A 72,089-nucleotide genomic window follows, 5' to 3' on the forward strand; every position below is an offset into this window, starting at 1 on the left:
CTCCCAGGCAGATGTGTACTTTTGGGCACTTGAGCAAGGCCCTTAACCCCCAAAATGCAACCCTGCTGCCGGCCACCAAACTTCACTCTCAACTTGTTGCGATGTGTAGGACACAGGAACAAAACACAACGGGTTTATTAAACAGAATCAGGCAGGAACAGGATTCTCAAATCAGGAACAAACAACACCACTAACGATAACTGCAACATCAATGATAGGACTGGAGAGCACATGACTGGGAAGCACTTATCAACGTGACCAACGAGTGAGTGAATGAGAGGCAGCTGGAGTGAATCACAGAAGGGCAGGAACAAAAGGTAAGACTAACATAAAACAGATGTGGTTCATTAGGGCCACTCTGGAGCAGGAAACAGGAGGATGGGCAGGGCATGACACAACTGTATATGTGTGTGTGTGTGTAAAAGGAGAGCAAGATGGGATATATGATAAGAAATATTCCAATCTAGTTATGCAAATGACAAATAAAGCATTATTTCATTTTGACCTGGTGAGTCCCCGGATGGCAAGAAAACACCATAGTTTTCGTCCACGTCATTCGACTTTGCAATGGTTTCCACCATTCTGTAGGATTGATTTGACTGTTAATCTTTAAGGGGTGACCCTGCACACATGTCTTTCGATGTATTTTGTCCTTCCTCGTTTAGTCATTCATTGGTCATAAATGGACTAAGGCGCTCCCATTTTATATGCTGAGCCAGTCGAAAACAGGTGCAGCGGTGGGGGAGTGAGTGGAATCCCAGCTCCTTGGCATCTTAGCAGGGTTATGATCAAGGTCAGTGCTCCCTTTAATCATGAAGAAGATTGATGGGATCTCCATCAGGCTCTGAAGGTAAATGGATTAAACCTAATGTGTAGATAAAGGCCGTTGTGGTTTAATACAGAGGACGACTTTCCAGGAAAGGTTGTTTTCGGCTGTCTGAAAACTTTATGGGCAGAAACAAGCCAGTGAAGCTCGAAACCCTGCGATCCTAAGGGCTTGCTGTGGTGATACTGTAAATTTTAAGCAAGACATCAGCATGTAAAATTGTTATAATTATTAATAATTCATAATATTACATATATGCCCTGCGATGGGTTGGTGCCCCATCCTGGGTTGTTCCCTGCCCTCTGCCCGTAGTCCCTGGGATAGGCTCCGGACCCCCCGCGACCCAGAATAGGACAAGCAGTTACAGAATATGGATGGATGGATGGAATATTACATATTAACATATAAAACAAGCAGTTGGTAATTTTACAGTATGAGAAAGAACGTTAACATGATATGCGCAGATGCTGCGACACTTAAAGCTAACATTTAAGGTTGATAACTTGCCACAATTATCTGAGGCTAACTGGAGTTACCACATTGCTCATAGGTGTATGTGTGCGAGTGAATGTTGTGTGAATGTGCCCTGCACTTCAACCTGGGTTGTTTCCTGCCTTGCACCCACAGACTCCGGACCTCCTCAAACCCTGAATAGGACAAGCGGTTACAGAATATGGATGGAAAGATATCGATATTGCTATGTTTATTAAGGCAGAGTTCACCACCTTGCATTCCCCCGTAGGTTATAGTCTGACCGCATACCTTGCCCGTGACATATAAAATCCTCAGATCCTTAATTGCAGATAAGAGTCAATGGTCCGTTTCTGTCATTCTGACTGTGAACTTTGAGTTGAATGAAGAATGATGAAAGAGTATCGTTATTATGCAAAAAATGTGTGTTTTTTTTTTTTTTTTACAGAGGATCAAATTTTAAAAGTAACTACCCCCGCAGTCTAAGCCCACCCCTTCTGTTCTCAGTCGGAGTCTGAGGAACATCTGGTATTGTGGGGGCCCCCTCTGTGGTGTCAGAGCTGATGTGGGGCAGAGTTGGGATTTTATGACCACGCTTCTTGCGGGCTGATCAAAGGTACCCCGTTTAAGTATCTGAGGTATCTCTCAGCACCCGTGTCACATCACAGGGCCGGCCGCTCTTTGTAAGTTACGGCAAAGTCACGCCCGTTAAAGTGATCCAGGAAAGTTTGGGTGTATGTAAATGTTCACACACACTACACAAACACTGTCTTCATTTTTTATCCTTTTTAGACTTAACAAATGGCTGTTTGAGCTACAATTTCTGTTGTAACCCGGTTTCTTTTGGTTTTGCATTTGCATTATATGCAAAATTTTTGCATTTCATCATCCCTGGATTTATCTTAGAACCGTGTGTCCTGGAGAGGGTCACAGGTGGTCTGAAGGTTTAAAATGCAAATGCACACATATATGCAAAACCCAGATTTAATAAAGTCTTGTTTGGCATGGTCAAAAATATGGAAACACCTGAACACCATTGTGTATTCCATCGGGAGCCTCAGTCGTGGAGTTCAGGTTCCAACTAGCAAAGAAATTGTTTTGTAATTTGTGTTTTTAGACACGTTCAGACATTTAATACTGACATTGTACCAGGGGCTTACGCAGGGGCGGGGCCACAGGTCCCATCTGAAAGCTAATTGGTTCTCGGAGTGCTCTCTCACCTGTGACTCATCCCCTCCTTGAAACATCCTAGAATTGTACTAATTGATAGAATTGTACAGTACTAATCCATCATACAACCGCATATTCAGTACAGGGTCACCTGGAGCTTGAGACAGGCTCCCCATTGGTCAAGGTAGGGGAACACCCCAAACAGGATGTCGGGCCATCAAAGACCACACAAACTCACACAGGGAGAACCACACACACACATCACAGGATTCAAAGGCCAAACCTAGAAGGTGTCAGGCAACGGCACAACCCACTGAGCCGCACTGCCTCCCACACTGTGCGAATGTTCCCTGGAAATATTTTCCCACTGCTTTGCATCTCAATTTAAGAACGGGATGCAATTAGGCAGCTCTATAACACAAATGAGAACTTCGGGGGGGCGGGTAGATTGGCTTAGCTGGGGAAGTGTACCCCCTCGATGCCTCTTCCAGCACCCTAAGTCATGGTCCATCCCCAAGAAAGTTGTGCTGAAGCTGCAAACACCATACAGTGTGACACCCCTACTGATTGGCCAGATGTAACATGCTATTAAAGTAAATAATCAGTCATAATAATAATAACAATAAGAATAATAATAAACATACAAATAAAGACTAATCTGTATGGTGCTAATAATGTACCGACGAAGAAAACGCAGCCCGGTCACTTAATGTCAGTGCTCTCCTCTGCCTCCTACAGTTTCATTATTTTTTACGAGGGCAAATAAAATTAGCGTTCAGGCTGTGAGACAGGCAGCATTTGCACGATTCAGCCTCTGTCCTTAGGCCTCAGTAAAAGGGCCAGAAACACGACGTGTATCTAAACTTTAATTAGGGGGGGGAAATACTGCCTTTATTAGCGGAATTGTGCTCCTATGGTCTAATAAATGTGGTATGAGCTGTACTTTTATAAATCGTTATTTATTTATAAGAATTATTTATATTTATAAGAATGATGGCATAGCTGACTCCCGGAAGGAATGCCAACCCACCCTTGAAGTTGCATTTTAAAAAAAAAATGTAACATATTTAGCGCGCCACACACAGTCAGCAGACTCACCATGCATTCCTCCGGGTTCCAGATTCTTCCCTGGGCTCCAGTAGCTATGATGCAGAGAAATTGGATGTGCGATGCCGTCTGTCTGACCGCTGTCACTGGACCAGTGAGGAGAAATGAATACACATCAATCAGATGCTAATGCCTTTGGTCAGGAGGACTGCATCAGCCAAGCTGTGGTCCTACACACTATTAATAGGGTGAAACCATTCTGCTGAGGCAGTAATCTATGGCCCAGGCAGGACCTCTGCCCTGACGTCATTCATCATGCTCAGGCCGGGTCAGTCACCCCCTCCTTCTTCCATCTCCTCCTCCATTGCTCTGAGGATCCAACCACGGTGATGACGCTATAGCCGACTCCGCAACCTCAATCGAAGAGAAGTCGAATAGCACAAACACGGGGTTATAGTAAGGGATGGTGATATTGATGCGTGGTGGCAATAGCTCGTGGGAGTTCTTTGCACAAAAATGTTTGGAGGGCAGGAGGAAAAAAATGATTGGTTCAGAGAGAAGACCAATCAGATTGGAGATGGGTGCAAGCAACTAGAGGAGGCAGGACCAAGACATCTGATTGGTTGTTTTCACCTCCTGCTCGGACCCACCTCCTCTACAATCTGATTGGCCATCTCATTTTTCAATCATCTCAATCATTTTAGTCCTGCCCTCAGAAATACAATAGTACCCTCTGCGGTGATCCTGTCCACAGAAGCATCAGCTCAACCTTATGAGAGGTCAGCTTGGTGTTTAATAACCTGTGAATGTAAATGCTGCTCAACCAGCCAGCCTGGGTCCTGCTAATGGCGGTGTGACCTTTCCTCCCCCCTCCCAATTCATGACCCCTCATTAATTCCCATTAATTATATATATATTTTTTTTCTTACTTGGCCAGCAGAAGCAAATACCCATGGCATCCTTTACTGATGAAAGGGTGTGTCTCATGTGAAATTCAGCTGTGCGTTAAATGGAATGCCAGTTAATCTTAGCGTCGTTCATCATAATGATAGCCTAAGTGCAGTTAAAATCACGCTTTAGCCGCATAACACTGATGTCAGGGAGTAAATGTCTACAGAGAGATTATAAAGGAAAGAAACTAATCTGGTTTAGCCTTAATGCTGAAGAAAAATACAAGTCAAAAGAAAAGAGGTATTAATTACTGCTTAGTCCAGCTTAGTATAGATATCAAAGAACTATGAGGAAAATAGTCACATTGATGCATTGCAGCTACAGCTCTAGGCAGCATTTCTGTGCAATAGTCTCATTTTACTGTATATACAGATCTATAACGCTCTTGTCAAATTTGATATTTGTCTCTATGTCCTGTAGCAAAAATACTAATATCACTTGACATTTTGCCATGAATTTATTTAGCAACACCGTATTCTGTACTTGCATTAATATAGCAGTTTCCAGTTTTGTGAATGTCATGTGACGCCTGTTTATTTATTTGCCCCCACGTGTTATTGATTTAGAACCAAAACACATTTGCAAACAGACTGACTTTAATTAGCTTTCACTGAAATGTTTGAAATTGCATGTAAATCTAAATGAAATAAAAGCCCATTTTTATTAAAGCCCCCTGTAATTAAGTTGTACCGTGACCGCAGCGGGGGCCGATAGCTGTGGCACAGGTTATCTTGTCGTGCTGTAATTTCATTTGCACGGAAACGTTCAAATCAGACGGGTCGCGGCTGGCGAGGGATGGCGTAGATTAGATCACATGGGTGTGTCGGGCCAATCGGCAATCGTGACAAACACACAACGGAATCAGTAGGGATGCATGACCCTATGGTTAATTGTTGCAGCGTTTAACTCTCAACTGCTTCCAGCTCGCTCGCTACAGTACCTGCCGCATGGCGTGCTATCTTCCTGCAACCTGCACATGTAACATCCTTAAGATGTTCCACATCCCATATTTAAATGTGGTTCCCCTATTTAAGTGGTTGTTTTTTTTGGGGTGGGGGGAGGGGGGGGGGGCTGATCAGATAAATGTTCTGAAGGCATTCAGGGAGCCATTGTCCAGCTGGTTATTTTAGTTTTCCTGGAATTTTAAGACGCTGGTAGCTTTATCAAAACATTCCTGGAATGCCTGGAAATTGCTACCTGGGTGATGTGAACCACACCCTGTCACAGACTCTGCTCCTCCCTGAGGCTTTCCTGGCTGTCATGGACGTCTGCTCCCCTGGCAGGGGTGTGGCGGGATCCCGCAAGCTCAGATGTCACCCTAATCCTATTAGAGGCATGTCCGGAGAACTCCCTCTCATCCACCTGGAGTCAAGAAACGCAAACGCTCAATTAGCAGAAATAAGAGCGCCCCTACTGCACCCAGGTGGCTCCACGGTCAGTCCCCCCCGTTTAACCAGCCGGTCCTTCACTGCAGAAACTGCCACCTTGCTGGCATTACCCATAAGCCATTGTGCTCCTAGTCAGGTCTATTAGCGAGCTAATCTCTCTTTTTAAAACACAATGTGGACATAAGCAGTTATGAATGACCCATTTAGTGTTTTCCACCAGATAACCAATCGGTGGCCACTAAAGACACAAGGGTATTTGATTAATGTGGCCTTTCATCGATCCAGGACTTTGATAAGTCGCCCCTTACTGACAGGAAATATTCTTTCTTATTCTTTAAACGAAGGCGGATTTCAGAAAGCCATTGGGCACAGTCTGGGCCTTTGTACTGCATAGTGTGCTTTGCTGGTTCTTTCACAGCGAGCAGCGTTTCAGTAGCTCTGTAATAACCAGCACTTTAAGAAGGGAATTTCCATGTCCAACATCTCTTAAACAGACCCCCCCGAATGGGTGAACATTAACATCTGACGCTGGCCTTTGATGTACGTGCGACGGTGTGCAAGTGAAAGAAACATGAAGGAACGACATAAAAATCCTTTTCTCAACACAGTGCGTGACTAATTGTTTTTATGTTATGAGGCTAATACCGCATTTCATTATGTCTCAGCCCACCACGAAATTTCAAGCTGATTTCTTAGGTCAAATGAGAACGAATGCAAGCGTGCCTTGCCAAACTCTGTCCTGCAAACAGCGGTCTGGGGGAGAGCTTTTACCCCATGAGAATGCACTTACCAAGACACTGAAACATGTGCTTATTCCAAAATATAAAATACTAGTGCTAAAAACCAGAAGGGAAACTTTGCTATCTTAAGTATTTAAGGAATGAAATCATTAGGGAATCGTCTTTGGGAATGTACTGTGTTTAAAATGGAAACACAAAGATTTCGAAAGCCTTGTTATTAGAAGGGTAAAAAAAATACCTCAATAAATATGGAAGGTATTTTAAAAGAGGAGTTCCTTATGAAGGCCAAAGACTTTTCTTGGCTATATGATAACTTATCTCACTTTACATGTTAAATATAAACTAGTCGAAACTGAACGGTTTGGAAATGCTACGACAATGGTTACCACTTCATGTTTACCATTACATAATGGCTGGATAGTTATGCCAGTACTCAAGACTAATTTGAGTTTTATTAACTACTGCATTATCTGTATTTTTGAAGTGTCTCTGGACTTCTACCAAAAACGACAAATTAATAATAAAGATTCGTCAATCAAGTGCATAATACTGATGCAGCTATTACTAAAGTAGCTAATGATGAGCCAAACTAGTGGTTATGTGACAGTTTAACATTACCAGTGGGTGTTATTTTACCATTCGGTGAAATATAGTCTACCCTAAAATAGTAAGCTAAACCACTGACGCGTGGTCTAGTCTGCTAGGGTTAGCTAGGCAAGGCACCGCGTATGTGTAGGTGTGCACGTGTGCGCCTGTGTTTACGTAGCTATTCCTAAGCGCGTGTCTTTGTCTCTCATTCAGCTGCATATCAAAGGTGCCTAATCCACTTTTAACATCTGCCTTCTTGACATTTTACGTAGAAAAACCTTTTCTTCTTTTTTTCTGCCTCCCCATATGCCCAGGCCAGAGGCCCCCCCTGCTCCGGGCGAATGCTGGGCGGCAGAATGGCCCAGGCGGGGGGAGGGGGAGGGGGGATAGCTTCGGGGCGGTTACAGATGGCCGGGCTGATGACTGACGGCTCTGTGTCCAGCTTTTGTCTCGATGGTGACGGCAGGTTTATTTTAATGGTAATGGGCCGATGACAGGCGGGGGATGCAGGTAACGCAGCTCGTGTGCATGTCTGAAGGGCACTTGTTGTGTAAACACTCTGCCCTTGGTAAGGTGCCCATGTAATTGGGGGGGTTTTCCTTTACGGTGGCAAGTGTTATCCATAGGGAAAGGAGCAAACAAAGCAGCCATGTAACTTTGGCTGTTTGTGCCCCCCCACTCTGTTGGTGAGGCCCCAGTCCCTCGACCAATCAAAGAGCCTTTGTCATCTGTCAACCCAAACTCAACAAACAGCAAGACAAAGCCACTTAAGAACTCATTATCCCTGAGTGTTTTAGATGTTTTCCCTGGTGATACAAAGACTCCTTCAAAGTTTCTTTTTTTGCTGCTATGTATAGAAGTGATCAGTCTTGGGAGGAAGAGTTTCTTCTTCACGAAACAAAAGCATTTAGGAGGCGCCAAATCCTTCGCTAGATTGATCGTTTCCTCCACTCGGGAAGCCTTTGCATGTAAAAAGCCTCACATTAAAATATAAAGCATTTATATTTGTGTTAAATGCGATCTCAGCCAAGCTCAGACTGAGCAGCATACTGGGCCATGATGATTATAGAGAATAAGGGCTTCAGATTCCGCGTGGTACACAGGTACGCACACGCGGAACATGTGTCACAACGTAGTATGAAAGCATTTTCGGTTTTTAATGGTGCAGCCTGTTGCCCACGGTGACATCATGCAGGCTGGATACTTGATGACTGGTCCCACTGTTACAGCTCATAAAGAGGTGTGGAACTTTCTATAAGCATTGGCATGGATAATTGACATTTCCGGGTTTTTGAAGCATGTTGTGTGGCAATCATTGAATTGTTGTCTGTTATCTGAGGATGACTTTGGATATCTTAGAATTCACCTCCTGCACTAACTAACTAACTAACTAACTAACTAACTAACTAACTATATCTATCTATCTATCTATCTATCTATCTATCTATCTATCTATCTATCTATCTATCTATCTATCTATCTATCTATCTGTCTGTCTGTCTGTCTGTCTGTCTGTCTGTCTGTCTGCCTGTCTGTCTGTCTGTCTATCTGTCTGTCTGTCTGTCTGTCTGTCTATCTGTCTGTCTGTCTGTCTATCTGTCTGTCTGTCTGTCTATCTGTCTGTTTCTATACTCTTAATGGGGGAGGGGGCTTTTTAAGAGACACTATTCCCATGCATATCCCGCACTTCTCATCCAAATCATACACTCTGATCTTATCCTGAATATTATTCTGTTAACTGCAGACCGAAAACGAAAGATTTCACGATCAAAGACTTCCAACGTATGCCGCAATCCCACGAGGAATCGTCATGCATAAATATCGCTTGTATTTCCCACCAGTACCTGCATTATGCTTTGTTGTCAGGCTGCATAAATGAGTGATGTGTTGTGTTCTTTCATAGCTGCAATTGCCGAATCTCGGGGCCCATAAGTTCCAGTTGCATCGCGAAATCCCCGCATTCCGGAGAAAACACTTCACAAAAGTGCATTCATGGTAACTGGAAAGAATCAATAAATGACATTATTCTCCAATAAAGCTATCTGAGCGCATGTATTCTCCAGCAAACTGGAATAATTTTCATACACAGAGATGTATTTCAGAGGCGGAGCGCGTGGTCTTGGAATGCGGCCATGGCAGGCAGACGTTGGCCTCTGTTTAATTGTTGGCCTCTAGAGACTTTGCATGAAAATCACATACCCTTCTGAGAAATAAACTAGGCAGTTAACTCTCTTAATTTGACTTTAAAAATGGCAGGCTATTCTGTCATTAAACTTGAAATTAGACTAGCTTACAATAACACGATATTAATTATGATTAAAAACTCCAATAAGTTTAAGTATACTAAAATGTTTTTAAGTAAATATTTCAGAAGTTCTGTTCATATATACATCGTCCCGTTACTGTCAAAATGCAATGTTACTTGTCTAAGGTCTGCCACGTATCACTGTTTATGTCTGTGATTTTCCCAACGGCCCAGCACGTATGGCCCCTATTGAAGGGCCAGCGCTCCTCCAGACACGCATGCCCTGAAATATGTGCTCCTAACAGAGAGCTGACGCCTGCCATATGCAACTGTCTCATACGGGGCCCCAGAGTTTGGTCGACAGGGACACTCGTACTTCCCTTCTGACCTTTGACATGCTTTCTCAAACAATCAAAGCTGACAATGGGAGAAGAGGCCCACCGTTTTGGTGTAGGTCAATGGGATATGTTATTAAATATTTTTTTAATGTTACCAAATATTGTTTTTAATGACCCCCAGTACTGAAAACGTGTAATATTACATATTTGTTTTAAATAAAAAGCACAAAATGGACTAATTAGCTTCCCTCATACGTAAAAGAATAAGCAATTTACAATAAAAATGAACAATTCAAACTGACAGACTGTAATGAATTCTTTGGAAATGTAAAAAGCAAAAATAAAATGCTAAAATGAATACTGAAAAAATCCATTCAAATGTACTAATTCCAGCTCAAATGATATTCCGTATTTGGAATACTGTACTTTCAATGTCATGGATGGAAAAAAAGCCTCTTTTGCTTCTGGAGTAACACACGAACACATGCTTTTACTTGTTATTTTCTTGTTTATGGCCACATAAAAATATCTTTTTAATCATTTTTATGTACTTGGCTAAATCTGCTATATCTAAAGCTTGCTGCTGTGAGTGTTTCTGTGGACGAGGTTTTTATTGAAGTTATTTCTGCTAACTTAAAATATTCCCTTGTACTGATTACTGTAAAAAAAAAAGTAAAAAAAAAAAAAGTTTTAGCTTGTGGGAAAACCATATGACTTTGAAACTGCAAATTTGCAATGAGATGCGAGACTCTGAAGATCTGAGAGAATTTAAAATGGTATTGTGTATCAAGTAGTTTAATCCATCACCAAACCCCAACACTTTTTGAAATCGCTTTTAAGACTCAACACATTGCAGTAACTTAACCGTCTGTGCCATTTAATTTCTGCAGCTAAAAGCCAGATTTCAGTGATTAGCTGAGAGCAGACGGTGGTCCGTACCCACATATAAATATGTGGATCTGTTTCTTAGCGCTACGTTCCGTGTGCCATGAAGCATGTATGGAGTGAGATATGTGGGAAATTACTGGATTTATACCATTCGAGTCACCTGAAAATGTTTTGTATGTATTAGTGAAAAAAATATAAGCAGCCAACAATCATGTTTATAGAATGACTGAGTTTAGCATATTTAGGTGGGTTTTTTCCTAGCCAGATGTATACCGATGGTGATTTACATTACGGAAGTGTCTCTTTCTTCTGCCTGCTTCTTAACGGTTTCTCACACTCCACATTTAACCAAAGAGAAAGCTGACCCCTGCCCAGGTACAAAGTCCATTCACGGGGACTCACAGATAACTATAACTGGACCCTCGGTGTAGGACTGGAAAATCTGAAGACTCTGGTTACTGAATGACCGGATCATGCAAAGTTCATGCAGCGGATGGCCCATGTATTTGTTTAGTCGACGCAACAATCGATGACTAATTCATCAGAAATACGAAAACACGCACATCTGCTGTTAACGACTTTGTGGATGCTGAAAGATTTTTGTAAGCAATGCTCAGACTGCAACAACAGGGTACAGCAGATGGGTGAGTTTGGCAGAGGCAGAACACAGAGCATTATCACTATCACGGCTGTGCGCTTATATTTTTGGGCCCTCCAGTTCCAGTCTATGAAACAACCTTTCTTCAGAGCGTCATTTGCATCCTGATCAGTTATTTCAGCGTGGCAGCCAGTGCGGACAAAGTTTCTGCAGAGCATCTTTTCCGGTCGGGTGTTTTCACGTGTCACAAATATGATGTAATACAAACATGCAAAAAAAAAAAACCGGGAGTGAGACAGGGAGAGGAGCCACGGACGAGCAAGGTGGTTAATCATCATATCCTTGATGAATTATTTATCTCTATAAACACAACTTAGCCTTTTTTTCTTCGTTTTTTTTGCCGTTAGACTATGTAAACTACCGCACCACTTACAGCCCCAAGAGAAGGTGCTGAAGATCTACGCCCGACGGCTGGTTTGAATTAGGGGGGTTTATGTCACTTTCAAAATTAATGGGAGTTTTGGGTGAAAAGAAAAACAACTGCTAGGCAAGGATGCTTGATAGCATAGCGGTTAAGGACATGCAGATTGTGGTGGCGTCGACAACATCTGGTGCGTGTCGGCCATGTGTGACCCCCCCCCCCCCCCCCACCGTGATAGTACAGCCGCATCTCGTCGTATGGATTAACCGACGTCAGTCTAGATGCGGAAACACACGCGCAGGCGTTAGAAGCCGAGAAGACGGCCGAGACGAAAAGAGAGGAGAAGGGAGACAGAGCCATATGCCCTCTGGGGGAGCAGCGAGGCGCCCCACTGTGATTCGATAGCTTGGGGGCGAGAATTAATGTGCTGTGAATGCAAACCAGCCAGGCCACTCTCACACGGGCCCAGACACCATTTCGGGGGGAGCGAAGGAGTGAAGGAGACCCAGAAGTTTGCTGGTTAGATCCCTCACCCCCTTGTTGGCACAGACAGGCCGGTGGTGGTAAATTATGCATGAGAGCTTCGCCTGGTGATGTGGATGGAGACGGGGAGGGACTGTCGTACTGCCTATAGTGCCCCCTACTGGGCTGCACCTGCGGGCCTTTCTACACTGCCATGGCTAATGATCAGGGCCTCACCACGCTGGGATGAAGGTACTTTCCCCCAGTTGGGGTAGGGCACTCAGCTGCCTCCTGATGGAGGGAACGTGGACGGTCTTTTCCTGCTCCCTCCACATGCTGCATGCGAAGACTCCTGCCCATATTCCGACAGGGAGCGTAAACCTCTCTTAATGGAAGTCTGACATTTCACAGCGACATGTGAAGTGGATCATTTACAGATTAGTGTTCAAATTCATTTGAGAGAAAATCAACTTTATACGCAAAAGAACAAACCAGGTTTAAATACACACACCAGTCTCGCTCTTATAAGGAAATTCACCTCGGTTTAGTCTTACAAATAGCCACCTACATAGACTTATAAGGAAGAAACAAGGAGTGGTTTCAGTAATGATTTAAGCAGGCAACACTATATAAGTTTTTATTCAGTTTTAGTGATTACAGCAGAATTCAAAAGTGTACAGTTAGCGGTAGCAAAACTGGGATTTCCTACACGTATCATACACCCATTCTGACAATTTCCTCCAAACTCCACATGCATCTAACATTAAAGTCTAGACGTGCAGTTTTGAACTAGGGTTTGAAAATTGCTCAGATGTAACAAGAAAACGCATCACAGAGAAACAGACGTCGCTTCAAAGGAAGAACACAAGACATCTGTTAGGAATTGGCAGCACGGAGGCCTCCTGTTCCCGTCTCATTTCCACAAAGCCGCAATTTCCACCGCAACGGAAAAGTGCGACGTCGGGTGACCGGCACACATGGCCGCCTGTCATGGCACCTTGGGGGAGGGGCACGTGGACTGGCGCGCTGATGCGGTGACGATAGCCCGAGAGCTACCACAACCGAGGCTAACTAATGACTGCGGAATGGGCTGCCTGTGTGATCCTTTGTGGGTGGTGAAGGGACGAGAAGACCGGAGTGGGTGGTTCGGCGTTACGCTGTCATCTCCCACAATGCCTGGGAAGCTGCTCGTTGGAATCGTGCCACGTGCTACGAGTCGCCCCACTAGAAGCAGTCTGTGAAATGGCTTAATGATCGCGACTAACAGAGAGGGCAGGCGGAGAGAGCGCTGAGTGCAGAGCACACGTTATTGTATTAAGCGGCCTCTTTGCTGGACGAGAATCCAAGCAGACAGCTGAAGGAGAGGAGGATCCCACACAGGTCGTCCGCTGCACCGATCGACACGTCGCAGCTGCGGCAGGGAGTTGGGAGATATTGATTCACTTCACGACGCATTACACACAGAGCAGCGGGCAGCAGCAACGGCAGATGCAATCGTGGTTGAAAGGGCAACCCGACCTGCAGATAGTCGACCTTGGACCCCAGAGATTTTTCTTCTCTCTACTTGGGAATTTTTGGCTCCATTTTCTTTCTTTCTTTCTTTCTTTCTTTCTTTCTTTCTTTCTTTCTTTCTTTCTTTCTTTCTTTCTTTCTTTCTTTCTTTCTTTCTTTCTTTCTTTCTTTCAATTTTTATTGCCATTCACGACTGTCAAGCCCCTTCGGGTGATGAAAATTCCTTCATTTCATCTTGCACTGTCATGTCTTTCATTACACTGCTATTTTGCCCCTTATTTCCACTGTTGTCAGAAGTATTGCCCCCCCACCCCATGCACCTGTCCTCTCCCTTACAGGCAAATTCCCATCCTGGTACTTGGCGACCTACGGACAGTTCATGTTTTTGCTTCCTCCGGTAGGGAGCTGGAGGGAGGAAAAACATGGATTGAGTCCATGAGGACCAGGTTGGGAAACAGCATCCCCACAAAAGGCAGCACTGCACAGTGGAATATCTATAAATCTCTATAAAGACATGTTGTGAAACTGATTATAAGAACTTACGTTTGTATTTGCAATTTTTAAAGGCGATTTGGTTATAGAGGTCACTTCAATCAATTCATAACTAAATTTAAAACTAGCAATTTTAACCACATTTTGGAAACGCCAAACATAAGTGGCTTACTTGGCTTAAAATTAGCCATGTAGTCATATTTTTCTCCCCCTACCTGTAAAATGGGGGCTTCCGTATAGACACGACAAATGAGGTCGTTTAAGAGAGCAAATTCAAGCATCGTCTACCTAAACCCTACACGGGTACATTATACCTTAATGCTGTTAAACATTTGAGTTTTTGATAAACGTGCCTAAATTTCCATTTGCATTAACAAAAATAAGACGCAACCCCAAGAAGACCCCTAAACGCTTTAAGGATTTGGTGAGTGCTGAACTGACAGCAATTTTAAATAATTTCCTAAGCTGCCCTGTAGATAACATGAATATTCTGCTGCTGTCTGAAGGCAGGTTCTGTGTTTGCAATGTCATTTTCAACCCATAGTCATTTTCCTATTTTCTGAGTAACGACGACCTGCAATATTTGGATTTATGAAGCACATGCTTTTGTTTGATTATTCTTTTTTTGTTGTTGCGTGACTGGCTGCTTGCGCTTTTTGTTCAGAAAAAGCAAATGTTAGGTAATAGCGAGATATGACGATTTTGTTAAAGGTCAGCCTCGATTTTAATAGAGATTGCGGTCTCTGTGGAGACCTTCTTGTTTGCTAACATCTGCACTGCAGGGATAAGTTTTAATCCTGCAGTTCTTTCCTCACAGGGTAAGATCGGCCTGCGATATTTCGTGCCTCCTGGCTCATCCAATAATAATCAAGGTTGGAGGCTGTTGTTGAAGGGATTGCTTGTTTTATGGCCTGTTATCTGCACTGCTGTGGGATGGCCTGGCATAGCCTTCAGGGATTGGTCCTGATGTAATAGCTTATCCTGGTTACCTTCAGGGGGCGGCATGGTGGTGCAGTGGTTAGCACTGTCGCCTCACACCTCTGGGACCCGGGTTCAAGTCTCCGCCTGGGTCACATGTGTGCGGAGTTTGCATGTTCTCCCCATGTCGTCGTGGGGTTTCCTCCGGGTACTCCGGTTTCCCCCCACAGTCCAAAAACATGCTGAGGCTAATTGGAGTTGCTGAATTGCCCGTAGGTGTGCATGTGTGAGTGAATGGTGTGTGAGTGTGCCCTGCGATGGGCTGGCCCCCCATCCTGGGTTGTTTCCTGCCTCGTGCCCATTGATTCCGGGATAGGCTCCGGACCCCCCGCGACCCAATAGGATAAGCGGTTTGGAAAATGGATGGATGGATGGATGGATGGTTACCTTCAGGCAGCCGGTCATGTCCGGGGTCTGCTTATGAGAATCACGAAAGTCAAAAGAATGAAGGTACATCTGCAGCTTAGGGGAATACAGTCTCTCTCATTGTTCGTCTGGACGGCATCATGGAATGACACATCCATTACACTACAGTGTCTCTTGTAAGTTTGAAGGGTTTTCTGCATAAAAATGCTTGATTTCCTTGACGGCAGTACAGTGACTGGTTGACTTCACTATTGTATGTTTCTGTTCTCTCATTACATGCCTTCTGCGGGGACCCCATGGCACTGAGATATTTCTGTCTAAGAAACATCCTTTTGAAATGTCACTTTCGTCCTTTAACATGAATACATACGTTTGACATGCCGGGTCGATTCGTATTCATAGATTTCGGTGAAAGGAATGAATGCTTCATGACGAGTACGGTTAGCTGCTCGGCTCGCCTGCCGGGTATAGGCTGCATGTTTTGGGTGTGAGGAAGCTGTACAGAGTGCCTTCAGCTCACATTTTGAAGGAGACTGATGTTTTGTAACTGTACCCTACCCCCATGAGACTTTCTGACACGCACACGCACACGCACATACACAGTCATGTAATCACATGTTTTTTGGGACCGCTCATTCATTTCTATGGGAAAAATGCTAATGCTAACTATGACAACCTTAACCCCCACCCAGCCCTAACCGTAACTATAAGTAGCCAAAAACAAAACACAAGAGTTTTTGCATTTTTGGTTTTTTCATTGTAGTCACTGATTTTATAAAATAGAATTTTCCCATATGAGGACCAGGAAACTGGTTGCTTGCTTTCAAAGATTTTTAGAGAATTGAGTTTCCCCTTTTGGGGACCGAAAAAATGGACCCCTCAGTGTCAAAGTAACAGTTTTTTATGACATTGTGGACCAATTGGTCCCCACAACATTTTATATACATAACACACACACATACACACATACACCCACAAACACACACACACACACACACATGCACACTCATGTACTTATGTATGTAAATATGTGTGGTTTATATATAAACTGCAGGATAAATGGTTATTATACTTTTAATGGTTTTTTTTCCATTAAATGTAATAATAAATTAAACTACCCCTTTGGTCAGGATTTTGTGCATATAGAAGTTCTTGATTATTTCCCCTAAACTAGGCTGACATTGCAGATGATCTCCAACAAACTCAAGGAAATGTTTTTTCCACCAGTGGATATCCGAGACGATGTCTGCTAGCTGTGGTTATTTGAATCCAGCCGCTTGCACACGGTCTGCTTACAGCTGCTGTTCAATGGCTTTTTATGAAGATATTACAGCTTCAGTTCTAGAGTAAGTCCATCTGGACATGACAGCTATAGTTGTCCATCTGAAATTTAGACGTCCCTGCTCTGCTACGCATTCTGTAAGCCGGAGGCGTAAGATTCCGATCCAGACAGTAAAAATCCAGACCAAGGTTTTGTTTGTACCCGCCAGTTGTGTTTAAAAAGTCACAGTCCCAGGATATTTCACGACATGGTTCTTTGGATTTTTACTTTCTGGACCTGAAATTTCCACCTCTGCTGTAAGCTAACAATATGAACGATTGGTAAAGCAATGCAACCTGTACCCTTTTGGTCTGGTGTCTGTCCGTGTTGCCACACTTTGGCCCGACTGGTGTGTGTGACACCTTCCTGTTGGTAGGCCTGTGGCAATAAGGAAATAATAACCATACAATGTGGCGGGGGCCTCCAAACTGAGCAAGGGAGTGTGAGTAAACCTGAGAATGGCGCTGGAGTATCGCAAGGCATCATCTTGTAGGCATGTAGGCCTCATGCCCAGCTAAAATTATACCATTAACATGCTATTTGTTAGTAATCGGCTGAACGAGGCTTCAAAGACGGAAGAGGGCGGGATGCCTATAAATGGGAACCAATGAAATTAATTTTGGCGGGTAGGTTGAACCAATCAGCAATTGACACCTCATGGTGATCCCGCCCTCAGTGGTGTTTCCGAATTGTGCCGCTAGGATGGTTATAGAAATCAGAGCAGCCGTTCACTCTCGTTTTGGGGAAAGCCAATTGCGCGATTCCGAGAGTTCAGGAAAGGGAGACGGAACAACAATTAAAAAGGGGAAGCCATTTTCATTTATTATCCTTCCTACTCGTAGCTAATTTACCCCAGGTTCATTAAAATTTCCTCACTCCCCTCATTCCTTTCTACGGTTGCCTGAGCAGTAAACCTGCCTTCGGTTCAGTGACTTGAAACAAACGCACGCTACGCTGGAATGTGTGTAGAAAGCCTACAGCCAAGGCCACGGAATAGGTTTGCCCACACTTAAAATAGCTCGTAGGGTTCTGATTTGACAGGAACGTGTAAGATATATGTCCAGAAAATGGGGCTATGGCAGAGGTAAAGCTTCAGTAAATATCTCCTTGATAAAAAAACCAGCATAGACCATAATGCATGCTGGTTATTCCAGCATATGGTTTTGGTTTTGGATACGTTTTGGTGCTGGTGGGTCAGCATCACAGGCTCATGGGACTTTTATTTACACAAAAATGTTCTGAGGGCAGAACGAAGAATGATTGGTTCAGAGAGATAGCCAATCAGATTGTAGAGGAAGTGGGTCCAAGCAACTAGAGCAGACGGGACCTTGACATCTAATTGGATGTTCCGGCCTCCTGCAGTTACTTGGACCCACCTCCTCTTCAATCTGATTGGTTATCTCTCTGAACCAATAATTGTTTTGTTCTGCCCACCGAACTGCATGAGCTCATTAATGAAATATTGCTCGTGGATTAGCTTCATGTGCAGGCAAACCAGCACAGCTATGCTGCTCCACCAGCTACACCAGCACCAAACTACCAGTAACCACAATAAGCCAGCATAGAAATCACTTTTTTTCAGCAGGGCTCGCTTCAATCCTGGAAGGGTCTTGATCATATCGACGATATTGTTTTACAGGTCAGTTATGCTGATGGAGGCCTTAAACACGTGATACTTGCGTCGTTGTGTGCACAGCCGGAAAGCTGGGAGCTCATTTTTTATTTTTATTTTTTGTGTAAATTGTACAGTTGCCAGACTGGCCCGCAGGGTCCCATCTTTGGGTGTTGGCTTCTGAAGTGTCATATGTTAGCAACGGTGCCATGGCAACCTGGGCCAGTCCAGGCTAGTTAATGACTTTCAGGTGGGGGTAGGGTGTGGACCAGGGTGCATATTACAAGCCATTATATCCCCAGAAGGAGTAGGAGGGGGGGGAGAGAAAGAGTATCCAAACTGAACAGTTCTAATTCCACCGTTTCACGCAGTAGGGTTACTTAACTTCCTGTTCGGCTTTTGGATTAGATAGAAGACGACGGTTAAGAAGTAAAAACATGTTTTTGAGTTTCTCGTGCATTTTCCATTTCCCAGCTTTTTTCAAAAGATGCGTTGTGGTCAAATAGTGGTGGTATGACTTTAACAGTGTTTAATGTGTTTTCCTCAATGGTGATGCAATCTAATGACAGAAACATAACCAAATCAAGATTTATTTATGTCATTTGGGGTATAAAGGCTGAGATCATTATTTTTTAGTTGAAGGCTATATTATGCCTCCCCTTGTACACAAACCAAATTTAAAGAACACTGTGAGTAATATAATTAATATTGGTTAGCACTGTTGCCTCACACCTCTGGGACCCGGGTTCAAGTCTCCACCTGGGTTACATGTGTGTGGAGTTTGTATGTTCTCCCCATGTCGTTGTGGGGTTTCCTTTGGTTCCCCCCACAGTCCAAAGACATACTGAGGCTAATTGGAGTTACGAAATTGCCCATAGGTGTGTGTGTGTGTTTGTGAATGGTGTGTGAATGTGCCCTGGGTAGTTCCCCACCTCATGCCCATAGCCACTGGAATAGCCACTGGAATAGGCTCCCCCCCCACCCCCCAACGACCCAGAAGGATAAGCGGTTTGGAAAATGGATGTTTTATAATGATTAGTGTTTTATCCATATATATTAGCAAGCAAAAGTTAGGACACACCCACCCAAAGAAAGGGTAAGTGTACCTGTAGTAGTTTATACATTTATAATGTATAAAGGCATCAAAACTTTTTATAATAACATATATGGAATATAATAACATATATGAAGCTTTAAAAAAACTTTTTTGGGGGGGGGGGGGCAGCTCTGTGGGTTGGAACTTATCCATACTGTCTCCTCCACACCAGTTTCATGAGGTGCCTCCTGGGATGCTTAACCAGCTGTCCTGAAGGAGGTCCCACATATATGCTGAGCTCTCATTGGCTGCTTTTCCTTCTCTCTCTGGTCAAACGCCCCCAAAACCATCTCTGTTGTGTCAGGTGGCCAGGTAATGTCATGTGATACTGTCACTCTCCTTTGTAGGCGGCCTACTGTGTCCAAACTTTTGACTGGTAATCTATATCAACTATGCATTGAATGTGAGTTGTGCAAACGTTGAAGTAGCACGAATCGCATGGAACATGGTCATCATGTCTATGATAGGCTTGATGTATGTGCAAGTTCAGAGCAGTCCTAAATAAAAATAGGGGCAAGTCTCCAAACCTCAAATTAAAAACTAACTTAGTAGAGCAGATCCCTCCTGAGGTAGACCCCAAAACCTCTGCATGATTAAAAGTCCCCAAAAGCTTTGTAATTACCGATCTGAGGGGTGTGTCACTTTGTCTTTAGGTCCCTAATTCTACTCTGTTGTGAGTCCAGTCACCCTGCAATACAGTCCCAGCAACCCAGCAACTGTGCTGTGTTATGCAAGATTCGTAGCTTATGCAAGATATTGCACAATCTGCTGCTGAAAGACTTTAAACAAAGCCTTAAATAAATGCACTGTTCTAGGTGTTTATTTTTGTGCTAATCTGTAAATTAGTTCCACTTCTGCTTATAGCTGCCACTGTCATTTTCCCCAGTTTCACATGAGAGTTGGATGACTGTCGATACTGTAGTAATGGATTTCGGCAATTAAAAATGTGTGCCTTATGATGGACTGTCGCGCAAGTCCAGTGGGATCCCATCCTAGTGCCTCCCTGGGATGGAATCCAAGCTCTCTGCTCCCCGGCAATGGCTACGTGGTCGATAAAGGATGAATGGGTGGCTAACAGATATTGATGTTCAGGATTGCGCTGACATTTACGCATTTGGTGTCATTGAAAATGTATGTCAAACTTACACAGTAATGATCTGAACAGACGAATGGCTCTTTGGGGAACGACGTTGACAAAAGGGCAGGATTTTTTGACAGCACATAAAATTAAAGGAATAAAGCACAATTCCTGAAAATTTTGTGTGCATATGTTCTCCGTGCTGCTGTGATTTTCATCATCATCACTCGTGCGGGACTTTAGGCTGTGGAGAGAGCGATTCGATAAGCTCGATTTTACGCTCGGCGTAGGATGTGGCTTCCCATCTCGAGTCTGACATCTTCACCCAGCAAACGAAAGCACTGATGAAAACCCTTGCACCACAGACGAAAGCTTTTTACCGTTTCCCTTGTTTCGTCTGCCATCGCGTTTCAGAGTCATTTGTTGTTTAGTTTTCGCCGGGTATCAATCTTAAAGTTTCCAATAAACATGCCACAGCGGACGGTGGGAAGTATGCGCAGCTGCTTTGCCGTGGGTGGGCTGCAGCACTTGCGAGAGAGCGACATGTCGAGGCTCCACATTGGGATGCGGGTGATGCCGCCGGCCTGTGGGCTGTTTCGGGGCATTTCAGGCCGGGGATGTCAGATCAATGCTGTCGAACACCGCCCTGCACACGGGCCAGGAGGGCTGGCTCAGAGAGAGCCCCCAACTATAGTATGCCATGTATTCACTGAGGGGGTGTAATGACCGGGAAGAGGAGGCTGTAGGGTCATGTGACAAGGGTCCCGGGCGCGCCGGGATGGAATGTCATGCACTGATTGTTTTCAATGGTGGCGACTTCTGGGGTCACTGACACAAGAACTGGCCATCAAGATGGTTGGGGGCGGGGCTGGGCGGTGGCTAACATGTAGCCATATGAGAGGGACAGACAGGGGGACAGTGAATTTGCAAGGGGCGGGGGTACAATGTGGCATCTGTGGCTGACAGAAACAGCCGGGGCGTGAAGCCTTCGCCGTACATTTTTAACAGTTTCACGGCCGTGTTTGTTGGAGGCTCTCCTCCTCGTTCTCCCCGTTCCTATGAGATTCCCGCTCACAAAGGCAGCTTTTCCGTTGGGTGAAATCACAGAGATGCTTTGAGACGCCGCTGTTCGCGGGGCCGCCGAGGTTTCCCGTCGCTGTCACTTTAAATGATTCATGACGGCTGCGGTTCTTAGGTGGCCCTTTCCACCTGTCGCCGTGCTGCGTGGCCGTGCACCTCAGCCGCTCCACGCTGGGATATGTGTCCTGGGCTGAACCTGTTAGCAGCTCCAGAGAGAGGGAGAGTGAAATCCTGCCCTCCGAGGATAATAAACCCAAAGTCTATCAGCTTCCCAATTCCACATTCCATTTAACTTCAACCCTTCCCCTTGATTTGATCAACTGTGCCATAAAGACCATTTCATTAAATTTCTGTTTATAACTAATGGCAATTTTTTCCCGTTTGTTTTCACGGTGAAGGCAGTAGAATGTAGCTACTGTAAACTCTGTTCTTGCTCGATGATTTGGTTTAAAAATACAGCCTTCTTGACATCCAGTTTATTATCTTAAAACATTTTTAGACTGATTGAGAGAGGCATAAATCTGCATTACGCACGCGAGGCATTCTGTTTGGTTATTGAATTACAATTACGAATTACAATTCTGAAATACGATACCCTTCCGAGCTTAGAATTTATCGCTCGTCGTAAATCGAGCGGGTTTACCGAAAGGTCACCCCGCCACACAACGGGTCTCTTTGCTTTAGAAAAATTCGCCCGGTAAAACTTGCCGGGGGTATCGCGTGTCACACAGAAGGCGTATGCCCCCCAGTGACCTGACATTGATGTCTCATGGCCTTCATGTTTTTATAAGGAAACCAGTTTATGTTTTATAAGCTTAAGAGACAGTGAGGCTTACTGACTACCCTGTGCTATTTTAAGAGCGGCGACAACAAACAGTATTAAGCAACAGGCAGATGATTGGTGTGACAACATGCAGACATATAGTCCATTCTGCCAGCGGAGGAGTAATCTTCTTCCCATGTTTCTCGTTTTTTCCCACACTGGTGTCTGGGGTAACTAGAGCTAGCGAGCTATTTCTAGGTTTCTTCTCAAGCAAGACTTGTTCCACTAAACAAAAAAAAACACTATTTGTTGAATGGCCTGTTGATAAATTGATTCTGTAATTAAAATAGGACAAACCAGTGCCAATACAATGAATGCATTGTTATAATGATGTAATTGCGTTCAATGCGTCCATCCATCTGCATGGCACTCATTGAGTAACAGGATTGGTGGGGCTGGGATCCCAGCAAACGCTCGCTACAGTGATGGCTGCTCCCAGGGAATCGGAATGCCCTGGATCTTGAAGGCATTTCTTTCATTGAGCTCTTCGCTGCTCCTGGATTAAAGGAACAAACAGCCCTTTCAGTCACAGCGGCTCGGGGTGTGAAAAACACCAGGTGTTTTTTGTTTTTTTCCCCCTTTTGCTGAGTTTTGCTGCCATCGCGTCTCGTAATTCATCCACGGAAACGAGGAGCGCATCAGCTTCGCTCGGTGTCTGCCGTCGGAGAAGCAATAAATCTCCGTAAAGAGCGTTTGAATCATTATCATTTCAGACAGTAAATTATCATCTCGTTGGGTAACTCGTGTGCCCCGCTGTAATTACGCAATAATTTTGCGAGACCTCCGGTTTATTATTTCGTGCAGGCCTCTCTTTTGGCCGCGTATATGCGAGTCAGACTTTGACGCAAAACTCGACTGAACGCTGCTCTCTGCTTTACCGCGCCAGTAGTGCCTAGAGTTCACAAGCTGGTGCCAAGAAAGTCATCCGAGTCGGTCAGGCGATCAGGATTCCTCATACACTATTGTTTGACACAAAAAGGGATGGATGGATGGATGCTTAAATAAATATATATGGATAAATCCTAAATTGATAGATTGATTAATGATGGATGGAAGGGTGGATGATGGATGGATTACATACGGATATATAAATAAATGGAATGATGGATGACCGGTGGATGATAGATGTTATATGGATGAATGGATGGATTGATGGATACTTCATTGATCCCAAGTAGAAATTTTGCTTGTGTGCAGTAGCAAAGAAACATAGAGAGAATAGAAATAAACACTATGCAAACTGTAAGACGATCTGTGAGACAAAACACAAACTCCCTTCCGTGAAAAGATACATAGAGGCTGAATTGTGTGATGAGACTATGATTCATGGCAAGCATGGAGAGTAAACATGTGTACTTTGGACCTGGGTTGAGTGTCACTGTGTTAATGAGCAAACCAGCTGGTGCTGATGTGACTACTACATGTGAAAGGAGTGTCCAGGGATATCTCCACCAAGAAGACTTCCCAAGTCTCTCTATCAGCTTACATCTAAATGCTCTGGGAGAGTAACTAACACAAAAATGTTCTGGGGGCAGATTGAAAAATGATTGGTTCAGAGAGCCAACCAATCACATTGTAGAGGAAGTGGGGTCAACCAATCAGATGTCTTGGTCCTGCCTCCTTTAATTACTTAGACCCACTTCCTCTGCAATCTGATCGGTTATCTCTCTGAACCAATCATGTTCTGCCCTCAGAACATGATTGTGTAAATAAAACTCCCATGAGCCATCTAAATCCAAATACCCCCCAAAGGAGATCTTTGCATATGAAAACTTATATTTCCTCACAGAAATCCTCACCATAAAAACATTTCTAGATATTTTTTGTTAGTGTCTTCTGAACAAACGTAGGCCCAATGCATAGAGAAGAAATGCATTGTCATAACAGGGATTTTTTTATTAGCTGCTTTACAGTTGGTGCTAAAATCCCTTTAAGGGAAACAAACAGTGGTTTATAAGATGTACACTGTATATGATGATGCACTTTGCACTGATTGGAAAGTGCCGCGTGCTCCTTTAAAAGGCCCTTTGAGCAGCACCCGCCGCATGCGCGGTGGAGTCTCTCCGGGTCAGTCACCATTTACGAACGTTAGCCGAGGAACAGACCTGGCACACGGCTTGACAAGCGAGATTCCCGAGCCGGAGAAAGTCAGAGATGGACCTCACGTTGTGTGTTTGTGGGAAAAATCTCTGTCTCACAGCTGGCTCTCTTTCATAAAAGGAACGTCTTCCTGGAAAAAATAAACCATTCTTTAAAGAACAAGATTGTATTTTTTTCCACAACCCCCATCTCTCGCTACAAACAGTAGTCTATCTGACGGTTTCTGGTTTTCCTCAGCAGTTATGTAGAATTCAACTATTACTCCGCTTGTTTTGCCGTGGACACTTCAACAGTTGTAAACATCATTACAAGGCAGGGGGTGCAAATGGACATATACTGCTTTCGGATGATTTAGCTTCACATTTAGTGTTATAATGCTTCACATTAACACCTATGAGACTGTAAAATCATCTGAGCGCACATCCATTGATTGCTTCCATATCTAGTAAACATTCTTTGGAAATACTTCTTCTTCTGTGTGGATTCCTTACTGTTGGACTCCCTGAAGGTAGATTTTAGTTGGTTAATCTCTATGTAAATCTGAGTTCTCCTGGGATCTCACGTGAAATGTGGCAAGACAGCGGCAGGGGAGCAGATGAAAGCAGATCAATCGTTGCTAGGAGAATATGGATTTTTGTGCTTGTTTGTGCTATTACACAAGCTCACTGAGCAAGGGATTACGCAGGAAGGAAGTTCCTCCTCATCTGTCAAAGGGATTCCTCTGAATATACATCTTCACCTGTCTTCAAAGGTACTCATGACTCAATATTGTAATATAATGGCTGGGGGAAAAAAATGCATTTTGCGTTATCACCTGTTGTATTGTTAACTGATGCTTCTTATCAGGTACATCTAACATTTGAAAGAATATTTTACATTGTATTCCATAGTCATCAATCTGAAGAATCTTTCTTGAGAATTTCAGTGAAAAACCCAAAAACAAAACCCAGCTATGAGGGCACCACAGGAAAATGTTTCAATGCATGAACAAAAAGCCTAATGAAAGGTTTCCAAATTTGACATCGGTGATGAATACAAAACAGACAGTATCACCACTTTCCTGCACTGTGGGATGCCACTGAATACTAATCAATTCAATAAGCTAAACCCCGTGTCTGGAAGCAATTGTTGGGGGGATGTGACTCAAAGGGCCAGCTTGTGCTGGGGGGGGATTCACAGCCCCTGCCTTCCTGCTGCTGAATTCTGCACGGTCATGTGTTTCATCTGGATCAATAGGCACTGTGGGATTTCATTTGTTTTAAAAGCTGCTTCACTGCAGGATATCTCATATAACACCTCACTACCAAAAAGAGTTTATTACATAACTAGAGAATTTTAAGAAATTACGTCAACCTCTTCCAGGAACAACTGACCCAAAAATCTTGTACTAGAACTCCGCTAATACAAATTAAAGGATGCCTTAATTGCATTTTCAGCCACTGTGAATATAATTGTACCATTCTGAATATAAACGTTGATTTTTTTTTTCAGTGAATGACAATCCTCATTGCAAGTCCCATTCCCAGTCATAGGATTACCGTTGCGTCTCCAGTGCTTCTCCAGTGCTTCACGGTGCTCCAGTGCTGGTTCAGTGCTTCTCCAACAAGCCATCTGACCACGAGTTAAACTGGATTTCTGTAATAAAAATCAATTAAATCAATAAAATCACACAGCAACTTGGGAATGCTTGGGCTGCTGTGCGGATGCGGCCACTCGGCAGAAGCAGGGGCATGGAAACCCATCGAGTGTCAGTAGGTTCTCAGGATCGCCAAAGCCTCCGAGTGGGACATCAATGTACTGGTTAGCTTTGCAGTGCGCTGTTTTCCTAGAATAAAATTCTTGGTTTTGCGAGGATAAGTGCAGTTTATAAAGTGCGGAAGTGGCTTTGGTCTGTTACTATGAGGTGATAATATGACCATGTAAAGCTTAAGGCTACAGCAAGTAATGGACTCAAATGTAGGAGTTACTATGGCGAGAGTGGATGTAGCCATATCACCTGAAGATTTCCCAGCATGTAACATTATGACAGCCAAGTTTCAGGATGGGACATGCTACATTTACACCTTCCTTCCTGCGAAGAGGCTGGAATGAAGGTTTGTTTTTTTTGTCTGACAGATCTAAACAAATTTCAATACAGGCCAACTACATCTATCATATATCTGGAGTTCAATCATAATATCTACCCATGGCATAATGTTATCGCTGATATTCTGCAGTGTGGCAGGCCGCGGGTGTGTCTAGACAAATCTAGGAATCCCACCTAACGCTTTCAAATGTTACATCTCCTTTTTTGCACGAAGCAATGCTGTACATTCTGGAACCCCGAAAGGCGTTTGGCCGTTAGCAATTCATCAAAATCTTAAGGTCTTAACCAAAGCCATTTGATAATATTTCAGAGCTATTAAAAATCCATATTTTTTTTCCAAAGGTGGATTCTCACTTCAAAAGTCAAGCACTGGATATTTCTTCTTTCCCCATTTCGTTTTGCATATGCTGAATTATGCACAGCAGATATTCCTGTTGTTGGCTTGTGCTCATACCAGGAGAGGTGGGTGAAGATCCCCCGAAGGTGCACGGGGTCCACAGCCATTGTGCGCATCACCATGACGACCAGCACCTGCACGCTCGCTTGTGCCGATTCTCTCATCCCGTCCTACGAAGGGCATGCAGTCACGGCATTTCAAACGAACGTGGTCCCACTACGCTCGTGTTAACGTGACAGTACAGGGACTAGGTTAACGCAGCACATTTTTTGTTTTTCCGCCAGTAAAGCAAATAGATTTATTAAGCACTTTAAGATACATCAGGAAATTCAGCGCAATATAATACAGGAAATAAAATTTGGAAATGAAGTTTAATGTACATTGTAAGCTATTTACAATCAACCGACTTAAATGAAACTGAAAAACATAAAAATGACGTTTTGCAGAAGAAACCAAAACGAACTTCAGGGCCTAACGAATGACTCAACAATTATTCACTGTTCAGCCCAACATGCCCTTCTGGTTTTTATTTACAGTTCTCACTTCAACTTCTTGTCCAAACGGGCGGAGGAGAGTTGGACCTTTAACTGACCGATTACCACGTTTCGCCTTTTTTAAGTGTAATTGTGCATCAATGACGACGATTTTTCCATTCTGCTTTCCATTTTCTTCTCGGCGAGGCGGCACACTGACAGGGCTCCGAAAAGCCAGCAAAAATATGACGTTACAGAAAAATGCTGACACACTCCTCCCGCCGGCCCACGAGAAGCAGCTGCGTACAGTCCCGCAGCCTGTCCCGTTCCAAAGCCCCGCGCCTGACTTTCCGGAAAGCTCAGACACACCTTCCACCCACTCTGTCTCACGTTTTAACACAAATGTAATGCAACACTTCGAACGATGCTTCACAAATATTTTGGTTTAAAGACTGCCGCCCGGAGAGAAGTTTATCTTGGGAGGGGGGGGGGGGGGGGGGGCTGTGTGTGTGGTGGTGGGGGTTGTGCTGCAAAGTCAGCCATTTTGAAAAACGGGAAAAACCTGTGCTGTTTAAAGTAAACTGTAAAGTAAACAGCCTTGTCAGACACATACTCTAACTGCCATCTGGGGTGGGGGGAGGGGTTATGTTCGCATTTTTTTCTTGCATTGCAGAGCACACATGGGGGAGTATCACTACTTTAAATGAAATGTCATATTTAGCACCAAACTTGCACGTGATGAGTGTTGTTCAAATTTAAAATGGGATTAAAAAAAAACAACAACACAGGTAAACGTCCCACAGGGACAAAACGAAACCAAGTGAGTTTGAGTTCAATGACTTCTGTTCCCTTGCAGCCAGTAACACTATGTGTAACAAACACAAGTCATTTCCTAGGATGGAGTCCTACATTTCTGCAGGTAAAATATAAAACACAGCACCATGTCAAAAAAAAAAAATTGTACAATACAAAGTGGCTTTTTCCATAATAAATATGCTTGATTATACCCATATTGCAAATTAGCAGTGCTACTATACATACAACATACTACATGTTCAGCGCATGGACGTGAAACTCTGGATGTTCAGAGGTGGAGATTCAATGATGTTACCCGGTGTCATGAAATGAATTAATACTACGATGTTGTCGCGATACTGTACTTGCCAGTACATTGTCCCAAACACGTACATTTGCAGGCAAAAAAAATTACACACACAAAAGGAAAGGGGGGGGGGGACATCGTACATATTCAACAATTAGTTTGTTAGGAAACGAGCAATAAAAAAAAATTAAAAAACGCGCGCACACACACATGAGAAACGAAACCAAACGAAAATGAAAAGTGCATCCTCTACGCATTAAATATTGATATGTTAAATAAAATGGTAACGTGCAGGGTTACACTGAAAAGGCCGTCCCAATTGTAGGCACATTGCAGCATCAGTCTACATTATCCGTGTGCAGAGACCAACGTTTTTTTGCAGGCTTCTGAGGTGCAAGATCAGTAATATGCAGACTACCGATCTCCTCCTCCGGAACAGCAGATGCTCCTCTTGACAAGTCTGAAACAAGAAGACAGAAAGTTGTTTAAAACTTAGCAGAAAATGGTCTCCTGCCACTTTTTTTTTGTGCTTAGGCTTTTCTGCAATACGTGTTAAATACTCGCAGCGGCCGAGAAGTGTCACGTAAATCCCTTGGCTGTAAGATAGCGCTGTTAACAAAAGATTCTCACTGACAAAAGCAAAAGGCAAGATTAACTATTTTGTAACAAAGAAGCTGCATTGAAATCACAGCAAGTAAGGGCTGAATGGCATGAAGGAAAAGAAAAAAAAGCAAATCAAACTCACTGCTGGGTTTGTTCCAGGTGCAGTAATTAAAAAACAGCAATGAAAGTGTTTGCCTGTGCTTAAACTTCTGCTTTAATGCACTTCCAGCTGGACACTTCATTGGCTCCTATTGGTCCAAATCAGGCAGTGATTGACAACAAAAGATAAATCCACCCACTAGCGTTCAAGTCATTTGCCATGGCTACTTTTTAAAAATTTTTTTTATTATTATTATTTTTTAAAATCAAAAACAAAATCCATTAGAGATATACTCTAAATATGAAATGAGGCAAAATGTCCCACTCTTCTCAGGTCATTTATCAATTTAATCAGAAGAATCTGTAAGAAATGTTTTTTTTGTAACATTAATCTTCAATACGCTAGGCTTTTTACGGTGGGGGTGACAGTCAACACCTGACCATTTCATATGCCTTGGAGCGCATTTCATCACCATCTGGGCAACTTGAGACCCGAAAAGCTAAATGGATTCATTAAAAAATACATATTAATTTAGTAGCTGTAAGGTCCAGGAAAAGCCCTTTCTAGCTCAATATCGGTATTTTCTCACTGAACGCTTCATGTTTAACAAGCTGACTAGTTATAATGCAGAATAGTGACAGGCTTGGCATTGCAGTAAAAATTGGACACCAACGTATGGAGCTCCTCCAGATTCGACAATGGCCTGGACAGCTTTAAGGTCGAGCCAAATGTCAAAATGAATGATTTTTTTGTAAACGCACAGAATTGTCTGAGGAACAGAGGAGCCTTTATGTTTGCATGGAATTTCCCGCTTAACACCTGACTGACAAGCAGCTGTTACACTGCAGAACCACTCACCGGTTTTTGGACATACAAGCGAGTGGACACGGACACGGACACACACGCACGCACGCACGCACGCACGCACGCACGCACGCACGCACGCACGCACGCACGCACGCACGCACGCACGCACGCACGCACGCACGCACGCACGCACGCACGCACGCACGCACGCACGCACGCACGCACGCACGCACGCACGCACGCACGCACGCACGCACGCACGCACGCACGCACGCACGCACGCACGCACGCACGCACGCACGCACGCACGCACGCACGCACGCACGCACGCACGCACGCACGCACGCACGCACGCACGCACGCACGCACGCACGCACGCACGCACGCACGCACGCACGCACGCACGCACGCACGCACGCACGCACGCACACACACACACACACTAAAAAACCCAGCGTTCACTTCAGCTGTTTAATTCATAAAGGCCTTTTGTTTCAAACAGCTGCTAATTCAAAATGACTGATGAAAGCAGTTGCTTGGACTCAAAAGTATATTTATGTGGCACATGGCACAATGAAATTTAATCTTATAATAGTATTTTTATTTTCATAATCTAAAATACCGTCTCTGTACAGTAAAAATGATCAAATATACATAGATTTTATACATGGCATTTCCTATTAGAGTTAAAGTAGATTTTACTGCTACATTGCCAACTTCATGTTGAAGGCTAACTTCCTGCCCCCCCCCCCCCCCAGCAAAAAACAGATTAAAGATTACCATACGGAAAAAGACAAAGAGAACAGTACATTTTCCCATTCACGTGGTGGTGGGGGGGGGGGTTACTTTAAGATCAACATATTCCAATGAACTTAAAATCAAGTAACAATTATAGACAAACTTACCAGTTACAATGGGGTCTCTTTTTTGTAGTTAAAGCCAGATTCTGACCCTTCAATCTGCAGTTTGAGGGCTTGTTTAAGGCTTAATTCTGTCTCACCAATTGGGTAGCCATCAAGGACATCCTGATGCCCTCTGTCTTGTACAGTCCTGGGAACAGACACTCTGCCAAGGAACACCTGATTGCCCTGTAGGTGGTAATTAGGGTTGGTCATAATGCCGTTCCGCTTCTTCTCTGAACTACTCTGCTGCTGGATGAGGAATTGCTGTTGCGAGCGCCCCACTTCTTGCTGGGCGGAGGGTGGGACCACGATCTTGCACTGTGGATCCTTCAATCCGATGTTTGAGACTGGCTTTGTAAGGGCGTTTCTTTTGTCCAACTGGGTCATCTCATATTCTAACACAGGACCCTGGGTTGAATTACCGTTCTTGGACTTCTTCTTCTCTCCCGAAAGTCCTTTGCTTGAGGTGCTGGATGTGCCGTTTCCGATTTTACTTCCTTTGGTTGATTTTAGACTGGCTTTGACTTGGCTCCATTCAAATTCGCTGGATGGAGAGCTAGGCTGTAGTCCGATAGACTTAGTGGTGGAGGACGGGGAGACTATAGACTGCCTACTTCGGCTGCGAGGCAGAGAATGCTGCTGTATCTGCTCGGTGAACGTGAGCCCGTGGAAGCTGTCTATTGGCACAGTCTGGGCTGTCGCAGTGGATGAGGTTGTCCTCAGGGAAGAATTCTTAGAACTTTTGAGGGAGTTATTTGAGAGGGAGGACTTCTGCCGGTCTACCGTAGAGTCGGGGGACTCCGATGGGGAGCTGAAGGCGTGGCCCGGCCCATTCGACAGACCTCGTCCTGACGGCTGGAGGTCGCCTGCTCCAGTGCTACTGGAGCTGTCTGACTTTATTGTGAGTGACTGCATCTTTCCAGAAACAGAGATGGGAGTCTTCTCTTCCATCGTGTGTACTGGGGAGGGGCTGCAGCCATTCAAGCTTGAGGCACCATACTTTTCCAGGAGCTTTATAATTTGAGAGTGCCCCCCTTTCGCGGCCACCCGCATGGCCGTGCGGCCAAACTGATCGGCATGGTTGGGGTCCGCGCCGTGCTCAAGCAGGATCTGGACGACGTCGATGTGTCCTTCCTGAGCTGCAATGCAGAGTGCAGTTGCCCCCTGGTTGCACGTGTGGTCCACGTGTGTGCCGTTTTCAATCAGAAACTGGACAATTTTGGTGTGCCCCTGCCAGGCTGCAGACTGCAGGGCGGACCGCTTCTCGTTGTCGCAAGAGTTGACATTCGCATGACAATTGACCAGCATCCTAACCATTTCCATATGCCCCTGCCAGCAGGAAACATGGAGAGCCGTTCTCCCCTCTGTGTCACTAGCCTCAACATTGGCCCCATTCTCTAGGAAGTATTCTGCCATAGCCAGCTGGTTCTCAAGTGCCAAGATGTATAGTGTGGGGCGTCCATCTGCATCTTTAAAGTCTATGTCAGAACCGTGGCTGAGGAGAAGTTCCACTATGTCCCTGTGGCCTTCCAGTGCAGCCACCCGGAGCGCGTTCCTCCCATCATAGCCTCTCTGATCGATGTTGGACTTGTTTTCTAGAAGGATTTGCACACAGTCATAATGGCCCTCTTGTGCAGACAGTATTAGCGGGACGCGTCCATCATTATCTACTTCCGAACATCGTGCTCCCTGCTCAAGTAGAGCCTCGCAGACTTGCCGGTGTCCCTCGAACGCAGCCATGTGGAGAGGGGTCCAGCCAGCATCGTCCCGGTGATTCTCATCCAGCCCTCTGTCCAGCAGAGTCCGAACAACCTCCACATTGCCCTGAGCAGAAGCTATGCTCAACACCGTCCTACCCTCGCTGTCGATGCTGTCCACAGCCGCGCCCCAGAAAAGCAAGGTGTTTACAACTGACGCATGGCCCATGGAGGCCGCTGCGAGGAGCGGGGTCCTGCCGTTGTTGTCTGTGTGATCCACGTCCGCACCGCCCTCCAGCAGTAGATCGACCACATCCACGTGTCCTTCATAGCCAGCCACCAATAGAGGGGTCATACAATCCTTGTCGCAGTGGTCAACTTCTGCCCCCCGTTCGATGAGGAGGCTGACAACCGAGGCGTGCCCTTTGCTGGCGGGGACACACAGAGCTGCAACAGAAAGGGCAGTTCTCCCATCGACGTCCTCATGGTTCACTTCTGCTCCATGGTCCAGAAGATGCTCCACGATCTCCCGGTGGCCCATGTATGCTGCGGCAATGAGTGCCGTCCTTCCTTCATTATCGGCTTTGTTAACCTCTGCCCCATGCTGGAGCAGGTTCAGCACTATGTCCTCATGGCCACCCCAAGCTGCAGCCCTCAGAGCCGTCCTGCTGTCAGCATCTGCACAGTCCACTTTTGCACCAGCATACAAAAGAGCAGAAACTACTTCTGAATGACCGCCCCAAGCAGCCGACCTCAGGGCTGTCCAGCCATCATGGTCCGTGTGATTGATGTTCGCCCCACAGCCAATGAGACAGTTCACTACTTTAGTGTGCCCTTGCCTTGCTGCCAGTGTAAGTGCCGTCTGTCCATTGCTGTCTTCGAGCTCCAAGTTTGCTCTTCTGGAGATTAGAAGGTTGACTACGTCTAGGTTACCACTGTATGCTGCATTGGCTAGCAAAGTTCTACCGTTGGTGTCGCTTTGGTTCACGGGGGCCCCATTGTCCAGCAAAGTCCGAATCGAGTCTTCTCTTTCCAAGGCCTGCTGCACAATGCAAGATGCACGGTCATCCTCACTATTGACATGGGCACCAGCTTTGACCAGGAGCTGCAATACCTCCTGTTCTTTGGGTATGGATGTTGTCAAGGAGTCCTTTGCTGGTGTGCCGTTCCATACCATCCAGAGTGCAAGATTAAACGGCTCTATCTGCAGGTTTGAGTTAATCAAATGCAATGCAAACTCTTGTACCTCCTGCGGCTTGAGCTCTTTGGCCCGGCAGGTGTAGCTCATTGCCATCATTCTGTGTCCTTCTGCTGCATTGCAGAGATACTTCTGAGTGCAGTGCTTGACATCCAACAGCCATTCCGCAAAACTATAGTGAAAAAGAATCTTTGTGCTGCCCAAGCCGTTGACCAGCAACTTCGAGAGGATGTCCATTTTCCTTTGGAAATCTTCCATGGTCAATGTCATGTTTTTCGTCCAGACAGCATGGTAAAGCTCCTTGACTGTCAGGGGTCTACATGAGGCTAGGATGACGTTGAGGATGGGCTGCACTTTGGTGAACTGCTTCCTTACAAACAGTCTCTGGCACAGCCACAGGTACAGGCCGTTCAGTGTCCCAGGGATGTCGCGGATCTCACGCAGCATGATGAAGTTCTCCACCACTCCGTCGAGTACCCGCTCTAAGTACAGGAAGCAGCCGCTGCTCTTGATGTGAAGCTGGTTCAACATCTCGGCCGTCTCCTTGGTGAGGTGCTGCCTGAGAGCCTCCTCCTGGTCCAGGCGGTGCAAGATGTACTGCTGCACGTCTTTGACGATGTACGCTTTCCGGAGGTCATCCAGGCTGATCTTGCGAAATCCTGCAAGAGACCAAGAAGAATGGAAGTCAATTAGAAGTGAGCGCTGCAATTTCAATAAATTCTGGACATCAAAGGACTGCCTTATCTAAAAACAGATTCCACTTCCCTGAATTGCCAAGGTGTATTTACAACATTTTCTTTGTATACATAAAGTAGTTTTGTATCCCAATGGCCATATAATTATTTAATGTAACCTCCCGCCGCCAGGTGTTATTCAGCAGTAAGACACTTTATCCTTCACTCCTTAAAAGTAGCCATTAAAGGACACTCCTTTCAGAGAGTGTAAGCCATTTAGTGTTAATGCACTGACGGTGCAACCTTAGTTTCTTACCAGTGGTTCAGCAGGGATATAGACATGGAGAGTCATGGTTCAATATCAACTTTTATATAAGCAGCCAGAGAATATTTTAAATCTTTGACGCACAGATGTAGTATGTGCAAAAGCCCTTTCCCAACTATAATCAGAAGAAAGAGAACTCTGCTGAACAGTACTAAATACGATAGGTCCAAAAAACCGCCGACAATAACAGACTTCTAAATAACTTCACGCTTGGACCACCAGTAGTTGTGCGGCACATTCATTGCAGAGGCAGGGACAGATTTCTTGTTAATCTGAATACACCACAACTTTTTTCTTTTTTTTAAAAGAACATGATGAACAAACACGGAGTTTGGCACAGATGTCCGGCACCAACGTCAACTGGCACAGCGATGAATGTGTGACATAAGCAAGTTCAGTAAGATCACTCTGGAATGAAGAGTTCCGGGCTAGAGAAAATGTTGCAAAAAGAAATAAGCCTTCGTGCAGAAACTTATTACAGATACAAATATCCAGACAATAAAGCAGAAATAAAATTTACTTAACTCAAAAAATAGTTACTAGCTACTTCATACGTACATTCCCATCTACGCCTTTAATGTACATAATGCATGTAACTACCAGAAGTTGGACCGTTAGTATAATTTGGTTCTCTACAGTAATGAATGCTTATTATTTCCTGAAAGTGCTATTAGACCCGCTGAAAGCGGAAATGATTCGTTTAAGCTCTCCAAGCCACACTGGAGGAAGTCCTCTAAGTAAATCAGTCCGTTCAGTGCTGGAACCCAAGGGAAGTGTGGAGGAATCTGGAGGCTGGGGTTTTCCCATGGGCCGAAGATTGGAGGAGCTTAATTTGGAGGGAGGTCAAAACGTGCACATGCACGGCTCTGGTGTTGCTCACATATTCTGCAAACGCAATCCGGATGGACTCAGTAGAACTGAAGCACATCATTCTGCCATTATTCATCTCCCTTGTGAGTCCGTTTACTTCCTTACGACCCAAGTGCGGTCACTCTCCATTAAACAAATGGAGCCAGACTCACATCGTCCACAGGCCGTACAAGGTAAAGAATCAGACGAGAGCTCCTCGGGAACACAAGCGAAAGGAAGAGTGAAATTTTACACATAAATATTATCACAATTGTTTACAATTGCCTACAATCTGATAATGACCATATAGCTGCTATGGAGACAAAAGATTGAAACCGAACTGCATAGGAGATGTAAGAAATCCTAAGTACATGCATTGCATTAACCCATCCTTCAATGACAATGCAATCCCAACTGCGGAGGCCGGAAGCCTGTGAGAGTTCGGCTGGAAACCTTACGGAGGCCCGACACAAACACATTGTGTCAGCACTAGGCCATGATGCGCTCCAGCACCTGGGAGGCGACCCAGGCAGGACAGCGGGGAAGGATGGAACAGATGCTCCAGGTCCGGAGCATTTCCAACCAAACGAAAGGCCAGGTGTCTCGCCGAACTTTGAGAAGCGGCTACTACACGCATACACCTTCGGGGCGCAGCACCGAGCTCAAACTAAGATCAGCTCACATGTGCAGCAGATCGACGCATATCCGTAAGCAAACTGAGCGAGCCTGCTGACCGACTCGCAGCAACCTCAAGGGAACGACGGGACAAAGGTCTCAGATGGATTTCTGACATTCTCGAAACGCAAATGGGGCCGATATTGTGCTCGCATTCAGGTCATCTTCTGGCAGTATAGTGAAAATGGGAAAATCCCCAAGAAGTGCAGAAACCCTAAAAGCGATGCTTTTAAAGCAATTTGAACCTGCCCAAAAAGAGACCACCAGCTGGGAGCCAAAGAACTGCAAAGAAAAGGCCTGTGATTGAAGGAGACCTGAAAGCCCTTTCATTCAGCTGCTGAGGACGGGGGCTGCCAGACTCCCACTCGGGCCCCACGTCACGCGCCACAGCCCGTGCCAAGCCCCGCGCCTGTTCTCGCCACGGGCTCTCTGGCTGGGCGGAGAAACCCTCCGTTTCACACGTGGCCCTCTAGCCTCCTTGGCTATCGCCAAGAACCAGGCACGTGATTGGTAGGGTGCAGGGGAGGAAGAGACACCATAACACTTCGATATCTAGACTCGGCATCAGATCTCTCTCTTTTCTTCTCAACAGCAGGCCACAATAATATGCCGATGATGCATGGAAAATCCACCCTGGTTCCTGTTATTTATGAAGTGTTAAATATGGCCATACATCCAACAGTCCCGTGAACAGAGAACAAGAGGCTGCTCATATGGGTCCAACTCGCTGTTTATGGGTCTGAATCAATGCTAATGTAACAGATGTCCCCACTACAAAAGATGCAGGCAATGAAAGGGAAGCTGGAACTAGACTCCAGCACGTCTATCCTCTTTTTGTATGACGTTCATAATGGTTACCCTTATCTTTAAATGAAAGCCCAGTAAGTCTTTTGAACTTTTGCCAGCCATCGAAAACCATTAGTCTTCATTGTGCAACTGCCTCTGGTCATCGCTAATTGACTTCCTCCGGTTGGTCATCCGGCAGTCATCGCCAGGGATCACGCAAGGTTACAGGTTTATTGCAATATTGTTTCCTCCATATCCAGCAATCAGATCTTTTTTTTCGGAGCCCAGAACAAAATTCTATGCACATTAGCACCAACTGCATTTATCAATTATAACTATACAGCAAAGTACTACAGAACCGTTCATTAGCGTGGAGCCCTTGATGACCCCCGCAAGCGTGTTTGTGGTCTATAGGATGCACGTGGCCCGGGTACTGCAACCAGCTGTTGATCGTTATAAACAGGAAACACACAGGCCCGGGACCGAAGCGGATGCACAGAGCAGAGCCGCCGGCCTAACTAATCCTGCAGATGATGGAGGAGGAGCAAGTGGCTTCTCTGGAGATCCGGGCCCAAAAATCACGGGCGAGTCTGGCATCAATTTGAGACCTTTTGAGGTGCGTGAGCTGATTCCGTGACCGGGTAAGGCTTTGGTCTTCAAGGACACACGATAGCGTGGCATGGGAGGGTGTAGACAAACCCATAACCTCAGGTATTCCACACTGCCCTCCAATAAACACCTTCCACCAAGCCAGTAGTATTCAGGTTCCTAACATATTATCATGGGCCACCAAAGACAACTGAAGACATTTATAAGGGCTCTGTCACCACTGTTTATGGGCAATGTGCAATTAAACTCATGTTGTAAAGCCAATGTAATTTTAGTAACCTTATGTAATTCGCTTCATTTTCTTTATATAGTTTATTCGAAGCAAACTTTTTTAACCTCTTGGTAGCCATTAAAGCATTTTAGGTTAGGTACCCAGGTCCAAGGTACAACGCTGAGACTGGAAATGGGATCAGATCAAAGCATATTTTCATCTTGATGACTACAGATGCTCTCGGTCCCAGGTCACGACAGTCCGAGTTACATTTCGATTGTATGATAGGTTAGTATTTTTCACTATCAGTAAATTATTCAATAAATTACAGGAGATATTAAACACTTTTTAAAAAAAATATATAAATTAGGCTTCATGTTAATGAAACTAGCTGCAGGCTAATGTACGTGTTCTAAGCATGTTTAACGAAAGCTAGGCTATGATGTTTGCTACGTTAGGTGTACTGTATCAAAATGCATATTCAACTTACGATGGGGCTACATTCCGGCAAACCTATCATAACCTAGGGAGAGGCTGTACAGTTATGCTACTTGGCATTTGACAAATTCTGGGAACAATCGAAGCATCCTGCGCACATATACACAACACGATAAAAGGGAACCTTTTGCCTTTAATAAACTACGAAAAGGCCTCATGCATACACAGTATCTGAATCAGCTTTGGAAACAGACGGTCTTGTCTAGACACGTCCCATCCTGACATTTAAAACACCAGCTTCCAGAGCTGCAGGAACACACAGTCAGTAATTCCTGGAGCGATATCTGCAGACAGATTTATTTATTGGAATTACAACGCAAGAGGCATAGTCAAATAAATATAGAGGGGAGAAGCGTTCCCATTGAGACGCCGGGGCTTCTCGAGGTGAAATAACCAGTCTGAGTCGAGACAGGCAGCTCAATCGCAGCAGACGGTTCCCAGCGCTTGGTCCGCGAAATGCCTAAGATGATCCATCGCGTTAAGTCCGTTGTACCATGTGATATTCCCATCTCAATCGCCGACTCTAAATACCAGGCCCAGTGGAGATTAATCCAGCATGAAATGATGCATGTGGGAGCGCATACGGCACATGCTTTGGGAGAGCGTGAACTGTTCCATGGCAAGAAAATGCTCACGTGTTAACGCTTGGGTAGGGTATGGGTACTGCTTGCAAATTTCTGATGACCCTTCTGCCAGGGCTTCCAGATTATAGTCAGAACAGACAAAATGGGGGGGGGGGCTTGTGTTACACTGCTTCTCACTGGCCTGATAGATTCCCCACCCCCATCTAACTCAGTACCAGCATCTGCATCTATTCCCTAAGAAATGCATCGCACCAAGATGGAAGAGGGAACATTTGTCTATTGCAATCATATGTCCATCGCTGCTGCCCATAGAGCGAGACCGTCAATGACTTCTGGAACTTTCCGGACCTTTCTAGGTTGTGACGTTCCTGGCAGGTCACGCTACGCATGACCTCCAAGTGACTTCGGCTTGCGCGGTCTTCAGGCCGTGCGTTCGCCGTTCCGCATCCGACAACCTGCGGCGGAGCTGGAATCTCGAACCAGCCGCTCCCCTCCCCAGAGCCAAATGACGAACTGCTCGGTGAGCGTGGGGTCCGGCCCCTGTATGAGCAGACTCCAAATCAGCAACTCGCACAGCTATTCTTGGCATCCCTGCACATGCCTCAGGCAACTGTTGACACCACCCAGGCATTAAAGGCCTCTCCTTAACCTCTTATCAGCACAAAGCAGGGCTTCAACATTTATTTACTGCCAATCAAACAATTACCTAACCTAATTGGTGAATCAATCAAATTTTATTCACCAATCAAATGAAGCGGCATTAACCCCATAACCTGGATAAACCATATCTATTCATGCACTTCCTGTTATGTTTACCGAGCTTGGAGTCCATCCTTCTAGTTATATTATTCCTAAACATGCATCTGACAGAGTTTAGAGGCAACCAGTGTCAACAAATATATGACCACGGGGAACCAAGCATTTACCCCTTTCTGGAATTCAACCATTCTGTCAACGGGAGAGCAAATTTTAATAATAAAATGGAGGTGAAAATTGTGAGACTAGCGTCGCGCATCCATCAGGCTTCTCACCCAGCACCACACCAAAGGTATTTTTGCAAAACAAAAGGGGGAAAAAACAAAGTAGACCTATAATTTGTGCGGCTGTCAGGCGCTAAAGCGTAAATTACAGTGTTCGGAGGATGACGGTTGCCTTCGAGGCGGCGCGAGTTAACCCGACTACGCGAATAACAGCCCGTGAGCAGAACACGAGCCTCTCGTTCATCCCCAACACTGACAATAAAACAGAACAAAGTGCTTCTCTCTACCTAGGAGGGTCATTTCATCTCTATATAGTCTCATGACAAATGATAGAGGTGCGCTTGGATGCCAGAATGTTAACTAAGGACTGAAACTCAGCAGATATTAAAACAGAGACAACAATTATTGATAAAATCTGAAACCACACTTCGGATACCCAACTCGGAGAGGATGGAGATCTTCAAGAAACAGAAGCAAAATGTGTCATGTAGTCCATCGATAGGTAGCTAGCTATATTTCAGTGATGCCAAGGGGTACATTTGTTTGTTTCTGTGCACTGTCATGATTTGCTTCCGTAATCAAACACTGCAAGACAATACGAAGTGCAATGCATTGTGCAAATGAATAAATGGATAAATAAGAAAATACAAATTAAAAGGGGTATCATAGTCTGCTTAAAATATTAAGATATTTATGGCTGGGTGGGCGGCAAGCTTGGGCATGTCAGGTGATATTATTTTACAAATAAAAATCATTACTGGTTCCCAGTTGCATCCCAATGTTTTGCAAAGCACTTAATTGCATTTCATATCCCATAACCACATGTGAATCACAAAGGTTCACCCACCCCCTGCCCCGGCCTCCATTTGGTGGGTGGACGGGACAGTTTTAGGTGCTTTATGGCAGTATTTGTGTTGTCAGGCGGCCAGAGTTTCCCTGTGTGCCTGCCAATCCCCCCCCCCCCCCGAAGAGTTATCCAAAAGCCATCGGGACGGCAATGTGAGGAATGCTGTGACCCCGGCCAAAGGCCTATGTGTGGATGAGGGGGCAGGGAGGACCTGAAAACGGCTGGGAGGGGTCACCCAGTTAAGACAGGCCTGCTATGTTCCACTGCGATCTGCAGTGGTAAATCAGGCCTGTCAGCTGGGCGGCGGTGGACGCTGAAAAGGCCCATTCATTCCCAGAGCAGAGGAGGAGCGGGCAGCCTCAGGAGCGTCCCGGAGGAAACGAACACGATCCTCAGCCGTTAGCGGTATTTAGGGAGACACCGCATGAAGAGCAGGGTGGCCGTAGGACACAAAAGCTCAGGAAAGGTGCGGTTGTGCTCGAGCACGACATATTTCAGGACCCACACAAACGGTACTTGCAGGGACTCGTTAAACTTAAGAACTCTTCTGTTAATCTCTTAACAGAACCATACAAATTTAATATGTTGGCTCTTTCTCCCTCTCACTATGCAAAGAGCATGTACACTCATTTACAGCTTCTATATGTTGTTTTGATAACCCAACTGGTAGTTTAAAAACTTATCTTGCAGTTTTGTTCGTATCCATCTATGCATCAATCCATCTTTCAGCTGCTTTTCTGCTATATAGTCAAGGGGTAGAAACATATCGCATCGCAAACACACAATCACACAATGTGGGGGATTTAGAGACCAGTTCACCTAACTGCATGTCCTTGAATGATGGGAGGAGACCCACGTGACATGCAAAGCAGATGCAAACCGTGGAGTGGTCCTGTGTCGCTGTGGGTTAGAGCTATATGCCTGTGACGGATTGGTCATCGGTTCAAATCCCATGGCCGGCAGAGTGATTTCACCCTTGGGCCCTTGAGCGAGGCCGTTAAGCCCCAATTCCTCCAGGGACTGACCCTGCTACCTCAATTTCATGTCACTTTGTATAAAAGCATCTCCTACACAAATAACTGTGAACTGCACACACACTGATCAGGGGTGAAAAATCCAATCCGAAACCCCGGGGGTGGGGGAAGCATTTTACGAGACAGATATTTTTAATATTCTCCAATTTCACGCCCGAACCCTTCACACCGAGGTCTACCTGTGGGTAACCCTGCATCACTGAAACATTACTCTCTAAAGCCAATCAAAACAGAAATAATCTGCCCCCATATCTGACTCGTGTTGGGGAAGGAAACTGGAAGCAATCACCTAAACACTCAGAACGTGTAAAGTGACTGCAATCATAGCACTTAATCCCAATAAACCCTTGTAATAACACCCTTCAGTGTATTATGAAGATAATGCAGCATGTAACCAACTACAAGACGCAAAGAGAACCCAAGCCATAGCTTATGGCTTTTCGTTGCGTCTTTCTGTCCGACGGCGACTTCCTGATTTGCATAACGTTCAGCCGCGTCCCACAGAGGCTTCACTCAAAATAATGGTTCCCTTTCAATTGGAAGGGTACAGTCGGCCGATGCCGCTAGAATACACTGTTGTTAATTACATTTTATTTATGTGCTTTTAGCTCTTCTCAGTTGGAATCCAGGTCTGCGTTCAATTTTCTACCACCCACTGTTTCCAGGGAGAAAAAAAACGTCAGTTTTAAAATTCAAATATAAATAGAAAATTTAAAAAAATTCGTACCCAGGGATTACTGAGTAGTGCTAATGTAGGCCGTTATGCACCTAAAGGACAATTTGGAAAAGCACAGCACAACAAGCAATGGTGTTAAAGTACATGATGTAAATGATACTGTTAGTAGGATGAGTGAGGAGTGGCTGAGTGAGAGATGTGGCTTTCAAAGGGAAATATAAATATATATACACTCAGGGCTCCTGCCTAGACCTTCAAATCCCAGACCTTTGCTCTGCCTAAATTACTAAGTCGATTTCATCTCCAGCCCTGCTCTCCACTCGTTCTGCCTCAGGCCTCGTCAAAATTGGCATCCCTTCGAAGATCCTCTGAGATCACCCGCACAGCTCCCCATTTCACTTACCTAGCGATGGCTCCAAGACAAGGTGGGAAAACGAAAAGGGGAAAACTATATTTACGTCACTGCCCACCCCCCAAAAGAGAATGATCGAGCGGCCAGGGTAACACTCAGATTCACGGAAACGACTGATGCCAAAAATCACAGGGTTAGTTTTGCGTCCTCACTTCCTACACAAAGTTTAACGGCTTTACGCTTTTCCTGCCTCGGTGTCCCAAGCAGAAAAGTAAAAAATAAAATAAAGGGGGGCCGTTTTATGTGCGCTGCGGGTACAAGGGGCTAAGGATTATGAAACTCAGCCAAGGCAAACCGATTCCACCTTGTTAATACCAGCATCCTTTTAAACAGCTCACGGCTTTTTTATGAAACCAACAAGCCGGACTGCGGGGCTAATGGAAATCTACAGTGGTCGGCTTTAATGGACTTTTGGAGCACATCGACTTCCTGATCCAGAAACAGGTTTGGGGGAAATTCACCCCTCAGTTCAGCGTCAAGCTGAGGGGCCGAACGGTCAGACGCCAAACCAATGATTGCTGAGCGAATCACGACGCAGGATTCCAACAGCCAATGAAACTGCAGCCTCCAATAAAGCACCACCCACCCAGCCAAGTCCAGCAGGAGGTCAGGCCAGCCAAGGCACCACCAACATAAAACTGGCCTTCTAAACAATAGGGATAGTATTTTTAGTGAAGGTTAGCTTCTGTTTGACCTGCCATTTCCATGTTCAGTAACAAAATCACAGTCGTTGCTCAAGCAATTAAAAATGGGCAGTGTGGGAGCTACCATCTCAGCAGGCGGGGGAGAAGGTCGTCACGAGTAGTAAGACTTCGCTGGTCTGCCTTCAGGCTTGTTATAACATATCAAAACACCGCCTCTTGGGCCATCTAAAATTAACTGTCGTCTTTATTTCTTTATTCAGTCCAGATCATTTTTCTCCATCTAACATGCACTCGTACCTCCATGTCACCTTGGTATGTTCAGTCTCTGACAAAACAGAAGCCGAAAAATTGCAAACAGCATATCAATTTGCCAAACGGGGAAAAAAAAACAAACAAACACGGTAGCAAGGCAAGTGAAGACTGCAGATACAGTAGATATTAGTGATTGAATGGGAGACCCGCTGTTCGTTTTACGGGACACATTGTTTTAGATGTTCGTCAGAAGGTTTGACACTTGAAGTGTGAAGCTGTGGAGATGGCACCAGACTATAAGCGGCCTTCTTAAACTCACGACGGCGGCAGCCTTTACCCTACAAGCACGACATTCCTAAGAACGATTCGGATATTAAGTTGCTTCACCAACCCCCAAACATGCCTCTGAATGATTACATCCTTCTGCTCGTACTTAAAGGGAGTCTCCATGGAAATGAAGAGGCAGCTTCTGCTCTTCTAACAACAACGACGAACAAACGTCACAGAGGCCTCCTAGGGTATTAAACTCCTGTGACAGACAGACAAAATACATCCCTTTATCTTTCGAGATGCCCAACGGTCTCTGACAGGATGACAAGGAATCGCTCGTAATCAGACGACGCTAAGAGCGAAAGACAGCGTGTACAGATGAAATAAAACAGAGGACAGGTGACTTAAAGTTTACCGCTGCCCCAACCGATAATGACAATCAAACGACTGATTGCTCCAGATTCCCCCCCCTCCCCAGCAGCTTTTCAGCGATAAATGGCCTTGAAAGAAGCATAAAGGACAAACTACTTCAAGTACAAAAATAAAACCGTGTTATATTTTCGAATCTGTTATCTGTTTGCTGCTGCGGCGCAAAACTCCGTTAAGTCCAGCAGCAAGCACTCAAATTCCAGTCTTGCCAAAACTCATGCCATCCCGGCGCAAATGAACCCACACAGGTCAGGGTTTCCTATCTCCTGCCACCCCCACTATTATGGTCTGAGTGATGCGAGAGGCTCCTCTGAAGCCGGTATTGACAGTAGCCGCTGAGCACTTCAGGCTGACCCACGGAGGATTCCAAAACCTTGACCCTTGGGCTGATCGGCATGACCGACAACACTCCCATCGATTTTTGCGACCGCGGGAGCGTCCCACAAGCCCCACAGCTGTACTCGCTCTCTGCACCCACAAGAGAGAGCACAGGAAAGAAAGAAAGAAAAAAAAAAGATATTGATTGGTACATTCTCAGAAACGAAGCAATAAGACAACCTACAATGGGGTATTTGAATGACAGGTTCTCTGAGCTGCTAGAGAAAAACAAAAAAATTAAAAAACAACAGAAAACCGTTAACCGAAGTGCCCACATGTCTGGATTGGCACAGTTACAGGGCCTAGGGCTCTCCATGATTGGCAGGATTGGGATTCTATGCCATTTTACATGCCTTCAACTGAAAAGAGCTTTAATCTGACATGCATCTGCATTCATGAGCAAAGACAGGCTGCACTCTGATCACTCAAAGGTCCCAACAGTTTGCGACCAGGAGACCAGCCAAAGATACTCAAACACAACTGGTGCTCATGGTCATTTATTGTTTCTTAGTTCTGGCACACAATCAGTATCAAAATCAGTGAACTCTCACACAAGCTGAAATTTACAAGAGGCTTTCACTGTGACTCTCACCCAGAGTGGGAGATGGAAAGTAAGAGAGTCCTCATGCATATATATATATATATATATATATATATAAAAACATCAACATACCTATATGGGGAAAAAATGACAATCCTGTTCGGATAATGGCTGAACAGCATTAGGCAGAACAATCCAATTGGTCCTTGAAAAGATTTCCCACAATCCCACACTGAGAGGAGAATAATACACACGTGATGCTCACCGATTCCAATCAACTCAAAATGAATGAAAGCTGCAATAAACACCTCAATCCAACTAAAAATATAAAAATGAAAACATCTTTCACTTCTGGCAAGCAAACGTGCCAGTGCAGATCAGCTCACAGAGCAGCGCCGGCGATCTTCAGCAACCGCCGTATACTCTCAGAAAAAAGGCAAAAAAAAAAGTACCTTTGCTTGTCACTGGGGCTCTGCCCTCAAGGATCCAATTATACCCTTAGCTGTAGGTACCCATACCTTTTACAGACTACAATGGACTTATTGATGGTACATTAATGCTGTTTGTACCTTTGGGATGTGCCTCATTTCTGTACCTTAAAAGGTACAATTGCAAGGGTTCAGCCCCATTGACAAGCAACGGTACGAATTTATGCTCTGTGCCATCTCTGACTCTCTGTCACTTTTCATCATGAAAAGGTTTAATCAGAAGGGTAGACATGGTACATATTCATGGTAAACCTGAGTTCATGCATTCACATCACATACATTTCCCTTCTAGCTATTATCTTTAAAATAACCTCGTGAAAAAAAAACTGAAGTTCAATAGTTTCCCCTGAGAAGATATATAATTCAAAATAGAGCCAATTCGACACTCAATTCCCACCCTTATTGAATCAAATATTATATAACGTAATGTGTTTATGAGCTTTACAAGCCCCCGCAACTGGGAACTGGAGAGGCAGCGTGGACACAGAAAAGGTTATGAGAAGAAGCTACTCCCACACAGGGACGCATGACTCACGCTTCAGCTGCCCAGCTTATCAACAACACGGGACCCAGGTGCTCCGACAGCCACGGCACTTCTGACGCGTCACGGGGGGGGCGTCAAGCGGAAGCCTTCCCCGGAGACACTGGCACATCGAATCACTTCTGGAGTTCTGATTTTCGTCAAATAGGCGCTCTCTCAGGATTTTGTGATTGCACGCGCACTCTGGCATCTGCACTGTTAACTGGCTGAGGAATGACCAATGGCGGTGCAGCTTTCATGCGAGAGAGCCGATGCGAGAGAGCCAATGCGAGACAGCCAATGCGAGCGAGCCGATGTGAGCGAGCCGGCCTCGAGACGCTTGTCGAAATAACACCACGCTGAGGCAGACTGGCTTTGATCACACAGGCTCTTCTTCTTCTGAACTTTTATATCGATACTTGCTCCTGGATTAGTTACTTAATCAGAGGAATTTATCTAAACATCACACACCACATGGGGAGGTATGAGGCTCTTTAGGTTAGGATGCTGCACCCACGACCAGTATGTAGCCAGTGCAGATCTAAATGTAAACGTCACATCCGGAAAAATATTCAAACTGCTTTACGCGCTTGATTCTAGCACCTTCTGACCTTCAGAGATGCCCTACTCTACAAGAGGAATGCATTGGTCTGCATGAGGTACACTGGCAAACCGAAGGTTTACCTGTAAACAGCTTGGTGATGGCCTTGTTCTGGCGGCGGGCAGAGCAGATGAGTAACACCCATGGTGGCAGGAACTCGTGGTGGCTCGCCAGCAGCTCGGCGATGGAGCGGGAGGTCCCCGAGGCCCGCGATTCGCCCTCGCCCAGCTGACAGCCCTCATCGATAGAGTCCACCAGGATGAAGAGGGACTGCTGTGGGGGCTGGACACCGAGGAGGGGCAGCAGGACGCATCTGTGAACAAGCAAGGAGAGCAGTTGGCGACGTTCCCATGATGCGGCAGGTACCGGCACAAGCACAGGCAAAGGTCTGGCAGTCAGGGAAAGGTAAAAATCCAGGCTGCTTCTTCAGGCTAAATAATAAATTAAGATTAAAAGTGCCCTTCAGTCAAAGCACTCGTAAGGAATCTGAAAACAGCTTGTTTACCGAGCACAGCAGTAAAAAAAAAAATCGCTGACTGGCAGCCAGCGTTTTGCAAATCTGTAGCATTTGCTGCTCATTCTCCTCGAGGATTACAGAAGGCCACACTCCGAAAGCGATTGAGAGTTCTGGGGCCTAACTGAAAATGTGCATTACTATTCTCCATAAGAGACCTTCAGCAGTGTATGTGTGTGTGTGTGTGTGTGTGTGTGTGTGTGTGTGCACGAGCGAAAGAGAGGATGATCGCATTGAAGACACTTCCAGCAGCCTGGTTCCTCCTTGCCATCTTCAGCCATGGTTGCACCTAGTTTCCCCCCCCAGCCCTTAGTAAAACATTCATAAAAAAAAAAAAAAGAAAAAAAATTGCTAATTAAAAAAATAAATAAAACAAAAGCTTCCTACACAGAAAACGTTTTAATCGGCAGAGCTGCCCATTCCTCATATGCAACACGCCCTAAAATAGTTATGCTTTACGGCAGATGCTTTTAGAGAGCTTACAAACTGCTTCCGAAAGCGTCCCGCTTACTGCTCCACGCCTCTGCCAAGTGATAACACACAGAGCCAGACTAAGCACCATTTCTGCCCGGAAATTCATCCGCATCCAAATCGAAGGTGATAAGTCTGATTACTCCGACTGCCGCTGAAAGGGCTGGGGACCAAAGGCACAAGCTCAGGGGCCCGTACGTGCAAATCCCTGAACAGCCAGTGACAGAAGAGAACACCTTACCTGGCGAGGCACAAAGCTAGGCTGCTTGGTCAACTCTCAGCTAAATGCAAATACATCAACATTGAGGTTTTATCTGCCAGCAACGTCTGGGAGACAAAACGGAATCTATGATGTTTTCCAAAAGTTAGGGAAAGGCTTTGGTTGCAATAACATTCTGAACATTTCTCTAGACCTCCTTGAAATACTATAATGACGTCGAGTAAATTAAGTCCTGGAAGAACACAAAGATAGTTTTAGTTAAAACCGTATTCGGTTATTTAAATAAGATCAATAAATCATGGGCTGTTTACTTGCAGTTAATTAGCTTCAATTCCACTGTATTCATGATATAATGCTGCAGATGGATCTACCAGGGATCATTTCGGGCAAATATTAAGACTACAGGATGTTGTAAATGAGTTTATACCCCCAAAGATACACCATAAATATGGATGAGTTACAGAAATGTGCAGTCAGCAGCCGAATCGATGCGTAGTTACATGAGAAAACTCCCTTTGAGGTACCACACAGTGCAAACGTGGGCAGGAATGAGGATTTGTCACACAGCGGTTGACTAGCCCCTGTGCTGGCAACCCAGCGCTGAGTTACATTTTACAGTCAGATTCGAAAAATGACACAGGTCCCAATCACCCAGCCATGCCAGACTCATTTCCTGTACTGGGTTTATGGTGTGGGCACCATGCCGAAACGTTTGCTCCCACCATGGAAAAAGTAAGGGAATGGTGGTCGAGCCCCCACCCAGCCACCCCCCCACCCACAACCTGGTGGGAGGAGCACAGCTGGCCAAACACTCTGGATGCAGCCAAGTCCCCCAACAGCTACAGTGCTACGCTAACGGCTGCTACAGAAATAGCCAACAAATTTGTTCTTCTAATTGCCGCCAATAATTGTTGGGACCAAAGGGAGGAAAAAGTAAAGCGACCGAAAGCAATAGCCTGATAATGATCAACCACTTGATATAGGTGGGGACTGTGCAGATTAGCTGCTGTAATCTTATTAATTACTGGAAAATGTCAAAAGCTAATACCATAACAATGAAAAAAAGAATTAAAAGATTAAACCACTTATGTTTTTCCTTTCATGATCCCTAAGGAAATAAAGGCAGAGGAACACCATAAATGTGGAAGAACCACACAAATGAAGAGTTTTTGATTCTTTTTGCCGGTTAATAGCTAGACAAAATCCAAGACGATTACACAGCCTGATTTGTTCTCAGAGTTCAGTCCAGGTCCAACGATCCTGTTACAGCACTGACGGGGGGGGGAGATCCTTTCTGCTGACTCACAGCACTCAACGACGACAGAAAGAGCTCACAGACAACACACCCTTGGACTGGAGAGGGGCTGCAACCATCTTGATCCATTACAAGGGGAAGAAAAAAAAAATCCACAAACCTTGAACGCTGAAACGAAAGTCAACCGGCCTAAACGTGCACAAACACACAGGGGCCAATTAACCGATGATTAAGATTTCAGAATACGCCAGTTAAGAATTTTCACAGATGAATGTGCACAAGCAACAGATTTAATGGGGAAACAAGCTGAACAGGATGGATGGGGTCCGGAAGGAAGCCTGCACTGTAAGACGGAACAATAGCTGCTCTTCCATAAAGGCCGAAATGAACTTAAAACGGGGGTCATCTCTCAAGGAAATTCTGCAAGACACCTTTGAAATAGCAGTGAAGACCAACTGTAAACATGGGGCCTTAGGCTCTGAAACATGATCCTTTGGACAACATTGCTGCAGCAACATTTAGCAGGCGGTTTTATATCGGACATTAAGCTCCACTGAGTGACCCAGATTACAATCTATAGACACTATAGAGCGTACAGAGAAATGTACAAGCTTGCAACTAGTGGCCAAGGTGACAGATTGACTTAAGTAATGTCTTCTGTCCAAGTAAGACTGAACGTACAACTTCAAATTAGATTATAAGAGACAAGACAAGAGTCAACCTTACACGGCAAAGATAATGTGTAATTGGGTAAATGTTACAACATGGAGATCGCAAGGGCTCTCTATAGAAATCTAGTTTTCTACATTCAGTTTACCGACCATATCTGAGGTGTCTGAAACATCCGCGAGGCTCGTAGGAATAGCGGCAGCCAGGGGACGTGAAAGGAGACCCGGAAGGTACAAATCCGACAGATGAAGCAGATCATCTAATGAGGGCCTTCTGGCTCGAACCACCTGGGAACACGGGTGTGTTTTTCCAGATTTCATGACACTGGCTCGACCATGCAACAGCATGTAAAACATTCTCAAAGAATCTCTGAATGAAAGCCCAGAAGAATCTTTCCGGAAATTTCCCCAGTGCCTCCTTGCCATAAGACAACTTGGAATGGTTTACGAAATTAAATGCAAATTTGCCTTTTTCATACACTGAACAATGATCTTGGGGAGAACATAAAGCTTCAAAATTAATTTAAGTCCAGCTGAAAGAGCTGCTCTGTTAGCTTTTTCCACCCAGGGCAATCACCCCACCCCCTACACCCTGCCCCCCAATACCATAAGGCTCGCTGAACTTCTATTCAAAAGTAAGACTCAGTGTCAACGTCGAACCTCAGGGCTTTAGGTGCCAAACAATAAGATGTTTGCATTTGGTTAAATCTTAAATTTCACTCCCTCGAGAGCCCCCTTGCTTCTCGACTTTGTTAAAAACTGACCCTGGAAGCTCTAAGAGAGATGCTCATGTGCCCCCTCACATGTGGCCTGTCCTCTCTGTATTTCCCCATGATGAGACCCGCAGGGTTTGAAGGGGGGGGGCAACGCTCTCATACTACAGCTGCAACTTCCCTTCTGCTTACTCCGGCTGCCACTCTGCTAATACCCTTATCGTTTATATCATTATGCCGATACAGATTTACTCTAAGCCTCACAAATCTGGAGTATTTAAGGCACTTTTTGGAATCCTTCGCATGTAAGAACTTTTCGGGATTACAGTCCTGCGAAGGTACTTGCTCCCCCAGAGATCCCACCCATAAGATTAATTTCTGCCCACTGCAACAAAACAGAACGAAGACCAGCCAAAGGATCTTTGGTGTAACGAGTCACCGCCAGTCAACCGACCATCTGATAAGGATCATCAATTTGCTCTGTTTGAGATTAAGTCTCCCAACAAGTCTTGGTTTGTAACAGTGTGAACGAACATCCCTCATAGCTCGTAACGTTCGTCTGACTCCTGCATGTTACCCTCGACCGTAATCATACTCTTAGTTAAATATTTACTGTGGTAAAAGGCACACGGATGCCTGACATGCACTCAACTGATCTATCCAGATCAAAAACGCACGGCAGAACCAGTATCCTTTAATTAAATATAAAGGCGCATCTCAAAATAACTTCCTGCCCATGCCCACATAGATGGCAAGTTGCGACGTCGTGAGCACATGCATCCCCCGTGAAGGGGGAGGGGGGGGGGCTTTCTGGGTCAGATGCGGCTGCCTGCTCGTTTCACAAGCTAAGGCCAAACCTTCAAGGCTAATCATTCCACCAGTTAGCCCCGCAGTCAAAACATTCTTAAGAGGAGCCGATTGATGGGGGCAGCTCTTCACGGACGACAACAAGCGAGGCCAACGGCGCCCGGGCGATAACATCGCCTCCATCGCAGCTCCATCCAGTCGTGGGAATTAGGCCCGATGCAGCACATGTGCCGCCATGAAGGGGGAAACGAGACTCGTTTTGGTATGTGAAGAAAAGTCAGTAAAGCATGTACAGGTTTAGCACACAAACGTCACCTGCAGGCAAACGGGGCGACCGCAAAGTCAACTTGGATTGCGACTCCTGCAACTGCAAAAGTTACCGCAGGGTGCAGTCGTGACATTCCGTACAAGAACCGATTTTCATTACCCAGCTAGAATAATCTACCGATAACCTTCATTTGCAAATACCAAGAAGAAAAGACCTACTGTTTGCAAATCAATTGGCAGTGTTTAAGAGTATTTCCTATGTTATATTACTATTTTTTTTTTACTTTGTGGAGCCTTTGTGCAGTTCTCATACCTAAAAATTCAGTTCCATGGCCAGAAGGAACCTTTCACAGATTCTCTTTTTCTCAGGTAATACAAACCATGGAAGAAGGTCCCACTTGTTAATACATTTAAGGCTACAAGCACTTTCCAATGAGCACATTTGAAATGCTCCTCTTCTGCATTCCAGTCCTCAAACTTGATAATATGCTGAAAAGTGAAAGGAATTTATCCAAGAAGTCAATGACTTGACACTAAAGATAATGATAAAGCTTTCGGCTCCGTTCATTTTTCAAACGGTCTCTCTCAGTCAAGGCTGATAAAAGTGTATCACGTTCCGCCTGGACCATGCTAGCATCCCCCCCCCCCCCACCCACACAGAGCGAAAAAAACAAAGGTCCTTCTTAACCTGCAAGCTGGCTGCTCGAGCTGACAGAAGGAAAAGAGTGAATGAAGCCCAACAGAGCATAATAAATGCGGAGAAACACCCGAAACAGCGCAGAAACAAGTCGAGTTCCCATTTTGTTTCTATGCAGAAATGTGACACTTTCGTCTATCTGACGGGTCCCCCGACAGGTTCCACGCCATGCCGCTGGCACGACCACCGTGCTGACATCATCCGGAATGGCGGGCGGCCGAAGAAACACCCCTTCCACCAAAACGGGATTTTCTGTGCCACGGCTTCAAAATGATTTACCTTTGTGAACGTCTGACCTATTTTTCGAGCACCGAAACGGTACATTTAGTACAAGCAGATGGCGGGAGAGACGGCAACACTTGGGCCCGACGCCGCATTCCAGACAATGCAGACGGGCCGATCAGACTAAACTAGTCGAGTTGGTAATCCATTCACAGGGCAGCCTCACCAGTGCAGCGGCGACGCAAGACTTGATCTCGTTACACGTGACACGAGGACAGTTTTTTTTTTTGTACAGGAGGCAGCACTGCACAGTGTGATACAACACAGCACAAAAAAAAAACAAATATATAGGAATGTTCCCTTTAAACACCAAGATCTGAATGATAGATTACGGCACTGACCTTCCCCCTGTCTGGGACCCGCCAAGCTGGGGGGGGGGGGGGGGGGGGGGGGGGCACAGCATGGTGCACAGAGAGGGAAAGATAGCAAACATACCACAGCAATATGGGGCCAACTGGCAGGGTAGAGCACGGGGAGGGGGGGGGTCAGGAAGTGTGCAGGGATGGAGCGGGACGTGCTGCGTACCTCTTGAAGGCCTCTGCGGGGTTTCTCTCACACTCCCCGGACTGCAAGGCGCTCTGGGCTGCCGGCTCCCGCACCTTCTCCTCGTATCCAGGAAGCAGCCCGCTGCGGGAGATCTGGGCCACCAGGGTCCGGACGAAGCCGCCAGCGCACAGCGTGTCCACGTCGTCCGCCCGGCAGAAGTGGAAGGCCAGGCCCTGGCGGTGCAGGCCGCGGTGCATGCCCTGCGACGAGTTGGGCCACAGCAGCTCCGTACACAGCGCCGTCTTGCCGCTGCCGGGACCTCCCACCAAGAGCACCCCCCACGCCAAACCCTTCCCCGAGGAGGGGCCGCCGGGGCCCATCCCCGCCGCCTGCTTGTTCGGGGTGCCGCTCACGCCGCACAGGCTGTTCGTCTTCTCCTGCAGACAGTGCTGGAGTTTGTGGAAAACCCATTCCCTGCAGTAGAACCGCTTCCCCTGCAGCAAGCTGGTTTGTGCCATCGTGAAAACACGCCGCGCCCGCAAGTCCTCATGCGCTCCCGCGCATTGTCTGTGGCGCGGACGCAGGCAGCCCGGCGTTCACTTCAGGCGCGCAGCACGATCGCCGGGGTCTCTTCTACACGTGGACATTTGACGGAGGATGCCGGCCGTCACTGCGAGTTGGCCGTCTCTGTTTATCCCTTCACGCCGGTGCGCAGTTATCACTCTCCACAGGTGAAGGCGGCAAAAACACCAAAAGGCATCTAAGTGAGTGTTTAGGGCTTCCTCAATCCCATAACCATCTCCTGATGTGCAGCCCGACTGCATCGAACCCGGAGCCACTCCAGAAAAGCGGCAGCTTCACTGCAGCATCGTTCCTCGCCGGTGAACTTCTCTTTGGAGACCCTTCGGCCAAATACTGGCAAATATTAGCCAAGAGTATCACGGTTATCCCTGAAAGCTGGCCTTTTCTTTCCGTGGATGTGTCAAAGCTGACCCCGAGCCATTAACAGTAGGCATTGTCTTCATCATCAGACGGACATAGGGACAAGATTAACAAGATGCTTGGGTGCCGAAGACTCAAACTTATTGACGCTTGTCCCACAGACTGCTTTCATCCCTCATGCTCCAGGTTCATGAACAGCAGGACTTGTGGGGAGAGAATTCCAATTCACTGCAAAAATACATATCGCAGATAAATAAAAATCGCAGATAAGTTACACAGGAGGGAAATGAAGCACGCGATTGTTTTGCCCCTACAGCCTGCCGAGCCCCCTCGCAGCTCCCATCTGACACCCGGTTCAGTCTGCATTATACTCGGAGAAATTCACCCATTAAATCGCCCGATTGCTCAGCCAATGCAACACATGCGGCCCCGGCGATTTGCTGGCGGCGCTTCGCCTCTTTATTCCCCCCCCAACACCGACCGATACTCTCCCTCCCTATGTGGTTTTAGGTCGCAAATAATTCACATCCGTCCTGCACGGAAAAAGGCTGAAAACCCCAAAACACACAGGTCCTACGCCTACGGCTTTTCCAGGAGTTCCCCCCCATAATGCATTATAGCTATACTGCATGAAATAAAAACAGTCAAAAAATACCTAGAAGCCCAAAGCAATAGATTAGTGTCTAAGGATCATGAATACAGCGCTAAGGAATCGTGTCTCTCCCAAACGTGCCATTTCTGCTGATCCTCTTGTCACCCCGGTGCTCACCTTCAATATGTATTGTTAATCGGTGTAGCACTATATACTACTGATGCTGCGGAAGGGAAAGGAATAAAAAGATTGGAATTCAAATGCAATCTAATTTTTAAAACCACGGTTACCCACGTAAAATCGTAGTAAAAACAACATAACTGCACATACAGCTACTGTTTTTAGTCCCAGATTAAAAATTTAAAACGGGATATTCTGAAAGACAAAAAAAACCTCACCCATATATGTATTGCCTTTGATTTCACAGTTTGAAATATATTTGCAAGGATCCTACCTTTTATTTTCTCTCTATCGTTATAATAATGGCACTCGTCATATGCCAAACCTTTGTTCGTTTTTACTTTTTTGGATCAAATATTTACGTCTGCTCACCTCGGCTGCGCTTGATTTCTTTTTTTCCCCTTTTCCTATACGCCGATTAAACCGTGGAGTGATCAGCCCCTTCCTTTCGTTAATCTGCAACGTTGTCTTCAGCTCCAAACGTTATCTGTCGTTTTTTTTTATTGAATGTTAGTTTACTTAACCCCGTAGTTTCAAATTCAGCCTCTTTTTTCCTCCTCTCTTTCAGTTTATCCGCTCGCGTCTTCCCCCCTTCTCTTTCTTTAGGCTGGAGCTCCTCCTGCCATCCCACATTGTGCTGGACTGGATTGCTTTCTCCTCCTCCAAACATTCAAAGCAGCTCGCCTGCATTACAGGGAACACATGCACCGAGAGCACATGCACGGAGCGCGCACGCAGGGGAGACGCGTGCCCGCGCCCTAATGGGAGTTGTAGTCTCTTTGCTTTGCTGAAAGCGTCGTGAACTCGAGCGTTCGGTGCCTGAAGTGTAGACCAGGCTTAAATTGGTATCGCTGACAAAACGTTTTATGTGCATCAATAAAATTCTGTATTAACCATTCACAATGAAAATAAACTACCCTAATATTTATTGAGAAATAAATTATACTGCTCCGGACTTCCCGCGACCCAGAAGGATTAGCGCTTTGGAAAATGGATAGATGGATGGATGAATGAATTATAATATCTATCTATCTATTTATTTATTTAGTCTAGCATGTATTCATATACGTCCTATCCTGGGTGTAAAGGCTGCATCAGGCTGGGTCACAACCATTTGACAAATTGGAATAGGTTAACCCCGTAAATATAAAACTCAATCCTCATAACTGATCAGTTTTTGGACAGGGAGCCTTTTCTCTGCGTTGCTGCTTTAATTATGTCAGTCTATCCTTATGTTTTTGGCAAAATAATATAAATCAGTTTATTCCTTACTTGCTATGATGATATAGAGGTATAAACTCACTGAATCCACCAATAATTAGGTTAGACTTACATCAGTTTTAAAGCACACAAATTTACTTTGTTATGATTTTAGAAAACAGTCCCTTAATACTAAAATTGTCAACAGATAATGGCAAGATTGCGCCCCTAAATGTCATTCATGCAAGACCTTCCGGTTCAAGGGTGGCAGTATTACAGCAGTTATGAATTACACAACATTGCTCTGGCATTTCACTGCAGACAGTGCTCTTTAATTGATAATATTCCAGTGATGCAAATCTGCATCTGGCACAGTGCATGCATAGCTAGTATTGTTTGCCACTTTTGCCTCCAGAATTGCTTCAAGGGTGGACGAGTTGTGTGTTTAGAGTAGCCTTTGGGTCTGCCACTTTGGTACCGCACTGTTCTTTTTGTACTCGTGGCCTTCCTGTTATCGTTAATGAGTCTGGCCGTTCTCCTCTGACCTCTCTCATTGGCAAGGTGCTTTCAGCCACAGAACTGCTCCCGACTGGATTTTTGTAATCACACAATTTTCTGCAAATTGTAAACACTGTTCCGAATGGAAGTCCCACAAGGGTTCCTGAAATGCTGGAACCACCATGTCTGACACCAACAATCACGCCAGATCCAGAAAGCCTTATATCAGGACATTTTGACGACCATTTGACAGCGTAACCAGACAACCAGTTAACCTCCTGACCCTGAATGCATTCTCCATATTTCCAGTTACAGCCACATGATTTGCTCTTCGGAAGTGTACCTAATAAAGTGGCCACTGTGTGTCCGTACTCTGTTTTTATTAGATTCTAAAAGTTATTTAAAGCTCCCTGTATTTATTCATAGTAAATCTATAGTGTGTGTGTGTTTTACAGACTTTTATTTCATAAAAACATAAGAAATTTACAAACGAGAGGAGGTCATTCGGCCCATCCAGCTCATTTGGGGAGAACATAACTAATAGCTTAGAGTTGGTAAAATCTTATCTAGCTCTGATTTAAAGGAACCCAGGGTTTTATCTTGCACTACACTAGCAGGAAGACTCTTCCATACTCTAAATACATGCTGTGTAAAGAAGTGCTTCCTCAAATTCATTTAAAAATGTTCTCGATAGGTTCAATAGGATAGACTTAAGCTTTGAGTAACGCCGCTCTGTTTTTTAACAGGTTGAGAAGAAACAGAGCCCAACAGAGTTAGGGTTAGATGCCTATGAGCCCAGCTGCTGCTCATGAGTTTTAAACAAACAGGGTTTGCAGCCAAGTGAAACACGGTGGATGTAAACACATCCCCCAGCTGACAGTTGGCTAGATTTCTGAATGATGGACAACTCTGTGGTCTTGGATAGATTGGCAGGTTGAATATGTCAGATCATTAATCTTGTACACCTATTGCATGTCTTTTTATTATGGAGACAGGCGGAATATTGTAAAGTATCTGCATATATACAGGGACCAGGCAGTGTATATATTACAGTGCAAGGCCAGCAAGACTGTGCTCCACATATTTATCTCTGAAATCACATTTATAACAGACTGTAGGATGCATTCTAGAAATTATTTTAGGTGAAGCCTTTTCTATGGACTTTTGGTGTAATATATCATTGGTAATAGCCTGCTGGTAAATAAAAATGCATTAATGCTGCGTGACAGCATTCGCTATACTGCTAGCATTGTTAAGACACGGTGAATCTTTAATTTGCAGTTTGCCAAGATGAGCTACTTCAAGAAGTTTGAAACATGAATGGCTTGTGTGTTTCGCTTTCTTGAGCCATTTTAACGTATTTGTGATGTGGCGCTGATGTAACAAAACGCAGGCCTGCTCAGATAAAACGACAGAAGCTATCAGTGCATTATGATGACTAATTTATATTGTCTTCATACAAACAGCCTTGGCTCCAATCAGACAGCCTTCGGGAGGTTCTCTCCCACACACACCCGACAAATAAGATAAGTTCGTAGGTGCATTTACTATTCCTGAAGCCCCCCTGTTTATGAAGTCGGCGGGCAGCCTTGTTAGCGTAAGAGTAGAGTTAACTTGTTAGAGTAAAGATCCCATTCTGAAATCAGAACAGCTAATCTGGATATTCGCTTTAATTTCCTTGCAGCTTTCGAAATACAAACTGATTTTGAGCCGTAAAATGAAATGGATTCAGGGCTTATAACCAAGCATGACAATTGTTTTTTTTTTTTTTTTTTTTCTCTTTCTGAACGTGTACCACGATCACAAGCCTAATGTTTCATCTATTGTTACTCTTGGAAATAATAAAACATTTACATCAATACATAATATGTCATATGTATGATAATAAAGGACATGATGTTACATTATACATAACACTGATGTCATTTGATGTCTATGTGATTGTAGTTAAATGATTGCGATTGTAGTTAAATGAATTGTGTATTTATGTCGCTGTTCAGCCATCCGTGAACATAAAAACTTCATAGAATCAATTTTACGATTAATCTAAAATTATCTAGATAATAATACTAAAGAGGTTCAGTCTATAATCGGAACCTTGCTGCAGTAAATTTTAACGTAAACAGCTTTTGAATGAAGTGTAATTGGTAACCAGCAATCTTGCCAGCAATCTGGCCAGAGAGCACAATTACAATTACAGGGCTGAGGTCCTCGATGGCACCAATCTCCTTGATAAATGCTGATCATAACTGGGATTCAGCAGTCAGTGGGTCTGCAGGCTTTTCCGGCACATTCTATAGGCTGCCATTGCGTCCGCCGTGTTTGCTGACAGATAATGGCATTTTTTTCAGAGAATATAAGACAAAATAATAACAAAACTACATTATCCATAAAGGAGAGACGTTTCAATGTTTCTTATAATGATGCGCACAGTAAGTCAGTGTATATGCCAGTGCAACATGTAACTATATCAATGTTTTTTTTAAGGTAGTCTGGGCAAAATGTAAGTGAACGAATATGAAGCCCATTTAAACTGTGGTACCTTAAATCTGACAAGTTACCCCGATAAGCCAGTAGCCCCGCTTCGTAGTACAGGCCACTGAATTAGATTTAACTTTTAAATTTGTCGATGGTGTGCCATGCAGGTGTTGATAATTTGACGGTTTGCAGTCACTGTCTCGCACTGGCAGCCACACGACTACCCTTCTTTTGTGATCGGTTCAGGAAAAAAATTCTGCTTAGAATTAGGTAAAACCCACTACTAGAAACACCCTGGGACAGAAAACATGGAACGAATACAATAAAAGAAAAAAAAATGCAGTTGTGTAACTAACCCTAACCCTATCCCTAACTAACCCTAACCCTAACCCTAACTAACCCTAAAACAATGCGTGATGCTGGAATTACAATAAATGAGTCTGTTATGCTTTCGCAAAAGCAGAAAACATTTTCTTAGTACATTTCCCGGTGCCAAGTGTGGGCTGGAAATACACAGAAAAAAGATATTTTATGCTGATTCAGGGGCTGGGAGAGTTGGGAAGATCAAAACATAATCCTGCCAAAACATTCCCCTAGAGTCTTCTTGCCACACTTAAAATCGCTGGATTCATTTTTTTTTTTTAAATCCAGATTAAGTGACGCTGAAACATGTTCTGCAGTTGAAGTGCTGAAAACATGATGCAGTATGAGGTCTGTGATACTGTTCCCATTTGTCCGAATGAAGACGACAGCATGCTGAAGAACTCTTCATGTGATTGTGATTGATAATGCACACACAGACATATTAAAGTCAAATAACCGCCGTAGGCAGTGCCATAGCTCACACACCCCTCCGGCCCAGTATCTTCCTCTGTCAGCCTCGAGGGTCCAGTAGCGTGTAACGAACAGCATCTCTTTCAAACATTTATATCCCAGGAGTCTGACTTCATGGTTGGTGGGCAGATGAGAAGGCATGGGTGAGCCATTATTAGATGGAAGAGAGGGCCCCCCCCCACTCCAACTGTGCCTTCTGCTTCTTGAACACTGTTTTTTCAGAGTATACTGCTGGTTCATATCGTACTGCTTGTACAAGTCACTATGTTGACAGACTCGTCATGCCATTTTATTGCATGGTTTGTTTAACCTTGATACTGAGGAAATGTGTTCATTCTGCTGTAGAGAAGCATGTTTATACGTGGACTTGTAGATTACATCTGGATATGTAAATTATAATAATACTGGAATATCCATCCATCCATTCGTCCATCTTCCATAACTGCTTATCCAATATTTTTTTAAAATTTGCATTCATCTTGCATATTTTGAACTGTATAACGTTCACCATATGCACAAAAGTATTGTGACATACCTCTTAATCACCGAATTCTGGTGATTCATTCAGACCCACTATCACAGGAGTATAAAATCAAGCACCCAGACATGCAGTCAGGTTTACAAACATTTGTGAAATAATGGGTCGTTCTGAAGAGCCCAGTGTATTAAGGTGTCATAGGATGCCACCTTTGCAATAAGTCAGTTAGTGAAATATCTTCCTTGCTAGATATTCCACAGTCAACTGTAAGTGGCATTACTGCAAAGTGGAGGTGTTTAGGAACGACAGACACTCAGCCACGAAGTGTCAGACCATGTAAAGTAACAGAGCTGGGTCCCCGAATGTTGAGGTGCATAGTGTGTAAAAGACGCCAACGCTCTGTTGACTCACTAACTGTAGAGTTCCAAACTCCCTCTGGCATTGACCCCAGGACAGAAACTGTGCACCGGGAGCTTCATGGAATGGGCTTCCATGGCCGAGCAGCTGGATGAAAGCCAGACATCACCAAGCGTAATGCCAAGAGTTGGATGGAGTGGTGTAAAGCACACTGCCACTGGACTCTGGAACAGTGGAAATGTGCTCTGTGGAGTGACAAATCACGCTTCTACGTCTGGCAGTCTGATGGACGAGCCTGGTTTTGGCAGATGCCAGGAGAACGGTACTTGCCTGATTGCATTGTGCCAACTGTTTGGTGGAGGGGGGATTATGGTTTGGGGGTGTTTTTCAGGGGGTTGGCTAAGCGTCTTAGTTCTAGTGAAGGGAACACTTCACATTTTAGCATACCAAGACATTTTGTACAATTCTATGCTTCCAGCTTTGTGGGGACAGTTTGGGGAAGGCCCTTTTCTGTTCCAGCATGAATGTGCCCCAAAGCAAGGTCCATAAAGACATGGTTAGCTGAGTTTGGTGTGGAAGAACTTGACCGGCCCATACAGAGCCCTGACCTCAACCCCATCTAACACTTTTGCGATGAACTGGAATGGAGATTTTGAGCCAGACTTTTACGTTTAACATCAGTACCTGACCTCACAAATGCTCTTCTGGATGAATAGGCAAAAATTCCCACAGACATACTCCAAAATCTTGTGGAATGCTGTAAATGGTGCAAAGGAGGGGCGGGAGGCAACTCTATATCAATGCCTATGGATTTACAATGGGATATCATCAAAGTTGCTGTAGGTGTAATGGCCAATTGTCCCAATACATCTGTCCATATCTTGTATATAGTCAATGGACAAAAATATGGACAATTGCCTAACTTTGTATGACATTTTATAAACAGCTCAAGGGTCAGAGTCCAGTAAACCTCTGTGAGACAACCGTAAGTCTCGATACATCAACACGTCATAAATATTAACAACTAAACATCTATATTAATAAATTAAAGGTATTAAGTGCCAGAGATCAAACTGCTACGGTAAACTGGGTCACAGAGCTGGATGGTACAAACTGTAAAACAATGTGGGCTTGAATAACTGATTAGGAAGTTGCTAGAACAGAAAAACTCGCAGTGGGAACTGCGGCTGAGATAGATGTGGTTGATTTCTCATGGTTATTCCTTTGTGCCACACAAGGGGGAGGGGGGGTGTTTAAAAATAACCATTTGCTCCTGGTTTAGGACTTGCATAACCACTGCTTCCTGTAGAAAATGAGAAGACGAGCAGAAGTGGAACACTGCCAGTCTTATTTTTATTACTGGGGAACCGTACGGAGAGTCTATGGATTTTGCCATTCATGGGCATTGTTACATTGAGTGCGAGGTGAAAAAATCTTAAACAATACAGATGAATTAAGATTTCTTCTGCCCTCCTGAGAGAAAGAAGACTAAAGTCACCATCCTAACAAGCAATCACTTTTGTTTTTCATATGCCTTGGCCGTTCCAGCAGGTGGAAGAATGCAATCAATAGTAATTAACACACAGGATACTAACCATTACACAGGTAGGGTCTGTAATGGCTCTAAGGGCTGCAGGTGTGTGTGCAAAGGGCCATCCCATAGTTGTCCTCATTCTTGCTTGAGAAAACAGCTATGTGGCCTCCAGCCAACCTCCCCACCCCCCCCCCCATCACTCTACCACTATGTGGAGGGGGGGATGCACACTGCCTGCACACTTTGCGCATATGTAGGTCATTAACCTTTTCTTCAGAGGTCACAGGCTCTCTTTGAAGTCTCCCTCCTGCGCCACACTGTGAAAATACAAAACTGAAAATACTGTGAAAAATTAGGTTACCCTTTACAGTGTTTATATTTGCACATTCTGTCATAGAGGGGGCAAGGAGGTTAGACTACTGTAAAGCAGCGTTCGGCAGATTATTAATGTTGGTTTTAAAAGGCGTAAATAGATAATCTGCTGCAGGCTACGTCAGGCAGTTATTTCATTCCCACCGAAAGCAGCTGCTGACTTAGTGTGTTTGTGATGTTTGTCGGGGTGAATGACTTTATTATTTATGGAGTTACGGTCATGCACATTCTCCAGCTAACCTGTAGGCTGTAAACTCTCACTTAAGGTTGTGTAGGTCATAAGGATGAAGTGCACCCAGCAGGCCTGCAATATAATGTGTTTTCCAGAGACCATACACTTTGGTGCACAAGACGCATTGCAGCTGAAAACTGATATTTGATTAAGGCACTAATAACTGGGTGACCAGATAATCCATGTTAGAGAGGAACCTTTGAGATACTTCAGGTTTTATAAAACTAAAAGACTCCTGTGTTTGGCTAATTGTTTCAGTTCATCTTATGCTTTGACTGGTTTGTTTCCTTGATTGACAGACTCATCCAGCTGTTTCACATGAACATTAGTGACACGTGTGATTATGTACTGACCAATCAGCACACAGCAAGAACACAGTGCTTAAGTGAAATCCCTGTCCTTTTAATTAAAATTGCAGTTTACAAATCTGTCCTAGTGCAGTGTTCTCCTTGACATGGATTATCTGGTCACCCTAACTAATAAGCTCGACCAATATGTGCCATTCACAACAGACATAACTAACAATTATCTTTCTAATCTTGAGCTTCGACATCAATTTATCAGCTAGGCACCCACTTTGTGTCTAACAACAACGTTTTTTCCCATGCAGTGATTCATGCTTTTACATTACATTGCTTTTCTGAACATTCACTAATCCCCAAGCAGTTCCCAATAGATTCTTCAATGCCGAGTCCATGAGCAAGCTGTGCTTCTTGTCTGCAGTAAAGACATACAGGAAAGGCTGTCCTCAATTCATTCGCATGGCAGCTCAGAACGGGATTACGAACGGACACGCACAAAGTTTAGTGATGCAGGAGGGGTGGCACTAATATTCGCACCGTGTTTTTACTACGAATACTCCAGCCTCTTACACAGATGGTGATGGTTTGTGTAACCCAAAACACGACCAAGACCATCACCAGTTCAGGATTCCACACTCAAGTCACATTCTTAGGCATAATTTACACCAACTGCAGCCAACCATGGAAGTGAAAGGTATATATGCTACAGTAGTTTTCAAACTTTCACTCTGATATGCAAAAATGCTGACGGCATGTGAAATGATTTTCACCCTAGCCTTTTCTTAAAGTGACATTCCTTATCCCTCCCCAACAGAATTTTTTTCCCAAGAACACATCTAGCATCCATCAGGTGCCGCAAACTCTAAGACGACGAAGAACGGTGTCCATTCGAACAGTAATTAGAGGTCCTTTCTCTCAATGGAGTGCAAACTAATCAGACTCTTTACCATCTGTAATTGTCAGAGGGAATCAGAACGACAATGGGAAGCGGCATTATAGAAACGGCACTGTCATGTTCAGGCGACGCTGCTGATGTTCCAGGTATGGGGAAAGGGTCCTACCTGCCTGTCACTCAGCACTGTGTGTTCTCAACTGTCTGCTCAAGTGTCACAAATGCGGCTACATCGTCTCCCTTTGATTAAACCACCTGTCATGATTCTGCACATCCCTGTACTGCCCGTCACTCATGCCCTGAAGAAATCCGGTCGATGTGACACACGTCGCGCTGAGAATAATTGCATGAAAGACAGAAAGCTCGTCCCGTTCATAATCTCAAGAACTGCAGAGGCCACACTTATCTACTAAGCTTTAAATACTGTTCCCTTTGAGACACAAACCTTGGCCTTACTAGTTTTAGGGGTTGTGTTGATTCTAGAACCAAATCCTATATTGGTTTTCCTTCCATTGGTAATCAAAGACAAAGGTTTAGGATGGAGTCCATGGGGAAATCATGAGCTTACATCAATGACAACCAGCTCCTGTAAACAGTTTATGATAATTTAAAAAAAACATTTATAAACCAGCAATTTCCCATGAGACCATGCAATTTCCCAAGAGTTCATAAGGCCAAACAATCACAGCCATTCATTCTAGGCCATCACTTCGAACCCTGATCCAAAACATGCATGCAATTTAAAACTTTGTACCTGTTGTTCTGCTGCCGAATTCTGTTTATGGTACCATTGCAGACCTTCACAGAAATTCCCCAAAAACAATCTCTTTGAAGTCATACCCACACATGCGTGATGCAACTTGCTGTCGTCTTGTTTTTTTTTTTCGTACGTGCTCCTTAATTTTGGTTCTCATTTGGGATTTTGAATAGGAATCATTATTACACAATTCAATCATTATTATGCAGCTCAATCTGTGTATAAGCAAAATATTCTTCTTTTGTTTTATTCTTTTGAAACTATGAGTAATTTCTTGGATATAATGAAAACTCAATGTTTAAAGTATTCTAAAATCAATATTTGCAGTAAAGGCAGGAATTCTGAAGAATGAACCCAAAGGACTTGCTCATTCCAGATAAATGGTTTTTCAATTTTGCAGACCTTAACGAGGCCAAAGCAGCATTGATTTCCCATACATAAAAGCCACAAATTATCAGCAAATATATCAGCATGCTGACAGCTGTAGATACTTAAGGAAGTTATATGTTTTTTTACAGTACTAATGTCCGTGTGATTCAGATACCTTCCCATAATCTGAATAGTACATGAATTACTTCAGGTCTGACGCTTGAAACATTCAGAATATCTGTAACTGCTGTGAGTGGCATATATGCAATTCCTGCATGTTTTTGTTGAAGTCCTTGCAGTGTTCACGATACAATAACTGTATTATTCGCATGCGGTATGTACAGCGTTCTGCAAGGGTTGCAGTGCCGCTCGTTTTTTTCGTGTCTTGCCTTGTTGTTCTTCCAGCAAGTATGGATAGCATTCTCTCTGAAGTGCTCCATGGGTAAAGAAAGGCTCTCTTTATGCTCCGGCGGCCATGCCGAGGACCACGCATGACTGACGGTGGGGAGGATGTGTGGGGGGGTTTGTTGCATCTTTAATAAATCAGCCACAATCTGCTGGGATACAGAGGCTGGGATCCAATCTGGCAGTAGCTCCAGTTGTGGGGGGTTGGGGGGGGGGTCACATTGTGGATTTTATCTCATTTGTGGGGAGACGTCGTGACACCGAAGTCATCCACACATGCAAGGGCCACCCTTGCGGATTGAGATGTGGGCGGCGCGCGAAGACAGTGCGCAGATGCGTTTGTTTAACGAAGCACACAACTGTAAGGAGAGTTGGGACTCAGCTGTCCGTCCAACAGCTGGGGGGAGAGGGGCTGAAGTAAGGCGAGAAAACGGCAGATTCTTGGCGTGCGGCACCTTCAGCCAGGAGGTGGGTTCGACTGAAAGCAGCTGGTCTGGGCTGACATGGACACTGATGCAGTCCTCAGCTACTTCTTCAGATGTAGTCAGAATCCACAACAACACATCACATTTCCCTGGCAGCAGGCCCGAAGCTCATTTTTACCATGGTAGGATACGCTTCACTGGGACAAGGTCTAATTCAGAGGATTACCAGCCAGGCAGAACTCAGTAAACAGGGAGAGGAAGGGCATATTTCACTACACAGCCTGTGCCCAACTAATCTGGTATTATATTTTATCAGAGAAAACATATCTTCTCTCTTTTCCAAACTACATGACAAAATATGCTTTTTGCATAAAATGTTCTACGGTTAACATTCAGTATAATCACTTGGCAACCATACAAATACTTAAACATGCTCATTATAGTTTAATTAACTTTTAGTCCAAGATTAATATCTCTTAAAAGTGTTTGTGATGCCATATTTGTCTCACTTATGTCGCATTGGACAAAAGCATCTGCTAAATACATACAAATGTAAATTCCAAGTGCCATCAGATGAATAATTTATTTTGAAAATCTAAAATCATTAAAGGGAGACCTAACCGCTAAAGACTTGAAATGAAACTCCGATACACTGTACAAATGACATACACAACTTGGCGCGAAGGTTGAATGCAACATATCATAGTGAACGGTAGTCAATAGATTATGGTTTACAGATACTGTTGCCGGAGATAGTAAAATTGATGATGGTGTAACTGTGGGTTTCTCTATGCGGGTGTGTGTTCCAAGACACAAAGGAAGTATCTGCTCTTTATTGTACGGTATTATTACATTAAAGGAAGTAATGATAGCTAACCACAAGAATGGATTAAAAACGCTAAGCTCAGAAGCCTTGCATGCTGACTGCAAAATGCGGAGGAAATTTCCAAGGATTGATCACACGCTCACGGGCCTAAGTACTACTCTCTTTAAGCAACAGGCCGATGGCCGGCCCCACCCTTTGTCGAAACGCCTGTACTCACTGAAAATTAGAGGCGAGATTACGGATGGATTTGTTGTGACTGATGGAATATTTTGTTGCGTCTTGGGGTAATTCAGTCTGCACCACCAGCTGCCCTCCCCCCCCCCCCCCCGCCCCAATAAGCATCTGCCTCTGCTCCGCTTGAGTGACAGGCAACGCCCAAGAGCAGAGGGCTGAGAATTGAGGAGGGGGCAGTTTCGGATGGGGGGGTTCGGGGACACGCGTGCTGCCCACCACCACAGGAGCGAGACTGATGAATTGAAGACAGATGAACCAAAAGCAGCCCTTTCTGGTGAGTACTTGTACCTGCCATCTTCCTAACTACATGCACTGACACAAACCAATGCTATTCATGTTTAAATCCTATATACTACATATGCAGTAATATATAATACAACACTGCATGCTCCCTGAACGCAACACCCGGTTACTATTTGCCTGGAAGACAATCACACTCTTCGTACTGTCTAGTTCTGCTCTGTCTGGGATGCTGGTTATTAATAATTTACTGGCTGTTGAAGCACGATGTGTTCCACACATATTTATAAGAGACTTCGGAAGAGTAGGTAAGAATGAACGCTGTATGCTACCAAAAACGCCCGTATAAGGGTTTTACGTCACGACTGCTGTCAGCTGGAGAGCAAGAAGTGCTAGAGATACATAGGACCAGAATTAAATGGGGGGTGGGGTGGGGGGGGGGGGGGGAGCGGGGGTGTCCTCCCTGGGGCGTCCAGATGAAAGGTTCGGCTCACGGCACCCCGCTGGCTCAACAAACACGGGCTGTAAATGTCCTCCTGCCGTCAGGAAGACGAGCAGCCTTCCCCGTAAACACTGCTGTCTGTCAGTAGGGCTCTGAAAAAGAGCAAGGGATGAGACGATGGGATCACCTATTCCGCGTGGAGCGGACGATATTCCCAGATGGCAGCATGCGTGCTAAGCAGGAAGCTAAGCAACAGACCACCTTATACAGCAGGCGCTATACAGAAGTATGGGGTACTTCATTGATGCAGTAACAATGAGGTATGTATATAGTACACAGTATAGTAAGCAGTATGTATACTCAGCTGGCTATAAACAGGGTTAACCAAGCTGAAAGCCAGGGTCCTCTGCTTGGAAGGGGCCTCAATTAACCTTGTTTAACAAAATTTTAAACTCTTCCTCCCTCCTGGTCTTACCATCGCTGCCACCGCCCTAGTGTTATCGGTAACACCCCCCCCAGTCATCAAATAGACCATCATGGAAAACGGAATAGGCCTGTCTGACCGCGTTAATGCGCCTCAGGCTGTAAGTACAACCTGAGTAACATACTGCATATAGTACACATTAATTATTAGCGGACAGCACGATTGTAGCAGGCAGCATTCAAAGATGCATAAAGGGAACTGTAGCTACTCAAAATCATCTGTTAAAAAATAATATGAACAATAGCTTTTTCCTAAGAGCATTAACATTACTAAATAGTCTATAGTGCAAAACTGACCTTATTTACACACGGAATCGATAAATAGATAGACATTCGCCAACCATTTACTGTATATTAATATATTTGATGGCCATTAACATATCCAGGAAAAAACTAAAATTTTGCTGGGTGCACCACCGTGATCTTCTGTGCTAGGAACCCCCCCCCGTTTATAAGTCTTGTACTCCGTGTCACTTTGACTTCATTACAGCAACATGTGCACCAATTTGTTCTAAGCTGTAGTTATATAATCTCAATTAGCGGACTTCAAAGACGCGTCTTTCCTCCTTTCGTCAGGGGCACAGCATCAAAGTTGGTTCTGGTATCGAGCGGACCATCCAGACGCCTTCATTACTTACAGGAGGCTATTTTTCCATGCCCCCTCCCAATCCCCCCCCCCCCCCCCCCCACCCGCCTGCTGTTATTGACTTAGAGGCCAGTAGCTGTCTAACACCTGGCACATTTGAATGGCTTACAGATGCAGGCAGTCAGGTAGCTGTCCTGGATATTCAGCTGAATGTGCTGGCTGATGAACCATGAAACAGGCCTGCTTATAGGGTGGATAACACCTGTGTGATACTGGCTAACAGGTGCAGGGTGTTGGGGGTGTGGGGCTGAATCAGAAATTAGTAGAGGACGACCTCCTTCCATCCTCAACTCATCCTCTTGTTTCCACTTGGCCCAGATTGGTTCAACACTCTCTAGCTTCTCCTAGGGAAAGCAGAGTCCCATCAGCTGGCTTTATAAGGGCAATGCTAGGATTTTTTTTTAAGATGAGGGGGATAAAAGGGGCCATAATTGATACAGATAGGGCCAACCTTATCATTAGCCAATTATATGTTTTGAATTGGTGAGTGACAGGTGACAGACACTCTAGGGGCCAATAAGCTTTCAGTTATGATCCCGCCCACGTTAAAAAAGAAAAGTCATTTTTTATGTTTCACTTTAGGGTCCTTGCCATTGTTTCCCAGTGCTGCAAGAAAACAGAACAGGCAAAGCCTGGGGTCACTATAATGTTTTTGACAGCACAAATGGATTTTAAATACCAAAGATCAAGGCCTATAAGAGTCACGTCACAACATTTCCTGCTGCTAGTGCTGACTTTTTCATTAAAGAAACTCATTAGGCTGCTTAGAATTTCTCTGTTAATGGGAAATGCACAGATGAAGATGTTCTGGGTTTTTTTTAAGTCGCTTATAGGAGAGACCAGAATAGTTCTGCTTCTAGCTGAAGCTACTGTGGGTGGCAAAATGATGTGCTTTTCCGTTCTACCGCAGAAAGTTCTTGGGTGATTAAAAAGGTTACCTGAAAGGCAGAAAATGATTAATTTCTCCTTCACACCATTTCTTGAATAAACAATGAATACAGGTCTGTTGTACTTCTTGTGCTTGAAGTCAGAAGCTGAAAATTCAGCATTTAATTTGGTTAAGCCAGGAACACACAGGCAAGAACTCCTGTGTAATGGAAATAGGTTTGGCTGGTTCCCCCTGTTCTCTTTCCTTGTGTCGGGGGTTGGATGTAAATGCTTTTGAAAAAAAGCCAGATTTAGGACAGACTGTCCTGGGCTTTACAGCGCCCCCTGTAGAGTGAACAAATAGTGCACTCTGGCAAAGAGTGGGAATTCTGCCTCATAGAGCAGAGCCAAGTGAAATATTGTTCCGATTTTTATCAATGGGGTTTTCCACAGTGCACGTGGTCAGATGTGGATATTTATCTACAAAAAGATGTTCCAAATAAACTCTCCATCCTTGGAACACTAAACCTTTGACTCTGCTAGTCTGGTACAAGTTTAATGTATCAACGGTGAGTACCACAGGAAGCACATTGCAAATTAGAATTACAGAGATTTACATATTTGGCATTAAAAAAAAGTGACATTGCTTTAAATTAACGGGACACAAAGTACAAAATTTAAACCTCACAGGAATCTGTAGTTTCCAAACGTAATGATCACGATTGAGATGATGTTTCTTCTCAGAGCTGTTAGGAAAACTTAAAGGCATATTAAAGATTTATTAAGGGAATGCAGTAATGCTTCACAGTTCTTTCAAATGTAACATATTAAAACATTATATTACATTCAAGCCAAAAATAAATGCTGCGGCAAGAGCTGGTAAAAAAAAACATTTTACAACAGCAATTCTCCTTTTGTAACAAAATAGGATGTTGAATATTGGGGTTTTAAATTTACCCTAATGGCGATTCCAGGAACCTGCGAGACTGAATCAATGCACAGTGTCAAGCCACCATAAAACAGCCTGAATGTAGTGTGTGTATTTATTACTCACCATTCCCCTTTATGGAACTGTGAATGTTCCTGCAAGCACAACCGGAACTGTAAGTGAAGTATGGGACAGAATGAGAGTGTGTGTGAGAATGAGAGTGTGTGAGAATGAGAGTGTGTGAGAGAATGAGAGAATGAGAGTGTGTGAGAATGAGAGTGTGTGTAAGAATGAGAGAATGAGAGTGTGTGAGAATGAGAGTGTGTGACAGAATGAGAGTGTGTGACAGAATGAGAGAATGAGAGTGTGTGAGAATGAGAGTGTGTGAGAATGAGAGTGTGTGAGAGAATGAGAGTGTGAGCCTGATTCAGCTGTCAGGATTATTTTTTTCTATTATTATTTTCCAAAAATAAAACGACAGAGCAGCAAAAAAGGAAAATAGGTAGAGGCTCACGGAGAATGGAGTCATTCCAGGTGTATCAACGTCAAAAGAAAACATATTACAAACCCAAGATCACAGATCTTGGCAAAACCATCTTTAGTGATGGACAAGCGGGAAATACATTTAAAAAATTGTGGCGTATCTGTCATGGTCAAAAACAAACAAGCTCGTTGTCTTATAGTCGGAGACAGACAAAAAAAATATCTTTCCAGAAAGACCTTTATAGAAAATTCCTGACCACTAAAATCTCGAACCTCATCTGGCATCCCAGTTTTGAGGCCTCACAGCTTGTACTAGTAAACACAGGTAGCCATGTAAGCCAATGGATCCTAACTTCTGTTTTCTTTAAACGTTGTAATAGCAACGTTGGTGCAGCACGAGTCCCATTGGCTGTGGGGTGCATGTACAATGCTAAGGGGACAGCATGATGCAAACATTTGTTTGCTTATCCATTC

General features: G+C 44.7%; 1 protein-coding gene across 1 annotated transcript; it reads right to left on the bottom strand.

The window, feature by feature from the left end:
- Positions 1-27,426: 27,426 nt before the first annotated feature.
- Positions 27,427-56,021, bottom strand: LOC125704382 (ankyrin repeat domain-containing protein 50-like). The gene is made up of 5 exons (XM_048969821.1): positions 55,706-56,021; positions 53,659-54,789; positions 47,323-47,552; positions 31,065-34,615; positions 27,427-29,109 (listed from the first exon to the last, which is right to left on the bottom strand). Exons 2-4 carry the CDS (start codon positions 54,135-54,137, stop codon positions 31,068-31,070), a joined length of 4,257 nt encoding a protein of 1,418 aa, XP_048825778.1. The 5' UTR covers positions 54,138-54,789; positions 55,706-56,021; the 3' UTR covers positions 27,427-29,109; positions 31,065-31,067.
- Positions 56,022-72,089: the final 16,068 nt, after the last annotated feature.

Source organism: Brienomyrus brachyistius, chromosome 12, assembly GCF_023856365.1.
Source record: "Brienomyrus brachyistius isolate T26 chromosome 12, BBRACH_0.4, whole genome shotgun sequence".
NCBI lineage: Eukaryota > Metazoa > Chordata > Actinopteri > Osteoglossiformes > Mormyridae > Brienomyrus > Brienomyrus brachyistius.

What these genes read in the sequence shown, in the direction of transcription:
- LOC125704382 (XM_048969821.1), bottom strand. Translation starts at nt 54,137, where the DNA reads ATGGCACAAACCAGCTTGCTGCAGGGGAAGCGGTTCTACTGCAGGGAA. An exon ending in CCCGCAGAGGCCTTCAAGAG is followed by an intron (nt 47,553 to 53,658) that starts GTACGCAGCACG and finishes GCTTGTTCACAG; the next exon opens with ATGCGTCCTGCTGCCCCTCC. An exon ending in CATCACCAAGCTGTTTACAG is followed by an intron (nt 34,616 to 47,322) that starts GTAAACCTTCGG and finishes GGTCTCTTGCAG; the next exon opens with GATTTCGCAAGATCAGCCTG.